General features: G+C 43.1%; 1 protein-coding gene across 1 annotated transcript; it reads right to left on the bottom strand.

The window, feature by feature from the left end:
* Positions 1–19,484: 19,484 nt before the first annotated feature.
* On the bottom strand, positions 19,485–67,987 carry LOC140212401 (rab effector MyRIP-like). Its single transcript, XM_072283147.1, has 7 exons — positions 67,979–67,987; positions 64,482–64,742; positions 49,871–50,053; positions 38,736–38,897; positions 22,141–22,242; positions 21,985–22,045; positions 19,485–19,603 (listed from the first exon to the last, which is right to left on the bottom strand). Exons 1-7 carry the CDS (start codon positions 67,985–67,987, stop codon positions 19,485–19,487), a joined length of 897 nt encoding a protein of 298 aa, XP_072139248.1.
* Between the last annotated feature and the right edge of the window lie 4,102 nt (positions 67,988–72,089).

The following is a 72,089-nucleotide window of genomic DNA, read 5'->3' as shown; positions in this document are numbered from 1 at the left end:
GGGGGATGGGAAGCAGGGTGCCAAACAGTTAGTGGAGAGGTTGTGGAGGCAGATGTTGGTAAGACATTAGACAAAGTTAGGAATCAAAAGTTTGAGCATGGGGGAAACTAGTGTCCTGAGCTGCGTATATTTCAATGCAAGAAGCATCGTAGGAGAGGCGGATGATAGTGCTGAAGATGAAGCAGCTGGTTTACAAACAGAGGCAATGCGTAGTGAGGAGAGGCAGTTGATAGGGCAAAATTGTAGTCAACAGGATGAGATGCAATATAAAAGGTGGACAAAATCTAAAAGGGTGAACACAGGATTGAAGGTGTTATATTTGAATGTGCACAGTTTACAGAATAAGGTAGATGAACTTGCAGCATAGTTGAAGATCGGCAGGTATGATGGTGTAGGTATCACTGAATCATGGCTGAAAGAAGATTATAGCTGGGAGCTTTATGTCCAAGAATACATGTTGTATCGAAAGAACGTAAGATTCAAACAAAAGGACATGAGTTGAGAGTTAAAGGGCAAAAGTTTAGGGGTAACATGAGGGGGAACTTCTTTACTCAGAGAGTGGTATCTGTGTGGAACGAGCTTCCAGCAGAAGTGGTTGAGGTAGGTTCGATGTTGTCCTTTAAAGTTAAATTGGATAGCTATATATGGACAGAAAAGGAATGGAGGGTTATGGGCTGAGTGCAGGTCAGTGGAACTAGGTGAGAGTAAAACTTTGGCATGGACTAGAAGGCCAGAGATGGCCTGTTTCCATGCTGTATCCATGCTGTAATTGTTGTATGGTTATATAGTTAATACGCAGGAAGGCAGAGGGGGTGGCGTTGATCTGTTGGTAAAAATGAAATCGAATAATTAGAAAGAGGTGACATGGGTTGGAAGGTGTTGAACCATTGTTGATAGAGCTAAGGAACTGCAAGGGTAAAAAGACCCTGATGGGAATTGTATACAGACCCCCTCCAACCTATAGTAAGGACGTGGCCTACAAATTACAGCTGGAGATAGAAAATGCATGCCAAGAGGGCAATGTTACAATAGTCATGGGGGACCTCAATATGCAGGTAGTTTGGGAAAATCAGGTTGGTGCTGGATTCCATGAAGGTAAAGGTGAAACAATCAGTCAATCAGAGCTTCCATCGTGAAACAGGATGGGCACGTAAGACAAAATAATTTACAAGACTGTGAGGAATGATGTTGATGGGATTCCTTTACCAAGAATCGTTTTATGATTGGCTTAGTGGCCTCTTTTTTTTTACCATATCTCTGCTCATATGCATGACCTTGCTCTGGAGGCAATTAGAATTCATTTTTCCACAACTTTTGGGGATTTTAAGATTCCGGGAAGGGTAGAGAGGAGGGCCAGAAGATGTGATAGCAATTTTAAAACATTTCACTTGAAGTTTTTAAGAGTGTGTACCAGTTCAGGAATTGCTTGATTCAAGGTTAATTTTAAACAAGGACTAGACCCTGCTTAATTAATTTATTGTTTCAGTCTGAATCTTAGGCAGGAGTAAGAGTAAGTGCACCATTTAAATAAGTACAGAAAATCACCCTGGTCCTTCTTTGAGAAAACTGTTCTGTTTCTGGTTAGGTCAGAGCCCACCTCGAATAGGAGGCAGATATCTTTCAGCAGAGTAGGTGTCAATGCCATTCAGTTACCAAATGAGATCAGAAAGGAAATTCCCATCATCCAATATCCAATTGACCTGGGTTTGTTGCTGACATGTTAAGTGGGGCTTAGTATGAGTGTGGCTGATGACTGTCTATCAGTTGTAGACATAAGTGACTTTAGCTGCTGTAATCTGAAGCAACGCACAAGTTGCTAGAGGTCAGGCAGTATCTATGGAGGGAAACGGACAGCTGAGATGAAGGGTCTCAATCCAGAACATCAACTGTCCATCTCCCACCGCAGATGCTTCCTGACCTGCTTCCAGATGGCTTACATTTTAATGATTTATCGTCATGGGTACCAAGATAGAGAAAATTCATGTGTTACACAAGTACACTAAACTAGGAAAAAGAAGAAAGGTCTGCAGAATATTGTGTCGCACTTATAGAGAAAGTGTAGTACAGGTGGACATATAAAGTGGAAAGATTGTGATGAGGTAGATTGGGAGATCTAAAATTTACCTTTTAGCGTATGAGAAGCCCGTTCAAGAGTCACATAACAGTGCATTACATGAAGTGCCACAACCTTATGGCACAGGGATAACTAAGGCTTTGTAAAGTCCACATTTCCCAGTCTGATATTTCTGAATGTCTGCATTAAAGCAGAGTCATAAACTAATATAAAAGGTACTGGAGGAGTTGAGCAGAGGAAATGCTAAACAGAGTATCAGCAACATGAAATCGGGGCTGCACATGTACCTGAACCTGCGTGGTGTGAATCTCCTACCCCTGTTAGCTAATTCTCCAATTTCCCAATAATGTATTGGTCTTGTTGAGATTCTTGGTTGCTTTTGCAGGCATCAGGTGACATGGCCAGAAAGCCTGATAAGAATTGATATCAACAGGCATAGAGAAAAAATGAAATGGAGTTGAGAGGCAGCAAGAAAGCAGGGAACACGTAACCCCTCAGCCTTTTGTTCCAGTCTGTCATCTCCAGACAAAACAAGATCAGTAAAGACACGGGCTTATGCTTGGAATTAATAAAGTTAGATCTAGCTGTTCTAGCTGAGCTCCGAGCCATCCGAGTGGCAAATGCACCATCAATGAATCATTACATGGGGAGGGAGCTTGACAAAAGCTGAAATGACAGATCTTCTTCAGACATCATTAATTTTGATGAAATAGCTTGTTATAAAAGGTGGCCTATTTTAAGCGGTGATTCAAAATCCACACTCAACACTAGCAAAAAGCATCTTAATTAATTGTTAACAGTAAGGACGCTCTTCAGATTCTGAGGAATGTCTAATTAATCATTGTAAGTTTGTAAGTTCCATTTACCAAAAAAAAATCATTTAGAATCATCAATAATCAAATGTCAAAGGAGTAGTGAGGTGGATATCAGTCTCGTTAACTGAAAGTTGCAGGATGCATTTTTAAATATCTACTGACTTTCAAAGTCTGGAGCTTGCTGTGACGATCAAAGACTGGTTTCCGGAAGGAGACTTCATCTTTATTACATAGAAATTGTACATTTCCTAGTCTGTCGGAAGATAATGGGTTTAAGTTTCACTCCTGTTAAGTTGAACACAACTGTCAAAGCTGATACTCTAGTGTAGTCCTGAGGTAGCAGTGCACCCATTCTCGTTTAGCTACCCGGAGAACCCCATTAACCTTCAATATAAAAATATATGATCTGTAATACAATACAGGGAGTGCAAAAAAACAGTTGACAGAATTCCTAATAATATCACCAAGTTTCAAGTTGCCTTGGTAAAATTAATTAATAATAAAAATGGGATTCACAGAAACTTCAGAAATATTTAATTTCTGCATAGGCTTTAATCTAATTTTAAAAAATGCAGGGACCAACTCTCAAGTTGTTGCGTGAACCTCCCACCTATACACCGAATGATGGCTCTGTTTGCATACCCAAGCACAAGAGCCAGGAGCATCCCCATCATGCTCTGTAATGATAATCCTCCTGCTCTTGATGACAGCAAAAATGAACCTTATTTATGAGTACCATATAAAAATCTGCAAGTCTTCCACTAATCAGCAAACCCATTTTAAATTTTCAAAGCAATATTCCAGGCATGCTCCTGTGAGAATCACAAAGGCCAAAATGTGCAACTTGGATTACCAATAGCTCAATCACTTTAACCAGCAAACAGAAGGCTAAGTATGATAAGAGAAAGCTGGTGATGCTGCTACCACAGCACAGCAAAGGAATGCAGGTGTTGTTCTCTGGATGAAGCCTTGTACTAGAACCCTATTTGTTCTCGTGAAGATACAAAAGATGCAAAGACAAGGAGGAGAAGAGGAATTCTTCTCAGTAGCCTGTGCTCATATGGCTTTAGGAACTAGGTGCATCTAGGCCTGCTGTGTTCTATGTGTGTTGCATCATGTGGTGTGTCTTTGGTATCAGCCACCTTTGTTGGTTGGGCATTGTTCACCATCAATAGAAGATGTTTGGCTGCAATCTCCATCCTTGCTGTTACCTTAACAAACAGCAGCACAGCAGAATCTATAACAATAACATTCATCTCTCACTCTGGATCAATAAAGCGGTCAAGTACATCAGTGTCTGTGGAGGCTGCTGCATACAAATCACTGCAATATTTACTGCTGATGTGAGTGCATTGCAGTAGCTCGCTGTCAGTAATATGTCTGATGAGGATACAAGAAAAGCTGCAGAAAAGGAACGTAATCTCTTACACTTGACATCGCACAGGTGCTAACAAATACCCTTCTGTTTGTTCAGTTTGCAAAGTTCTGCAACACACAACTTAATCCTTATTATGGCATACATGTCAGACATCATTACAGTAGACACTGTAGAAGTACATTTCTTTAATTACAATTCACAATTAAAGGGCTGCATAAGTATTATTAATCATAAAAAAATAATGAAAATATTAGAAGTAGAAGCCGAACCAGACCATTTGATCTCACAATCTTTATTCAATAAGACCATCCCAGAGCTAATCCCTATACTTGCATTTCCCTTGGTGCAAATATTTCCATGTGTTCACTTCTGAGGTGCCATCGAAAGGCGATTCATTTGAGCAGTACTGATGGATACCATCAAATACTTCTGTTTTAGTCTGCTACAGCTGAGAACCACAACTACGTCTGAGTCTGTACAGTTAGTAAAGTCATTTTAATGCAATTAAACAACCTATTACTACTTAAAATGGACGCAACTGGAAGAGACTCCTCTGGTCACTGGCACGATTTCCCTTTAAGATGGTGTAAGAGAGGATACTGAGCTGGGCTAAAAGTTCATTTAAGAATTAGTGGCTTTCGAATCCCAATACAGACCATCTTGCTGGGAAACGTAGAGTCTCTGGTAAATAAAAATGAAGATCTCAGTGCTAGGGTGCTGTGTCAGTGGGACATCAGGACTACCTGTGCCTTTTGTTTCACAGAATCTTGGTTAACTCCTTCCATTCTGGATGCAGTGATTCAGATCGATGAGTTTACTACACACCACCAAGGTAGGACTGCTGAGACTTTCCAGGGCAGAGTAGGAGGAGTGTATTTCATGATCAACTCCTTGTGATATAGCTGCTGTGGGAGACCCAGCAATTATTTTGGTTGTGGTGTACATCCCACCACAAGTCAATGTCAAACAGGCTCCAGACAAACCGAGTGATGTGATGAACAGGCATGAAACAGCATACCCTGACACCTTCCCCAACATTCTGAGGGATTTTAATCAGGTCAGCTTGAACAACTGTCTAAATAATTATTACCAACAAATCACCAGAGGAACCAACACAATGAACCACTATTACACCACCATCAAGACTGCTACCATGCTATACCACACCTACACTTTGTTAAGTCTGATTGCCTGGCTCTTCTTCTACTCTCTGAGTATAGGCTGAAGAGAGGACCATAAAGATATGGACAAGAGCAGTGCAGGAGTGTTTACTGGACTGCTTCGAACCGCTGGACTGGACTATACTCAAGGAATCATCTTTGAGTCTGAGTGAGCACGCCACAGTTGTCACCGACTTCATTAAAACCTGTGTGGATGAGTATGTGCCAATAAAAACTTATTGTACATACCCAAACCAAAAGCCCTGGGTGAACCAGGAGGTTTGAGTTTGCTGAGGGCTAGATCTGTGGCATTGAAGTTTGGTGAGCCAGTCTGCACAAGAAAGTGAGGTATGACTTTTGGAGGGTATTTAAGAGCTGAGGAACAATTCCAAGGTAGGTTGGGGGCAACATTGGACACACATCAACTCTGGGAGGGTTTTCGGGTCATTACTTTCTACAAAGTGAAACCTAACGTCATGAACAGCAGTGATGCTTCGCTCCCTAATGAGATCAGTGCCTTTTAAGCTCGCTTTGAAAGACAGAATAAAACGACACCTCTGAGGATCCCTGCAGCACCCAGTGATCCCGTGATCTCTGTCTCAGAGGCTGACATCAGGCCGCCTTTCTGGACAGTGAACCCGCAAGGTGACAGGTCCCAACAGATACCTGGTAAGGCTCTGAAATCCTGTGTCAACCAGCTGGTGGGGGGTGTTCAAAGATATTTTCAATCTCTCTTTGCTATAGTCAGAAGTTTTCACTTGCTTCAAAAGGGCAATAATTATGCCAGTGGCCAAGAGCTGCCTTAACTACTATATCCAGTAGCACTCACACCTATGGTGACGACGTGCTTTGACAGGCTGGTTGTGGCTAGAATAAAGTCCTGTCTCAGCAAGGACCTGGACCCACTGCAATATGCCACCACAATATCACTGGTCCTCCACGCGGCCTTGAATCACCTGAACAATACAAAAACCTATGTCTGGATGCTGCTTATTGACCACAGCTCAGTGTTTCACAGGCCTGATCAAAAACCTACCAAACCTGGATCTCTCTACCTCCCTCTGCAGCTGAATCCTCGAATTCCTAACTGGAAGACAGCATTCTGTGTGGATCAAAAATAGCATCTCCACCTCACTGACAATCAACACTGGTGAACCTCAGGGGTGTGTGCTTAGCCCACTGCTCTACTCTCTCTACACCCATGACAGTGTGGCTAGGTGTAGATCAAATGCCTTCTATAAATTTGCTGACGACACAACCATTGTTGGTAGAATCTCAGGTGGAGATGAGAAGGTGTACAGGAGTGAAATGTTACAGCTCATTGAGAGGTGTCACAGCTACAACCTTGTATTCAACATCAGTATGACCAAAGAACTGATTGTGGACTTCAGAAAGGGTAAGACGAGGGGACACACACCAGTCCTCAGAGAGGGGTAAGGGGTGGAGAGAGTGAGCAACTTCAAGTTCCTGGGTGTCAGTATCTCTGAGGACCTAACCTGGACCCAACGTGTCAATGCAGCTATAAAGAAGGCAAGGCAATGGATATCTTTCATTAGGAATTTGAGGAGATTTGGTATGTCACCAAACACTCACAAATTTTTACAGACATACCATCGAGAGCATTCTAACTAGCTGCATGACTGTCTGTTATGAGGTGGGTGGGGGGAAGGGCTACTGTACAGGACTGAAGTAAGCCGCAGAGAGTTGTAAAATTAGTCAGCTCCATCATGGGCACTAGCCTCCCTACTATCCGGGACACCTCCAAGGAGTGGTGCCTCAGAAAGGTGGCGTCCATTATTAAGGTCCCCACCACGCAGGACATGCCACTTTCTCACTGTTACCATCAGGAAGGAGGTACAGAAGCCTGAAGACACACACTCAGAGATTCAGGAACAGCTCCTTCCCCTCTGCCACCTGATCAAACTTCACGACACATGGTCTGTATAGTTGGAAGCTAGTGGGCATGGATGTTCAGACCAATTTGGGAAGTGTTCTGGTTGAAGATATTTTAAGTTGGGTTTGGAACTGAAGTAGGAAGAGTTGAATGTAGTAGGCATTGGGTAGGGAATTGGAAAGCAGATCAGTGAAAAAGATGGAAGCTTTGAAAGAGAAGTGGGGTTCAGGTCAAAGTCAGATGGGAACTGAGTCTTTAGCCTATGTGACAGCAGGAGGCTGATACAAGTGAGAGGTAGAGCCTTGATTGAGAGCTGACAGAAGCCTCCTAACTTTAATCTAATAGCTCACTTAATGCAGAGATTCACACAGATTCTCAACAAGTGTTGTAATTACATATCCAGTTAACAGGAAGAGATAACAGCCACAATGACACATTGGAAGATAACAATATTTACCAAAGTTTGATAATGTTTACTAATAGTCATAGTGAGAAATACTGCTACTAATTAAATGCAGGAAGTGCATCAATTTCATTTTTATATCAAAGACTTTCATCATTATACAACTATATCAACCAATTCAAACATCCATTGCAGGACCATAACTGGTGCTGGGATACAGAGGCACCAGGTATCTATGACTCTGTATGGCTCACCTTCATTACCTGAATGATTTCCTGTAATTCAGAAAACAAACATTTCGTAGATTCCCTGTAGAATTTCAATATGACCAAAATGAGAGTTTATGTTATTAGATGTATAACTTTGTCTACTTTGTCACCTGCATTAATGACTGATATCCCATTAATAATTACATCAGGAGATGGATAAAGATGCTCAATTATTAGTACAGGAGTTGATATGCATCTGTCACCAGAAATGTGAGAGAAAATCTCACAATTTAGGAGATCACTGCCCTGCTTTGTTTCAGTGAAGTTACAATACAGTAAAGTTCCTGTTTTAAACCAGCAGAATCTTCATAGGAAGAAACAGAGGTTTCTATAAAACTTCCCTCATAATTTATTGAATAAATGTCTGATGATGTTGAAAGTCCTGTGGAATTAGATTGAAGCTAGATTATATAAGTTTGATAAACTGAAATATTCAAACAGGTTTAAATTATAGCACAAACAGCATTAGGAAAGTTGTTTGTAATTTCATGTGAGTCTGTTAAAGATCTATAATACATTAACCAAGCCAGCGATACCCACAGACTGACAATAGGTTACCTCTCCTACCTCTCCCCTGGACTAAACCCTAGCCTCAGGGTGGGCATAGATTACACCTTTACCAATGATGCTGCAGGAAATATGTCAAATGTTGAAACCATCAGTAGTTTAAAATTTACGGTCTGGATATCAGGCCTAAACAGTTTATTCAATGGATGCTCTTCGGGCTAATGTGTACATCCTAACTCCCCTTGGTGCAAGCATTTCCAATCAGCGTACCTGAAAAGAATTATTGCTAACATCATTCCATACGGATTGATTCTGCTTTATACTGGGGGGAAACGATGAACCATGCAGTCATAGATATGAAATGGATTGGGAATTGTGCTAGGGTGGAAAGGGACAACATGTGGTGGCAACATTAAACAAAAATCATGGATTTGGATTGGTTGGAAGCTAGTGGGCATGAATGTAGACAGTGATGTTCAGAAAAATGGGGGAAATGCTCCAGATGAAGGTATTTAACTTTGGGGCCAGATCTAAAGTAGGAACATTTGAATGCAGCGGGTATTGGATAGAGAGAGCATTCTGATTAGTTGCATCACTGTCCAGTATGGAAAGGCCACTGCTCAGGATTGGAAAAGGCTGCAGAGGCTTGTAAGCTCAGATAATTCCATCATCCGCACGAGCCTCCCCATCATTGGAGACACCTTCAAAAGGGTTCACGTCAAAAAGGTGGCATCCATCATTAAGGATCCCTACAACCCAAAGCATAGCTTCTTCTCGTTACTACCATCAAGGAAGAGGTACAGGGGCCTGAGAACACACAGGGAGAGCTCCTTTCCCTCCACCAATAGATTTCTGAAAGGTCGATAACCTATGAACACTACCTCACTATTTTTGCACTCTTTTTACATGATTTATTTAATTTTAAATATGTATTTCTTTATAGCACAATGTATTCCAGTTAATTGGGACACATTGGTACCAGTATATTTTGGTCCAATTAAATGGCTGCCCCAATTAGCCGAAGATTCATGGAAAATCATAGATAAAAAGGTATTAAAAAGACCTGTTTAACCTGTTTATCTGTTTAATTGTTTAACTGAGTAACAGACTATGTATTTAAATGAAATACAGAACAAGAACACTACCAAAACCACCACAGTACCGTAAAGAATAAGGGGTAGAGAATCTAGAATGGAGTTGAGGAAAAACTTTTTCACACAGAGGGTTGTGGTTCTGTGGAATGCTCTGCCTCAGAAGGCAGTAGAGGCCAATTCTCTGGATTCTTTCAAGAAAGAGTTAGATAGAGGAGTGAAGGGATATGGGGAGAAGGCAGGAACTGGATACTGATTGTAGATGATTAGCCATGATCACAGTGAATGGTGGTGCTGGCTCAAAGGGCTGAATGGCCTACTCCTGCACCTATTGTCTATTGTAAAACTTTGTATCAGCTCCTAATATTTATCAATAGCAGAATTTATGCAGTGTATGCTGACATGTTCTTTTGATTGACTGTACTAGATACATGGGTTATGACCAAAGGAAAAAATGGCTGGAATTGCATAGCACTTTAGTGCTGGGTTATTTATTCAACACTCACAACATGCTGGAGGAACTCAGCAGGTCGGGCAGCATCCATGGAAACGATCAATCAACGTTTCGGGCTGGAACCCTTCGTCAGGACAGTAGAGGGAAGGGGCAGAGGCCCTATATAGAAGGTGGGGGGAGGAGAAGGCTGTAGGTTCCAGGTGAAAAACTAGTAAGGGGAAAGATAAAGGGGTGGGGGAGAGAATCAGGGAGGGGATAGGCAGGAAAGGTGAAGAAGGAATAGGAGAGAACACAATGGGTAGTAGAAGGAGGCGGAACCATGAGGGAGGTGATAGGCAGCTGGGGGACGGGGCAGAGTGAAACTGGGATGGGGAAGGGAGGGGGAGGGAATTACTGGAAGTTGGAGAATTCTATGTTCATACCAAGAGGCTGGAGACTACCCGGACGGTATATGAGGTGTTGCTCCTCCAACCTGAGTTTAGCCTCATCCTGGCAGTAGAGGAGGCCATGTATGGACATATCTGAATGGGAATGGGAAGCAGAGTTGAAGTGGGTGGCAACCGGAAGATCCCGTCTGTTGTGGCGGACGGAGCGGAGGTGCTCGATGAAGTGGTCCCCCAATCTGCGTCGGGTTTCACCGATGTAGAGAAGGCCGCACCGGGAGCACAGGATGCAATAGATGACCCCAACAGACTCACAAGTGAAGTGTTGCCTCGACAAGAAGGATTGTTTCGGGCCCTGAATGGTGGTGACAGAGGAGGTGTAGGGACAGGTGTAGCACTTGCGCTTACAGGGATAAGTGCCGGGTGGGAGATCCGTGGGGAGGGACGTGTGGACCAGGGAGTCACGGAGGGAATGATCCCTGCGGAAAGCGGAGAGGGGTGGAGAGGGAAAGATGTGGTTAGTGCTGAGGTCCTGTTGAAGGTGGCGGAAGTTGCAGAAGATAATGCGTTGGTGGGTTGGTAGATGAGGACAAGGGGAACTCTGTCCCTGTTGTGGTGGTGGGAGGATGGGGTGAGGGCTGAAGTGCGGGAAATGGAGGAGATGCGGGTGAGGGCATCAGTGATGACGGCAGAAGGGAAACTACAATCCCTAAAGAAAGAGGACATTTGAGATGTCCTGGAACGGAAAGCCTCAACCTGGGAGCAGATGTGGCGGAGACAGAGGAACTGGGAATAGGGAATGGCATTTTTGCATGTGGCGGGGTGGGAAGAGGTATAGTTGAGGTAGTTATGAGAGTCAGTGGGCTTGTAGAAGATGTCAGTGGACAGTCTGTCTCCAGAGATGGAGACCGAGACATCAAGAAAGGGGAGAGAAGTGTCCAAGATGGACCAAGTGAATTTGAGGGCTGGGTGGAAGTTTGAAGTAAAGTCGATGAAATTGACGAGCTCAGCATGGATGCAGGAAGCAGCACCAATGTAGTCATCAATGTAGCGAAGGTATTTATTCAGTGTGTGTAAAATCTAGCTTACAAAAATTAGCGGAAATAATGAAAAGAAAATTGCCAATATTTACAAAAAGATAACTACCAGAAGACAGTAAAAGTTCTGTACAAATACTTGCCCAACGTGAATTTCTGCCAGCCCCGATCTCTCCCTCTCACTGAGAATGAAAATCTCCTTTTTACACTGGGACATACCATCTTTAATTACCAACAAAGTTAACTTAAGGCTACACATGAATGAGAATATGATGCACCTCACAGTGTACTTACAATCATATTATAAAGAAAACAGAAATACCTACATTAAATACAGTATACAAACAAAAGTTATATATTTGCCCATCCCCATTACTGATGGAAGAAATGGAATATTGCACTGTGTGTGGTGGTAAAGGCACTATAAAGCCAATCCAAGCACATCAGCTCAGTTTAAGACCCACTATGAGAATATACCGGGGAGGACATTGAAGTGTGCACACTCAGCGCAACGGCGCAAATGACAAGGCATTGCTTGTGTGTACGCGCGTGTAAATGCGCATGTGTAGGAAGTGTGTTTACTGAGTGCTCTCCGTCACAGACTGCAAAGTGAGCAAAATCAGTGCAGACACCTACTACAAATAATGGACTGTCTTCAAACAATCTTTTCAATGATTACATACTCCATATCTTCATTATCATTGTAACATTCAAGATGATACTCAATAATTTTAAGTTCTTCATAGTTCCTAATTGATAAAGCAGTGAAATAATTTCATTTTCACTCCTGGATGTTTCTGGCATCTCCAAGCCTGAATGCTTGAAACCTCAGGGAGCAAAATAGTTCCAAATTGTCTTACTGCTTATTAACCACCAACTATCAATGATAAAACTCATTGCTGTTTGAACACAAACACATGCAAGTGACACTATTTAAAACTGTTCGCTTTAAGCACAGTGTGGGGCCACACTACGTGTATGCACCTGATGCAAGTTAGAAAAAAGTTCAGCAAGTCTCCTGTTGCAATTAAGTACCATAGTGTCCCGAATAAACAAGGGAGCTCCAGCTATTTTCTCAATTGATTTTGCTCTTTAAGCGTTGCCCCAAATAAACAGCTGCCCCGATTAACGGATGGCTCAATTAACTGGAATCCACTGAATATTTTATGTATTGCACTGTACTGCTGCCACAAAACAACAAATTTCATGACAAAAGGTATGTCAGTGATATTAAATCTTATTCTGATTCTAATTCTGAAGTACAGCAATGAAAGAGACGTGGGACTTTAGATGAGAAATGGGGCTTTGGATGAGAGGTGGTGCTTTGGATGACAGGTGGGGCTTTGGATGACAGGTGGGGCTTTTGGATAAGAAGTGGGGCTCTTACTAAGGTCAGATAGGATCCATGTCTAGTCTGTGTGACAGCTGGAAGCTGATATAAGTGTGGAGCAGAGCCATCACAGGAAGCTGTTGAAAGCCTCTTAATTTTAACCTAATGTCTTACTTAATGCAGTGAATCACATGGAGTCTCAATAAGCATTGTAATTACACATCCAATTAACAGGAAGTGATAGCCACCACAGTGAATACGTTGGAAGATAACAATATTTACAGAAGTTTGATAATGTTTACTAAAATTCATAGTGAGAAACACTGCTACTAACTAAATCCAGGAAGTGCATCAATTTAATTTTTATATCAAAAAGTCTTATTGCTCTGTGACAATATCAGATAATTCAATCTTTCATAACAGCACTGTAAGTGGTGCTGCTCATCCATACAGACAATGATATGGAAGCACGTAGGGTCAAAGAATTTTACCCCAGTGCTAACAGGACAAGTCATCCTACCCCATCCATGCCAAGTGCCAAGTATCTAACTATGATAGTCCTATTTAGCAGCACTTGTCTGTAGTCTTTGAAACTTGGGTGATTCAAGTGCTCATACAGATTGTTTTAACTGAAAGAATAGATCAGCTTTATTTGTCATATGTACATCAAAACATACAGTTTGATTACGATGAAGGCATGGCAGCACCTCTAAGTTTGCAAAGAATTGGCATGTTATTTAAAACTGACAAATTACTAAGATGTGTGGTGGAGAATATGTTGACTGGATTCGACATGACCTGGTATGGAAACATCAATGCCCTTGAATGGAAGAGCCTACCAAAGGTAGTGGATATGGCCTAGTCTATCAGCAGTAATGCCCTCCGCTCTCTCCACCATTGAGCACATCTACATGGAGTGCTGTCTCAGGCAAGTAGCATCCATAATCAAGCACCTCCACCACCCAGGCCGCACTCTCTTCTCATTGCTGCCATCTGGAAGAAGATATAGGAGCCTCAGGACCCAGACCAACAGTTTTAGGAATAGTTATTACCCCTCAACCATCAGGTTCTTGAACAAGAGGGGGTAACTGTTCTCAATTTCACTTGTCCCATCACTAAGCTGTTCCCCCAACCTATGGACTCACTTTCAAGGACTCTTCATTTCATGTTCTTGATATTTATATTTTATTATTATGATTTTCTTTTTGCATTTGCACAGTTTGCTTTCTTTTGCATGATGATTATTGGGAAGTGTTCTTTCATTTATTCTGTTGTGTTTCTTGTATTTACTGTGAATGTCTGAGAAAATAAATCTCAGGGTTATATATATATATATATATATATATATATATATGTAATACATTTCCTTTGAAGTTTGAACTAACTGGATGACTACTGGAATGGCCAAAGCATTTAAGGCTATGAACCAATTGCTAGTTAATGGGACTGGTATAGATGGGTCCTTAATGGTTGGCATGGATGGGGCAGGTGGAATTAATTATCCTGCTATTGTACAGTTTGATGAGTCCAGGACTGTACTTCTGCTTGGCTAGTCTTCATTATTTGATAAAATTTACTGTAATTCAGAAAGGGTGGCAGAGTGGTGCATCTAATGAAGTTGTTGCCTCATAGCGGCAGTGCACAAGGTAGAATACAGACTCCAGAATCCAGAGCTGCATGTTCTCCCTGTGACCATGTCAATTTCCTACAGGTGCTCTGCTTTTCTCCCACATCCCAACGATGTGAGGGTTGTTCCATAAATTATCCCTAGCATGTGGTCGAACCTGGAGTAGTTCATGAGAATTAAAAAATGGGATTAATGGAGAAGTGTAAATGGATAGTAGATGGCCGGTGGACTGATGGTCTTGTTTTCCTGATGTATTTCTTTATGCTTCAATGACTCCAAGCAAACAATCTTAGATTAATGTTAGAATTTCAGCTTGGATGAAATGAGGTTTTATGTTAATGGGTGTACAGCTTTTCCTACTTAGTCTTCTACATCACTGAACAATATCCCATTAATCATCACATCATGTAGGTTGGCTAAAGAAGTTCATTGATTAGTAGTCAAGCTGATGTGCATCTATCATCAACAGAGAAACTCATACGTTAGGAGATCCCTGCTTTGCTCTGTTTCAACACCAAGAAGCATTGCAGTAAAGTTCCTCTGTTTGAAACCAGCATAGTCTCAATGGGAAGAAATATAGGCTCCTATAACTCCTCTCTCATGATTTATTAAATGAATGAATGATAATATTGAAAGCTCAGAAGCACTATATTGAAGCTAGTTTACAGATGTGAAACATGCAAATAGGATTTAAATCTTAGCACGTACAGCACTGGGAAAGTGGTTTGTAACCTCATCTGAAAGTGTTATAGATCTGTAATCTTAGCCAGTACTTTCTCCCTATGATCCGATGGCAGGTCAGGCCTAGCTCTTCCCTGGATTCAACCCTACCCTCCGGGCCTCTGTCAGCACGGGTTCTGATCCCACCATTGCAAATGGCGCCACTGGAAATCTGTCAAATGAGGAACGTCACCTGTGCCTAGAATTTTATTGTCCAAATATTGAGCAGTATACAGCTGTTCTTCCAGTTCCTTCCCAATACCAGCTGTGGCTCACCCAGGGACCAAAGTTAATGGCTTCACCTCCCACTCTGGCCAGGAGCACAGAAGCTGGGTTGACCCTTTAAAGAGACTGCTGTACTGTTAGAAGGTGATGTCTTTTCAATGAGATGCAGAAGTCAGAGCCCGTTGCTGCTCTGAAGTACAACCGTCCTGTCTCAACCACTTCCTCTGGCAGCTCATTCCATATGTTCACCAGTCTCTGAGAGGGAACGTTGCTCTGCAGATCCTACGCCATTCTTTTCTTTCACCCTGAACCTGTGCTCCCCAGTTCTCTTGCTCTGGGGAAAACACCTTATCTATGCTTCTCATAATTTTAAACAATTCTATATAGTTGCCCCTCATTCTGCTGCATTCCAAGGGTTAAAACCTAGCTTGGCTAACCCCTTCCCAAAACTCAGACCCTCTAGCCCCAAGTCTTTTTAAATATTTAACACTACTTCCAGTTTAACTAAGCCTTTCCTATAACAGTGTGACCAAATCTGTACACCGTACTCCAAGTGCAGCCTCACCAATGGCTTATACAAACAACTGCAACTTAATGTCCCAATTCCTGTACTCAATTCCATCACTGATTGAAGGGTGACATGATCACTGCCTTTTCACCACCCTGTCTACCTGTGGTGCTGCTTTCAATGAACTCTGCTCTTGTTCTGCTCTGTCACACTCTTCCATTACACTCACGAGTACCCTACCTTTCAAAGTGCACAGTAGTCTGCAATACTCCAAGGTATGTATGTATATATTTAGTGTGATTAAGACTTTTGAGCAGTACTATGTTTGTCATTGTGGAGTGGAGAGTGCATTTGTAAATCTGGCAGGACAAAGGATGTGGGAATGGTGAGGGTGGATGGCCGCAGTCGGGGTGTGGGATAGGTGGCAGAGAAGGAGTGTCAGGGGTGGTGGGTGGTGCAGGTGCAAGCACACCCAGCCCTCAGACCATAAGATATAGAAGCAGAATTAGGCCACTTGGCCCATCAAGTCTGCTCCACCATTTCATCATCAATGATCCAGTTCTTCTCTCAACCCCAATCTCCGGCCTTCTCCCTGTATCTCTTCATGCCTTATTAATCAAGAATCTATCAACCTCAGCCTTAAATATACATAAAGATTTGGCCTCCACAGCTGCTGTGGCAAAGAATTCTACAGATTCACCACTCTTTGGCTAAAGAAATGTCTTCTCATCTCTGTTCTCAAATGATGCACGTCTATTCTGAGGCTGTGTCCTCTGGTCTTACACTCCCCCACCACAGGAGACATCCTGTCCATATCCACTCTATCCATTTGATAGGTTTTAATGAGGTCACCCCTCATTCTTCTGAATTCTACTGAATACAGGCCCACAGCCATCAAACACTCTTCCAATGACATGCCTTTGAACTCTCTCCAGTTTCAGCACATCCTTTCTACCATAAGAGAACCAAAACTGCTCACAATACTCCAAGTGAGGCCTCACCGTTGCTTTATAAAGTCTCAACATTACATCCTTGCTTTTATATTGTAACCCTCTGAAATAAGTGCTAACATTGCATTTGACTTCCTCACCACAGACTCAACCTGTAAATTAGCCTTTACAGAATCCTGCACGAGGACTCCCAAGTCCCTTTGTGCCCCAATTTTTTGTATTTTCCCTCCATTTAGAAAACAGTCAACCCTTTCATTTGTTCTACCAAGGTGCATGACCATACACTTCCCAACACTGTATTCCATCTGCCATTTTTTGACCAGTTCCCTAATTTGCCTGTCCTTCTGTAGCCTCCCTTCTTCCTCAGAACTACCTGCCCCTCCAGCTATCTTCATATCATCTGTAAACCTTGCAAAAAAGCCATCAATTCCATCATCAAAATCACTAACATATAATGTAAAAAGAATCGATCCCAACACAGACAACTGTGGAAAACCACTAGTCACTGGTAGCCTACCAAAATGCTTACTTTATTCCTACTCTTTGCCTCCTGCCAATCAGTCACTGCTTTATCCATTTTAGAAGCATTCCTGTAGTACCGTGGGCTTGTAGCTTGTTAAGCAACCTCATGTGTGGCACCTTGTCAAAGGCCTTCTGAAAATCCAAGTACACAACATCAACTGATTCTCCTTTGTCTATACTGCTATTATTTCTTCAAGGAATTCCAACAGATTTGTCAAATGAGATTTTCCCTTGAGGAAACCCTGCTGACTACGGCCTATTTTATCATGTGCTTCTAAATAACCTGACACCTCGTCATTAATAATTGACTCCAACATCTTGCTAGCTACTGAGGTCAGACTAAATGGCCTATCATTTCCTTTCTTCTGCCTCTCTCCCTTCTTGAAGAGTGATGTGACATTTGCAATTTTTCAGTCTTCCGGAACCATTCCAGAATCCAGTGATTCTTGAAAGATCATTACAATTGCCTCCACAATCTCTTCAGCTACCACTTTCAGAACCTTAGGGTGTACACCATCTGGTCCAAGTGACTTATCTATCTTCAGACCTTTCAGTTTCCCTAGAATCTTCTCTCTGGTTATGGTAATTTCGCACACCTCATGACCCTAACACCTAGAAGAAACTTTTGGTATCGTCTTTAATATTATTGGCTAGCTTATTTTCCATCTTTTCCTTCTTAATTACTTTTTTCCTTCTTAATTACCTTCTGTTGGTTTTTAGAAGTTTCCCAATCCTCTACCTTCCTACTAATTTTTGCTCTATTATATGCCCTCTCTTTGGCTTTTATGCTGGCTTTGACTTCTCTTGTTAGCTACTGTTGCGTTATCTTTCCTTTAGAAAACTTCTTCCTCTTTGGGATGTATATATCCTGCAAGGCAAAGTCATTTGATTCCAAACAACTGGTTTATTGACCACTGCTGATTGTCTGTCTACTGCTTCCCGCTCCCTCCCCTTTCCCTTTTCCCAACAACGATTCTCCTTCCTCTGTCCCCTTCCCTCTCTCAGTCCACAACAGAGACTCATATCAGAATCAGGTTCATGAAATGTGTTTTCTTGTGGCAGCAGTACAGTCCAATACCTCAAATTACTACAGTACTATGCAAAAGTCTTTGGCACTCTAGCTGTATACAATATATGTGCTTAGGACTTTTGCACACTACTGTAAGTCCTACACTGGTTTGACTTTCCAAAATTTTCCAAAATCTCACACTTATCCATATTGAAGTCCATTTGCCAGCCCCCAGAACACCTCCCCAGCTGATCAAGACCCCCTTCCCCCCACTCCGTAATCCAAAATAACATTCTTTACCAGCAAAATACCTCCTAATTTCATGTCATTCACAGTCTTGTGGATTTGTATAAAAAACAAACAATAACAGACCCAACACTAAACCCAATGGCACACCACGAGTCAACAGCCTCCATTTCAAGAAGCAACTTTCAACCACCACCCTTTGCTTCCAACCTCTGACTCTGTCTAATCAGATTTTGCTATCTATATTCTGGATAGATTCTGCTGTCAGAATTCCCTCCAGTAACTCCTCCATTACTGATATTAGGCTGACCTGTCTATCTTTCTTAAACACTGGCTTAGCCATCTTCCAGTCTTCAGGACCTTTACCAGTGGCTAACTATGAAGCAAATACATTCACAGATGCTCTCTTTCTACCGTTCCACAAAATACAAATTCCTGCCTGCCATAGTGGTACCCAGGAAGAGCAGGCAGGACTGCCTCAACAACTACTGCCCAATAGAATTCACATCTACCGCAATAAATTGTTTCAAGAAGCTAGTTGTGGCCAGAATTAATTCCTGTCTCAGCAAGGACCTGGACCCTGGACCTGCTGCGATTTGCCTGCGCCTCAGTATGTCTTTACCAGTATGTTATCATTTCTCTACTCTGGAGCATATAAACAACAGCAGAACACACTCCATGCTCTTATTTATCGATTGTAGCTCAGTATTCAACACCATCATCCCCTCAGTATTAATCACCAAGTTTCAAAACTTGGGCCCCTGTACCTCCATCTGCAAATGTATCCTTGACTTCATCAGGAGACCACATAGAGTGTAGGTCAGTAATAGTATCTCTTTGCTGAACATCAACACATGTAGCACTCCAAGATGTGTGCTTAGCTCACTGCTCTTCACTCTCTACACCAGTGAACGTCTGGTTCAGCATAGCCCAAATGTCATCTATACATTCACACACGACAACACTATCGTTGGTGAAGTCTCTGACGACAATGAGGAAGCCTACAGGAGTTAGAAATCAGCTGTTTGAGTGGCGTCGCAACAACAACTTTGCACTCAATGTCAGCAAGTCCAGGGGGTAACTGTGGACTTTAGGAAGGAGAAGATGAGAGATCACACACCAGCTCTTGTTGAAGGGTCAGCGTTGATAAGGGTAAGCAGTTTTGAGTTCCTGGGCATTGATATCTTGGAGCATCTACCCTAGATCCAAAATATTGATGCAATCTTAGAAAGCACACCAACAGCTCCACTGTGCTCGGAGTTTGAGGAGAACTGCTATGCAACAAACACACTTACAAATTTCTATAGATGTACAGAGGAGAGCATTCTGAAGGCTTAAAAGACAGCCTGATATGGAGGCTTCAATGCACAGAATCACAAGACATTGCAGAGGCTTGTAGACTCAGCCAGCTAAAAAATAAAAACAAGGATGTAATGCTGGGGCTTTACAAAGCACAGGTGAGGCCTCACCTGGAGTATAGAGAGCAGATTTGGGCCCCACACCTAAGAAAGGATGTGCAGAGTATGTTCAAAGGAAGTTCACGAAGATGATTCCAGGAATGAAAGGCTGAGAGCCCGTACTCACTAGAATTTAGAAGAATGAGGGTGGATCTCAGTTGAAACCTATTGAATGTTGCCAGGCTTAGATAGAGTGGATGTGGAGAGGATGTTTCCTATAGTGGGGGAGTCTAGCTGACACAGCCTCAGAATAAAGGAACATCCATTTAGAATGGAGATGAGGAGGAGTTTCTTTTGCCAAAAGTTGGTGAATCTGTGGAATTCAATACCAGTGGCTGAGGAGGCCAGGTCATTGGGTGTATTTAGGTCAGAGGCTGATAGGCTCTTGATTAGTCATGACATGAAAGGTTATGAGGAAAAGGCAGGAGAATGGAGTTTAGCGGGAAATGGATCAGTCATGATGAAATGGGGGAGCAGATGTGATAGGCCGAGTGGCCTAACTCTGCTCCAATATCTTATGGTCTAACTTCTCGGGCAAAACCCTTCCCAGCACTGAGGACATCTTCAGTAATTTATTGTAATTTACTGTCGCCACAAGTACCAAAGATCATGACGAGCTTGGTTTTACCATAAAACCAGGGCGAACCAAAAGGGTCAGACCAGTTACACTCACAGATCCCGATTTTGCAGATGACATAGTCCTGCTCTCTGACCAGATGGAGGAAGCACAGCAGCTACTGACAAAAGTAGAAATTGAGTTCAATAAAGTTGGACTTCACCTAAATGCTAAAAAGACAGAGTACATGGCGTTTATCTGCGACAAAGGTACTCTCAAGACCATAAAGAAAGATACCATTAAGAAAGTCTTTGACTTCAAGTACCTCAGGTCAAGAATGATAAGTTTGGAGAAGGACATAAAGGTACGGAAGGTGCTGGCGTGGCTATGAACGACATGAAGGAAATCTGGAAGTCGAACCTGACCAGAGGGCTTAAAAAGAGGATCTTCATAGCAGTCATAGGGTCCATTGTCACGTACGGATGCGAGATGTGGACACTCACCAAGACTATGTGAAAGTCTCTAGATGGTTGCTATACACGAATGCTCCGGATGACTCTTGACGTGAGTTGGCAACTGCACATGACGAACGTTGAGCTCTATAACAACCTACCGATGCTCACCATTAAAATCGAGGCGAGAAGACTGCAACTAACGGGGCACTGTCTACGCCACCCCGAGCTACCTGCCAGCCTAGTCATTATATGGGAGCCCAAGCACGGGAGGATGAACCCTGGGCGCCCTCCCAAGACTATGGTCAACATGCTCCTAGAAGACAGCAGCGCGGCTAATGTAGATGAACTGAACACACTGATGAGGGAGAGGGAGGAGTGGAGAGTCCATCATTGTGCCCGACACCGGCCCCCTAGGCCTGAGTTGACGTATTAGTAGTAGTCACCAGAAAACAACAAAGTTCACGTCATGTACAGTAAGCCAGTGATAATAAATCTGATTCTGAGTCTGTCCTATCCCTTTGCATCACCACCGTAAAACAATTAGAATTATGGTCACTAGAATCAAGGTGCTCCCTGACTGCCAGATTACTCTGTCTCCTTCCCAAAGAGCAGGTCCAGTATTGCACCCTCCCAAGTAAGACCCTCAAGAAACATTTTTGCTGGTCCAGTCAATACTGGTAAAATTGTAATTTCTCACTATTACTACCTTTTTATTCTTACATCTATTAGCAACTTCTCCATACACTTGCTTAAGTTCTACTGTCAAAGCTGCATTTTCCACAGAATGTCATCTCTAATTGATGAAGTCCGTGTGCTGGTTTAGACTGAACAATGGTAATTAGATGAACCTGACTCATAATGGCACCGCAATTCTCATAACTCAGGTTACTGAGTAAGGTACTTATTCTTGATACCTTGTTTTGGTGGTGCAGGAAGCTTTCTCCTCTGTTGCCTTGAAGAATCAATCGTCTCAGCCTGGAATAAAACACAAGAGGTACACTCCACCATCAAGCCAGCACTTTAACAGGAAATGTTATCTGACAACAGTTTCAACACAAACTCTTTCTCACCGTCGCCTCGGGCAGGTTACGTTTCTTCAGCAGTCGTTCACAGGGGACCACATTCAGACCTGCTACATTCAGGGCTGAAATTCTGCGCTCTATGTCCGAAACCTGTTCAATGGATGATTAAACATAACATGAAGCTCACTGTTGAAAAAAAATCAAACAGAGTCACTGCTGACAGCTGACAAAGACCTGCTGTATTCTATTGTCACTCCCTTGCATTCTGTCTCTCCTATGAAGTCCTGTGAGAAGCTTTACTGGAAAAACAGAACTTGCATTAGATGTACAACACTAACTTACAGGCCACACTGTAAAATAAGGTTTTCTATTCATTTGTGGCTGCAATAAGAATTAAAATGTGTAGGAAAACCCAGGCTGATTAAAAACGATACTAAAAATTGTGGTTAAAGATAGAATCTACTTCAACACATTCAACAGCAGCTTAAAAGGACATGGATACATACCTGAAAGTGACAAAGTTTCAGATATTTGGCGCAAATTAGTGGAACTAACCAAATTGTTCATTGAAGAAGAGCATGAAGACTTCCCTCTGTGGTGTGCTGTTTTATAATTCATGAAAGAACACAAGCAGTATGTCCCTGTTACATCTCCTTCAGATGGAAGGGATTGGGTTCAGTGGGATTCAATTAATTAATTGATTAATTCAATTCAATTCAGTCCAATTCAGTTAATTGGGACACATTGGGACCTGTACATTTTGGTCCAATTAAGTGGCTGCCCAATTATTCAAAGTTTCATGGAAGTACTTCGTACATACTTAAAACTGTATAAAAAAGACAAACCACCGTTTAATTGAGTAACAAATTATTTATATAAATGAAATACAGGTTAAATTAGAACACTAACAATACTACTGTAGTACTATAAAATTCTGTATTAGTTCTAATATCAATGGAGGAATTCATCCAGGTCGCATTCCTTTGACGGTAAATGGACAATAACAGTGCAGACAACTAGTGTAGGTAGTGGACTACATTCATACAATGCTGTTGATGACTGTATCGTCCAAGTCTTCATTTTCATTGTAACATTCAAGATGATTGTCGATACCTTCAAATTCTTCATAGTTCCTTATTGAACTGAATCCCATCACTGAACTGTTCCCACAACTTATGGACTCACTTTCAACACTCTTCATCTCATATTCTCAATATTTATTGCTTGCTTCCTTGTTTGTTTGGTCATTTGTTTCCTGTTTATTTATTCATTATTCCTTTTCCCCTTTCTTTTTGTATTTGCACAGTTTGTTTTATTTTGTACCCTGGTTGTCTGCCCGGTTGGTGCGGTCTTTCATTAATTCTATTATGGTTATTGGATTTATTGCGCATGCTCACAAGAAAGTGAATTTCAGGGCAATATATGTTGACATATGTGAACTTTGATAATAAATTTACATTGAACTTTGAACTTGTGGAATAATGAAATTATTTCCAGCCATTTTTGGCATCTTCCAGCCTGAATGCCTGAAGCTGCAGTGAGCAAAGCAGTTCTGACTTGTCTTACTACTTATTACTCGCCAACTAACAGTGAGAAAAATAATTACTTCTTGAATACAAACACATGAAAGTGACACTATTTAAAAACTGTTCACTCGAAATACAGTGTAGTGTCTAACAACCATGCACGTGCACGCGACTGGTGCTAGCCAGAAACTGTTCAGCAATTGTCTCCTGTCCCAATTACATGGCGTAGTGTCCCAAATAAATGAAAGGAATCCCAGCTATTTTCTCAATTAGATTTTGTCCCAAATAAGTGGCTGACCTAATTAACCGATGGCCCTATTAATCAGAATCCACTGTACTTTATTTTGGGTTTCCTGTCAGAACTATGCAGCAGATGGGACTTCTCTGAATTCCTCCTGCAATGAATCTTTTTGCCACATAGCCTTTTATTAAGGGCTTCTTTTGGTCAATTTAATAGTGCGTAGCCTTAACACTTTGTTTAACCCTGAGGGGAGCTAAGTGCCTGGACAACACATCAATTATTCATTACAAGAGAAAGAATTTCCTGGTGAAGTTTTCTTAATTAAAAAAAGTACAAACTGCTGAAAACACAGATCATACCAGGCGGGAACAGTATTAATGTTCCAGTTTCAAGAGTCTTGGACCTGAAGTCTTAATTCTGCTTCTCTTTGATCTTCTGAGTATTTTAGCATTCCTTGTTTTTATTTCAGAGTTCCAGCACCTACAAGCTTTTCAATCATTTTCATCTACATTTTCTTTTTGTTGGATTGATCAGAACCCCAGCATTCTCCTATAATATACATAATTTTCCAAGTTCTGTTTCCACTTCCCAATCCATCTTATATAACTTACTATACATGCTTCTTTCCAATCTGTGTCCCTCAAGAGATTAATTTCAACTTTCCCATCAAAGCACAAATTAGAACAGCAAACGGGCTCCCAGTGATTTTTCACCCAAATGACTCCCATTAGTTCTTGACTTAAAAAAGATGCAAAGCCACAACTGTGTGCATTGGTGCTAGTGCACGGAGGCTGACCACAAGTACCCTGTTAAGTACCGAGGCCATAGTGTGCTGTTGGAGTCACTGGGAAGTGTAAGAGCTGTCCCTGAACGACCCATGGCTATGCTTGACGCACAGCAGGGCAGCACTTCTCAATGTCCCATGGCCAGTGTTTATCCCCAAACTCACATCAAAGTCAAAGTCAAAGTATAGTTATAATCAAAGTACATATACATTATGTCACTATATACTACCCTGAGATTCATTTTCTTGCAGGGATTTACAGGAAAATAAACGGATGCAATAATATTTGTGAAAATCTATACAAAAGTACTGACTGACAAACAGCCGCTGTGCCAAGGAAGACAAATGGTGCAAATAAAATATAAATAATACTGAAAACATGAGTTGTAAAGTCCTTGAAAGTGAGTTGGTAGGATAGAATAAAGAATCAGAGAACACTATGACTATGACACCAGAACACTATGGCTATATTCGTCAACGTTTTAGGTTGTAGAATCAGTTCAGAGTTGAGGTGAGTGAAGTTATCAATGCCAGTTCAGCAGCCTGATGACTGTAGGGTAATAACAGCTCCTGAAGCTGGTGGTGTGGGACCCAAGGCTTCTGTACCTCCTGCCCAATGGTAGTAGTGAGAAGAAATGGTGGGGTCTTTCATGATGGTTGCTACTTCCTTGTTGCAGCACTCTTCATAGATGTGATCAACTCTGTCTGGGCCTTTCAACATTCGAAGGGTTTCGATGAGATTCCCCCCCTCATCCTCCTAAATTCCAGCAGATACAGGCCCAGCGCCATCACTCGTTCCTTGTATGATAACCCTTTCATCTCCAGAATCATCCTTATGAACCTCCTCTGGACCCTCTCCAATGCTAGCACATTTTATCTTAGATAAGGAGCCTAAAACTCTTCACAATATTCAAGGTGTGGTCTCACTAGTGCCTTATAAAGCCTCAGCATCATATCCCTGCTCTTAATATTTTAGAACTCTTGGAATGAATGTTAACATTGCATTTGCCTTCCTCACCACTGACTTAACCTGCAAATTAATCTTTAGGGTGTTCTGCACAAGGACTCCCAAGTCCCTTTGCATCTCAGATTTTTTGATTTTCTCCCTGGTTAGAAAATAGTCTGCACATTTTTGTTACCACTAAAGTGCATGATCATGCATTTTCCAACATTGTATTTCATTTGCCACTTTCTTGCCCGTTCTCCTAATCTGTCCTTCAGAAAATCCATATACACAATACCACTGCATCCCCTTTTTCTATCCTATAATCTCCTCAAAGAATCCCAACAGGTTCGTCAGGCAAGATTTTCCCTTAAGGAATCCATGCTGAATTTGTCCTATCTTGTCCTGTGTTGCAAAGTACTCCACAGCCTCATCCTCAACAATTAACTCCTAAACACTGAGGTCAGGCTAGCAGGTCTATAATTTCCTTTCTGCTACCTTCCTCCTTTCTTAAAGAGTGGAGTGACATTTGTAATTTTCCAGTCCTCTGGAACCATGCCAAAGTTCAATGATTCTTGAAAGATCACTGCTAATACCTCCACAATCTCTACTGCTACCTCTCTCAGAACCCTAAAGTGCAGTTCATCTGGTCCAGATGACTTATGTACCCTTAGGTCTTTCAGCTTTCTGAGCATCTTCTCCCTTGTAATAGTAACTGCACTCATTTCTCTTCCCTCAACAGCTGGCACATTGCTAGTGCCTTCCACAGTGAAGACTGATGCAAAATATTCATTTAGTTAATCTGCCCTCTCCTTGTCCCCCATTATTATTTCTCCAGCCTCATTTTCTAGCGGTCCTATATCCACTCACATCTCTCATTTATTTTTTATATACTTGAAAAAGTTTATTCTATCCACCTTGTTTGCTAGCTCATTTTCATATTTTATCTTTTCCATCCTAATGATATTTTTAGTTGCTTTCTGTAGGTATTTAAAAGCTTCCCAATCCTCTGTCTTCCTGCTAATTTTTGCTTTGTTGTATGCCCTCTCTTTTGTTTTAACATCAGCTTTGACTTCCCTTGTCAGCCATGGTTGTACTATTTTGCCATTTAAGTATTTATTTGTTTTTAGAATACACCTATCCTGCATCTTCTTCATTTTTCCCAGAAACTGAAGCCCTGCCAGCATCTTCATCCATCTTACTTAGGCCAACTGCTCTCTCATACCATTGTAATATCCTTTACTCCACTGAAATACTGCTACATTGGATTTTACTTTCGCCCTATCAAATTTCAAGTTGAACTCGGACTTCCGGTAGAGTTCATGGAGTGAAGTCGTGTTCTTGACTTGCTCCATTACCTCTGGGCTTTACCCTATGATCAGCTACACTTAAGCTAACTTTTAAGGCAACGATTTTTACAATACCTTGCAGCGGATTGCTATTATATATTTGGATGCTTTTAAGGTACACTATGTCTAAGAACGGGAAAGACGGCAAACCTCCGGTTAGACCAAAAGTTACCGACCCTCCTCCGATTGAACCAGCAGTAACTATGCAAGCTATATTGGATCTGATTCGTACGGAAATCTCAACTACTATATCGGATCTGATTCGTGCGGAGATTTCAACTAAACTGCAGAAAATTATCGATGAAATTGATAAAATGAAAACATCTATCACCGAACATCAGACTGCTATATCTAATCTCCAAATACCCACGCAACAAAATGAATTCAAGATGGGGAAAATTGAAGAAACAATTACTGTAATGAAGAAAACACTTGACTTTCTGACCTTTAAAAATTCTGACTTAGAATGCAGAATGCGACGACAGAACATTTGAATTATTGGTATTCGTGAAGCTGCTGTATCTGATGACCCTATAAAGTTTTTCTCTCAACTATTAAAAGATTCATTTCCCACCTTATTTCCTGATCAACCACCACTATTGGATCGGGCTCACAGAGTCCCATTATATTTGCCTAAGTCAGATAAACTTCGGCATGTTATTTTACGATTTCATTATTTTCAAGACAAGGAGAAGTTGCTTCGCTTTGCTCGACCTAAAGGTTACAATGATTTCTCGGATCTTCGCTTTCGATTGCTGGAAGGTTTTAGTAAACAGGTGTCCGTTACAGATCTGTGATATCGGAATTCTACAAGATAGATTTAAAACCAGTGTTGCTTTATCCCGCACGTTTGAGGATGCGATTGTCTGATGGGTCTTCCCATTTTTTCGACTTTCCATCAGGAGCCCAGAGTTACCTGGATCAACTCTTGCCTTCAACATCTTAATCGCACTATTAAATCATCTCTGTTTGATCGGAGGCAGTTAATCTGTTGGGTTTAATTTTTCTTGCTTTATATGAGGGCAGAAAAGATTTTTTTCGGTTTAATTAATATGGTTGCCAAACTTTTTTTTTAACTGCGTCATTCCTTTTTTCTTCCCTGGGGATTCTGGGTGGCTATTCCCTCAGCATCATTTTATGTATATCCCTGGAGGCCTTAAACTTTGTAGTTTTCAAACGTACTTTTTGTAGTTTTCTTGGCTAGTCTATGCTAATATTTCATTTTCTTGTTTAGTTATACGGTCTGTTGTAGATTAACGGTTTTCTTTATATGTACTTGTTTTTTCTTTGTATTATATCGTTTTCGTTTTAATTGGTGTACTTTTTTTATTCCTTTACTGTTTTATAACTTTAGCTGATCTTTTTATATATACACTTTTTTTTAGTGAGCGTCTATTGGAAGTCATGGGGGTAGTTCTAGTGCTCGCTTCTTTCCGGCTGGTCTATCTCAGATTTAGCTTTGAGGTTACGGGGTGGGGGAGGCTTCACTTTTTAGTTTTTCTTTCTTCTTGGGCTACTTATATTACCAAAGTATTGGTCGCGTTCTCTTTCCTGTTATCTCTTGTTTATTCTGTTCCCTTTCCGGGTTCATGGGTCGAACCTATTGTCAATCCTCCTTTATTTGAGGGTTGACTTTAGGGATTATGGAGTCTACTATTAATTTTGTCTCTTGGAATACTAACGGTCTTAATCATCCAATAAAAAGGAAAAAAGTCTTTAAAGTATTCCGGAGACTTAAAGCACATATTCTATTTTTTACAAGAGACCCATGTGCGGAGGGGGGACAGACTACGTTTTTTTAAGTTCTGGAAAGATCAACACTTCCATTCGAATTCTAACGCTAAAATTCAAGGAGTTTCTCTTTTTATAGATCCCTCAATCACTTTCGTACAACACGATATTATTTCTGATCCGAATGGTAGATTTCTATTGGTTAGTGGTTTATTCTTTAATAAAAAGGTAGTTTTGGTTAACGTCTATGCTCCCAACATGGACTGTCCGGAATTTTATAAATCATTATTTAATTTGTTCCCAAATTTGAATGAGTTTTCACTAATCTGGGGCGGGGATCTTAATACTTGTTTATCCCCATTATTGGACCGTTCGGCTCCTTTATGGACTCTACCCAATAAATCTGCAACCTTGATTAATTCATTTCTCTCAGATTCTGGGTCAACGGACATTTGGCGTTTTTTGCATCCTCAGGAAAAAGATTTTGCTTTTTTTTCACATGTTCATCATTCCTATTCAAGAATTGATTATTTTTTTATTGACTCTCATCTTATTTCTTCAGTGGTTAAATGTGAATATGACTCTATAACCATTTCGGATCATGCGCCACTTAAGCTTTCTATTAAAATATTGGCCAATACACAAAATAATAGACAATAGCATTTTAATTCGCTGTTGCTTCAGGCCTCGGATTTTGTTAACTTTATGGATGAACAGATTGATCTCTTTTTTACAATCAACTGTACAGAGGATATATCCATGAACACCCTTTGGGATACTTTTAAAGCTTATATTCGTGGTCAGATCATCTCGTACTCTGCTGCTTTGAGGAAGAGGTTGAAGGAGGAGGAGCTGGTTATTGTGGACAAGATTAAGGAAATTGATAAGAAATATGCTACAGCTCCCTCTGAGAAGTTGTATAAACAAAGAACTGAACTTCAAATGGAACACAGTTTATTACTTTCGTCCTCTATTGCAATCAATTAATGAAAACAAGAAGCGAATTTTATATACATAGTGACAAAGTTGGTAAACTGTTTGCTAATCAGTTGAAGACTAACTATACTAAATTTCAAATTAATCAGATTTATAATCAAAAAGATCAACTGATATTTGATCACGCTGAGATTAATCAATCCTTTTTTGACTTTTATTCCTCCTTATATCAATCAGAGTCTCCAGGAGACTCTAAATATATGTATGACTTTTTAGATAACCTAGATTTCCCTAAGATTTCACATGATATATCTTCTATGTTAGACACTTCCTTTACCACTGATGAGATTAAGAATATTATTTTTCTATGAACCCGGGGAAAGCTCCTGGTCCTGATGAGTTTACTGCAGAATTTTATAAATTTTTTGCATCCTCATTAATCCCTTGGTTATTCAGGGTTCTGGATGCCTTATTAAAACTTGGTAAACTTCCTGAATCCTTTTATAGAGCATCGACCTCTTTAATATTAAAGAAGGATAAAGATCCTGCTCGATGTGCATCTCATAGACCAATATCTTTATTAAATGCTGACTCTAAAATTTTTTCTAAATTATTAGCAAACAGATTAGAAAAAGCACTTCCTTATATTATTTCGGAAGACCAAACGGGTTTTATTAAAGGTCGTTACTCTTCTTATAATATTCGTACACTGTTAAACATTGTCTATACCCCGTCACAAAATGATCCTGAATGCGTCATTTCCTTAGACGCTGAAAAAGCCTTCGACAGAATCGAATGGCCTTACTTATTTAAGGTGTTTGAAATGTTTAATTTCAGCCGGAAATTTATATCCTGGATCAAATTGTTATATCATTCTCCTATGGCCTCAGTTCGTACTAACTCTTTAAACTCACCTTTTTTTCCTCTTTTTCGAGGTACCAGACAAGGTTGTCCTCTTAGTCTTTTATTATTTGATATTGCATTAGAACCTCTTGCAATTGCTATTCGAGAATCTCCAAATATTATTGGTATAACTCCTGGTTTAAAGTCTCATAAAGTATCAATTTATGCTGATGACTTACTTTTATATATTTCTAATCCTCAAAAATCTATTCCTACTGCTTTAGATTTATTAGCACAATTTAGTCTTTTTTCAGGTTATAAGTTAAATCTCAGTAAGAGTGAACTTTTCCCGATTAATAAGCAAGTTCCCTTATATCAGAACCTCCCATTAAAATTGGCTAATAACCATTTTTCATATCTTGGGATTAAAATTACCTGTAAACATAAGGATTTATTTAAGACTAATTTCCTACCCTTAATTGACCACATTACTCAACTTTCATTTAAATGGTCTCCACTTTATTTAAATTTGATTGGTCGTATTGATGCTGTTAAGATGTTTATTCTGCCAAAATTTTTATATGTATTTCAGGCACTACCGATTTTTGTTCCAAAATCCTTTTTTGACAAAGTTGACTCTAAAATGTCTTCATTTATTTGGAAAAATAAAAACCCGAGATTGGGTAGAATACATCTACAGAAAGCTAAGAGAGATGGAGGTTTGGCATTACCTAACTTTAGATTCTATTATTGGGCAATTAATATTCAACACATGAAATTTTGGTTACTTGACCAAGATACATTATCCATTCCTAAATGGATCTGCTTAAGGTTATGCACTTGGCTCCATTTTAGGTTCTTCTGATCCTTTTGATTTGAAACGCCACAAACAGGTTTGTAACACGATAGTTAAATATACCTTACGTATTTGGTTTCAATTCCGAAAATGTTTCGATTTTAATCAATTTGGGCTTGTGATTCCTATTTTAGGCAACATATTCTTTCCCCCCTCCTCCACGGACCGTGCCTTTCAAATTTGGAAAACTAATGGTATATCATGGTTTTTGGATTTATTTTTAGATGTGTCCCTTATGTCTTTTGAACAATTATCTAACAAATATAACTTACCAAGAATACATTTTTTTTAGATATCTCCAAGTTAGAAATTTCCTAAGTACTATACTCTCTTCCTTTCCTACATTACCTCCTACATATATTTTAGATATATAATTAACCTTAACCCATGTTAGAACGGTGTAATGGCTATTATTTATAATACTATCATGAAACTTAGGAAAGCTCTATTCGATAAGATTAGGTCAGATTGGGAAAAGGAATTGGGTTTTATTGTCTCGGCAGATGACTGGGCGCTTATTTTACAACTAATCAATACTTCCTCTATCTGTTCCAAACATTCCTTAATTCAATTTAAAGTTGTTCATAGAGCACATATGTCTAAAGATAAATTAGCTCATTTTCATTCTCATATTAACCCTCTTTGTGACAGATGTCATGGGGAGATAGCTTCCTTAACTCATATGTTTTGGTCCTGTCCTACTTTGGAAACTTTTTGGAAAGACATTTTTAATATTATTTCAAAGGTATTGAATATAGATATTTCTCCCCATCCTGTTACTGCTATCTTTGGATTACCTAAAATTTCCAGTAATCTTTCCCCTTCAGCCCATAGAATGATTGCATTTCTTACTTTAATGGTGAAAAGATGTATTTTACAACATTGGAAGGAGATTAATGCCCCAACTACGTTCTTTTGGTTTTCTCAGATGATACTATGTTTAAATTTGGAGAAAATCAGAAGTAATCTTTATGATACTTCAGTTAAATTTGAACAGACCTGGAGGCCTTTTATTCAACATTTTCATTTAATGTAATTTTTTTTTCTTTGCCCATATTTACAATCCCTTCTTGCTTTTTAACTGTTTTTAATGGAGGTCGGGTTTGAGGACGTGGTTGTTTTAAGTTGTTTAAGTCTACTTGATACCTAGTTAGCCCATTGCTTTGCTCTGCTTTTTAGATTAGTTGCACGGTGGGTTTTTTGGGTTTTTTTTTCTCCTTAGTGATATGTATGGAAAATTAGTATACTATTATATTACCTTGTTATTGTATATCTAAACTGCACTGTTTTACTAACTTTTTTTGTGTATTAATATCTCTTGTAAATTTATATTGCAACAGTGTATTAGCGTCTACATGGTTTACCTTTTGTGTACTAATTCAATAAAAAGATTTAAAAAGAAAAACAAAAGAAGTTTCAAGTTGAACTCAATCATTGTGTGATCACTGTCTCCTAATGTTTCCTTTACCTTAAGCTCCATAATCGCTTCTGGCTCATTACATAATACCCATTCTGGTGTAGCAGATCCCCTAGTAGGCTCAACAACAAGCTGCTCTTCTTGCAATGAATGAGGCAAATCCAAACGCAGGACACAGGCACGGAGATTGAGTTAGGATGCAGACGTGGGCGTGAGCGTTGAACGGCAAACAGGAGGGAGTGCAGGAAAGCAGAAGGCAGGCAGGACTTATCTTGACATGGAGCGTAGAAAGGAAAGTGGCAGACAAATCTTTTCTTAGCACAGACAGATGAAGTTACAGAGGTAAATCTCGGTGCTGAAGTAAAACTTCGAATACTTATCTTGACATGGAGAGACTGAGTTTCACAGATAAACCTTGGAACTGGAGCAGAACTTAGAAAACTTATCTTGACACGGAGAGACTGGGTTTCATGGGTAAATCTCGGTACTGAAGCAAAACTTAGAACACACAATCCTAAGCGGCCGGGAAACGTTAATTACCACACTGGCAAAACCAATGATCTGGCAACCAGTGGGTGCAAAGCCAAGGTTCTTATGCTGCAGGTCTTGATGAAAACCAGGTATGCCGCCATCAGAGGAAATTTGGAAAAAATGGGGAATTAACGGTCCAGACCGTGACAGCTCTAAAAAGCCATCTCATAGACATTCAACAAATTCACTCTCTTGAGATCCATTATCAACCTGATTTTCCCAATTTACCTACATGGTGAAATCTCCTATGACTATCATAACATTGCCCTTTTGATAAGCCTTTTCTATTTCCAGTGTATTCAGTGTATTCTGTAGTCCACATCCCAGTTACTGTTTGGAGGTTTGTATATACTTGGCATTAGGGTCCTTTTTACCCTTGCAGTTTCTTAACTGAATCCACAAGGATTCAACATCTTCTGATCCTATGTCACATCTTTCTAACCATTCTTTACCAGCAGAACCATGTCACTTTCCCTGCCTCCCTACCTATCCCTCCAATACAAAACTCCTAACTACAACCATCCTTCAGCCATGATTCAGTGATAGCCACAACAGCAAATCTGTGGTGGCCAGTGCTATCATGTTTGCTGTTGTGTGCTGGGGCAGCAGGCTGAGGGTAGCAGACACCAACAGAATCAACAAACTCATTCGTAAGGCCAGAGATGTTGTGGGGATGGAACTGGACTCTCTCACGGTGGTGTCTGAAAAGAGGATGCTGTCTAAGTTGCATGCCATCTTGGTCAATGTCTCCCATCCACTACATAATGTACTGGGTGGCACAGGAGTACATTCAGCCAGAGACTCATTCCTCCAAGATATCACACAGAGCGTCATAGGAAGTCATTCCTGCCTGTGGCCATCAAACCTTACAACTCCTCCCTTGGAGGGTCAGATACCCTGAGCCAATAGGCTGGTCCTGGACTTATTTCATAATTTACTGGCATAATTTACATATTACTATTTAACTATTTATGGTTCTATTACTATTTATTATTTATGGTGCAACTTTAACTAAAACCAATTTCCCCTGGGATCAGTAAAGTATGACTATGACTATGACTATGATTATGACTATATCTAACAATCTGTAGAAGTGCAACAAGATCAGCCACCTTATTTCTTATACCCTGTGCATTGAGATAGAACATAGAAAACCTACAACACAATACAGGCCCTTCAGCCCACAAAGCTGTGCCGAACATGTCCTGACATTAGAACTACCTAGGCTTATCCATAGTCCTCTATTTTTCTAGGCTCCATGTATCCATCCAGGAGTCTCTTAAAAGACTCTATCGCTTCCGCCTCCACCACCGCTGCCGGCAGCCCATTCCAAGCACTCACCACTCTCTGAGTAAAAAACTTACCCCTGATATCTCCTCTGTACCTACTTCCAAGTACCTTAAGACTAGGCCCTCTCGTGCTAGCAATTTCAGACCTGGGAAAAAGCCTCTGACTACCCACACGATCAATGCCTCTCATTATCTTGTACACCTCTATCAGGTCACCTCTCATCCTCAATCACTCCAAAGAGAAAAGGCTGAGGTCACTCAACCTATTCTCATAAGGCATGCTCCCCAATCCAGGCAACATCCTTGTAAATCTCCTCTGCACCCTTTCTATGGTTTCCACATCCTTCCTGTAGTGAGGCGACCAGAACTGAGCACAGTACTCCCAGTGGGGTCTGACCAGGGTCCTAAATAGCTGCAACATTACCTCTTGGCTCCTAAATTCAATTCCACGATTGATGAAGGCCAATACACCATACACCTTCTTAACCACAGAGTCAACCTGCGCAGCAACTTCGAGTGTCCTATGGACTCGGACCCCGAGATCCCTCTGATCCTCCACACTGCCAAGAGTCTTACCATTAATACTATATTCTGCTATCATATTTGACCTACCAAAATGAACCACCCCACACTTATCTGGGTTGAACTCCATCTGCCACTTCTCAGTCCAGTTTTGCATCCTATCGATGTCCTGCTGTAACCTCTGACAGCCCTCCACACTATTCACAACACCCCAACCTTTGTGTCATCAGCAAATTTTCTAACCTATCCCTCCACTTCCTCATCCAGGTCATTTATAAAAATCACAAAGAGTAGGGGTCCCAGAACAGATCCCTGAGGCACACCACTGGTCACTGACCTTCATGCAGAATATGACCCATCTACAACCACTCTTTGCCTTCTGTGGGCAAGCAAGTTCTGGATCTAAAAACAATGTCCCCTTGGATCCCATACCTCCTTACTTTCTCAATAAGCCTTGCATGGGGTACCTTATGAAATGCCTTGCTAAAATCCATATACACTACATCTACTGCTCCACCTTCATCAATGTGTTTAGTCACATCCTGAAAAAATTCAATCAGGCTTGTTCGGCAACACCTGCCTCTGACAAAGCCATGCTGACTATTCCTAATCATATTATACGTATCCAAATGTTCATAAATCCTGCCTCTCAGGATCTTCTCCATCAACTTACCAGCCACTGAAGTAAGACTCACTGGTCTATAATTTCCCGGGCTATCCCTACTCCCTTTCTTGAATAAGGGAACAAGATCCGCAACCCTCCAATTCCTCCGGAACCTCTACGGTCCCCACTGATGATGCAAAGATCATTGTCAGAGGCTCAGCAATCTCCTCCCCTGCTTCCCACAGTAGCCTGGGGTACATCCTGTCCGGTCCCGGTGACTTATCCAACTTGATGCTTTCCAAAAGCTCCAGCACATCCTCTTCCTTAATATCTACATGCTCAAGCATTTCAGTCTGCTGTAAGTCATCCCTACATTGGCCAAAATCCTTTTCTGTAGTGAATACTGAGGTAAAGTATTCATTAAGTACCTCTTCCATCTCCTCCGGTTCCATACACATTTTTCCACTGTCACACTTGATTGGTCCTATTCTCTAACGTCTTATCCTCTTGCTCTTCACATACTTGTAGAATGCCTTTGGGTTTTCCTTAATCCTGTCTGCCAAGGCCTTCTCATGGCCCCTTCTGGCTCTCCTAATTTCCTTGTTGAGCTCCTTCCTGCTAGCTTTATAATCTTCTAGATCTCTATCATTACCTAGTTTTTTGAACCTTTTGTAAGCTCTTCTTTTCTTCTTGACTAGATTTACAACAGCCTTTGTACACCACGGTTCCTGTACCCCACCATTCTTTCCCTGTCTATGCAGAACCCCACGCAATATCCCCTGAACATTTGCCATAATTCTTCCGTACTTTTCCTTGAGAACATCTGTTTCCAGTTTATGCTTCCAAGTTCCTACCTGATAGCATCATATTTCCCCTTACTCCAACTAAACATTTCCCTAACTTGTCTGTTCCTATTCCTCTCCAATTCTATGGTAAAGGAGATAGAATTGTGATCACTATCTCCAAAATGATCTCCTATTGAGAGATCTGACACCTGACCAGGTTCATCTCCCAATACCAGATCAAGTACAGACTCTCCCCTGGCAGGCTTATCTACATATTGTGTCAAGAAACCTTCCTGAGCACACCTAACAAACTCCCCCTATCTAAACCTCTCACCCTAGGGAGATGCCAATCAATATTTGATATTGACTTTGAGATTGAGATATGACATATTTGATATTGAGATATAACACTTTGAGTACTGTATTTGCTACCCTTTTTGATTCTGCACTGATACTCACCCTGCTGACTGAATTATGTCCTATCACCTGCCTGTCCTTCCTGACAGTCTGACTGTAAGCGATCTTTGCTTGTTTACCGTTCACCCTGTCCTGAGTCCCTTCACTCTGGTTTCCATCTCCTTGACAAATTAGTTTAAACCCTCCCCAACAGCTCTAACAAACCTGCCCCCGCTCGGGTTCATGCCAGGCTCTGATGCAACCAGATGGTACACTCTCCACTGTGAATCTATAGAAGTTTGTCAAAGTTTCAGGTGAGATGCTGAATCTGTGCAAACTTCTACGGAAGACACACTAGACCACTGTATCTGCCCTTTACACTCTGCAGTTTGGGATCTTGCTGTGTGTGTGACTGCTTGAACTGGCTCACTCTTATGAAGCTATGAAGGTACTCCTGAATTTAACCATTTTTTTGGACCACCTGGATTTTCCTAACACATTCTAACTCTGATTGTGATCATAGATTAATAGAAAACCTCACATTTTAAGTTGTTTCCCAACAAGTCTTGGCCTTGATGTTAATGCTGTAAACGTAATGCAAACATTGTCCTTCTGTAAGGGAGGGATGTCAATGGGGGGGGACAAACATTGTCCTTCTGTAAGGGAGGGATGTCAATGGGGGGGGACAAAAACTATTATTGTAGTACCCTTCGTAAAGCCTACCAGAACAGTTTATAGGAGTGTGGTCAAATGCATACTTGGACATGAGGAGGTATTGAGACAGATGACAAGCAGCTATCAAGGGGGTGGCAGAGACAAAACGAGAGGTGAATGAGATGATGAGGCTTGGGAGGAAGTTCCCATGTTTAGAGCTTAGCACTATGACTGTCAGTGATTACATTCAGAGATCACCAAGAGGCCAGAACTGAAGGAGAGTGGAGGAGGACATGGGGGCTGGAGGTAGAAACTGAGATACAGAGATAAGAGCAACTCCATCAGCATCCTACAGAAACAAAATACTGCAGGTAAAACAAAACAAAAGCTGGAAATCTCAGCAGAACTCAGGTCCCCATGGAGAAACACAGTTAACATTTCCAGTCAAAGAGCATTCATGGGTTCTGATGACACTTCACCATCTCCAAACAATAAAAGTAAGCAACTATCATTCAGAACTGAAGTTGACGATAGTGAGTCCACAGCCATGAAGCCAGCCACAGTCAGTCTAGGAGGCTGCTAGTTGCAGGCCACAGCCTTAGTTCAACGCAAGGATGAGTAACTATCACAAAGCAGTAAGCTGATCCCCGGCCCATCTCTGGCCTTGGACCCCGACACCCTGACCGTTTCAAACCAACCCAGTGCTTAAATCAGTCAAACTGTGGGTTGTTCCTTGTTCTCGTACCAGGGCTCCGTCACTTCGATATGTTCTCAAGCTCAGAACCTGCCACCTCAATTCAGTTCATGCCGATCTTTCCAATTCAGCCTGGTGCTTAAATCAGGTAAACCACAGCTTGTTCCTCACTCCTCGGCCTGGGCCCTGCTGGGTCGACTCTGCCGCATTGAATCACCTCCAAGTCTGCTCCAGCAGCCAAGCATTGGCTTGTTCCCTGCTCTCAGGCCTGGGCCCACTGCCTCGATTCAGCCCATACATACCACACCGCAATCGTCCTGCACCTTCGAGGCCCAAAGATGCAGGTTCGTACAGGCGGTTCCAAAGCTCGACTCCAAGAGGGAAGTTACAGGCTTCCGTGTGATCATTTTCAAGAAAAGGTGGGATAAAGGAAGAAGATAATAGTTGATTTTTGCTGCAAGTAAGTCATCGCTCTGCTTAACCAGTGCCATGTTAAACCGATTGGGTGGCCTCTGTGGCCTGATCTTGCATTTGCCACTTACCTGGAGTTCGGCTTGGTGAACCTGAGCAGCTGCTGTTGCCACCTGATCTTCCAGATCTGCCAGCTTGGTTTCAGTGGTTACACTGTGAATACTACGAGCACAGTCCTCGAGATCATTCAGCTGGCCCTCAAGACTGTACACAGTGCCGGCTGTTATGTAAACCTGTTAACAGAGACGGTCACCAAGTTAAGTCTTTTATAATGATGAAGACAATTTCAGAAAATACTTGTAAATATTTTGGGTATAACCATTATTAGATGCACGAGAAGAAATCAGTTCTTGCAACAGCATAGAGCCATAGAGCTCAGAAACAGCTGCTTCAGGCCAGCAAGTCTACATGACCTATCAAACATCCATGGGCACTAATCCACTCCAATCCCATGCATGTCCACTGATGTGAATGGAGGCCAGTGAGCTCCAGTGAACGTAAATTTGTTTCTCCACTATGACTACAATTAAACACACAGTAATAGGCAGGAGGTTGCAATGACAAATACACGCATCCCATGCAAGTTGGAGGCAAAGTTTGAGAGTATGCAAGAATGTGAGAGGGGAAATGATGATATACTTTTTTACATTGGCTCTTTTCGTTATTCTGTGTGGTATACCCCTCTGTCTGTTCTGGCCCCTCAACACAGCTCATGTATCTTGGTTTATAAAACACAGAACATACAACAGTACACACAGGAACAGGCCCTTCGGCCCACAGTGTTGTGCTGAACCAGTTAAATTAGTTATCAAATCGTTAACTGAACTAATTTCTTCTGCCCACACAATGACCATATCCTTCCATTCATGTGCCCATATAAACATCTCTTAAAGCTGTCTAACATCTAATGAAAAGACTCTAATAGAAGTCTCTGAGGGGGCGTGGTTTTAAGGTGCTTGGAAGCAGGTACCTGTCAGAGGCAAGTGTTTCACACACAGAGTGGTGAGTGTGTGGAATGAGCTGCCAGCATCGGTGGTGGAGGCGGATATAATAGGGTCTTTTAAGAGACTCTTAGATAGGTACATGGAGCTTAGAAGAATATAGGGCTATGCAGCAGGGTAGTTCTAGGCAGTTTCTAGACTAGATAATATGGTCAGCACAACATTGTGGGCCATGGGGCCTGTAATGTGCTGTAGATTTCAATGTTCTATGTCCTATTTCTGCCACTACAAGCACACCATACAGCACATTCCAGCCACCCACCACTCTCTCTATAAAAAATTTGCCCCACACATATCCTTTGAAATTACCTCCTCTCACCTTAAATGCATGACCTCTGGTATTCGACTTTTCAACTCTTTGGGAAAAGATACTATCTTTCTACTCCATCTGTGCCTTTTATAGGCCTGTATCAGATCTCCCTCAGCCTCTGCCGCTCCTGAGAAAAGAACCCAAGTTTGCCTAACCTATTGTTAAGGTCATGTTGTGGTGACCCACTTTCCAGCACACTCGAACCGGCTCATAAAAACGGTGTGCACCGGCAGAGAGGCCGGCCCCAAAATGGGGTGCCAGGCCATCTGCACCAGCAAGGTGAAAATCCCGCGTGCGGAAAGGGTCTGCGAATATGCATTCCCCACAGCAGTCCTGCCCGGGGAGGGCTTTAAAGCAGGCCGTGAAGTTTGAATAAATCTCTTTTCTCGCAACTACAACTCACCGACTACGTGTTGTTATTCTAGCGCTGTGTATAGCACAATGCTACAATGTCTTCAAATCCAGGCAACATCTCTTCTGCACCCTCTCAGAAGCCTCGACATCTTTAATGGGGTGACCAGAACTGCATGCAATACTCCTGATGCAGCTTAACTGATTTTTTGTAAAGCAGACATCCCACCTCTCCCGGAAGTTCTGGGAGTCTCCCGCATATTGATAGTGGCTCTCTGATGCCTGCAAATTATATACAATATCCCAGAAATCGATTTTTTGAGAGCGAGCGAGGGAGAGAGAGAGAGAGAGCATGAGAGCGAGAGAGAGAGAGAGAGAGATAGAGAGAGAGCACCATGGCAGAGTGTTCCAAAAAAAGAAAATATAGAACATATGTCATCCCAGTGTACCCCTGCCTAATAGGGGTCAAAAATAATGACAGTGTTTCTCGCTGCACTGTTTGCAACAGTGACTTTTCTATTGCCCATGGTGGGTTAAGACTGTGGAAGACATGTTGAGGTGAGTTTAACAGGTGTCATTCATTCATTAGCATAGCTAACATTATTTAAACTAGCTGACTAGCTGCTAAGGAGATATTCTATTGCAGACATCCCACCTCTCCCGGAAGTTCCCGGAGTCTCCTGCAAATTGATGGTGCTACCTCCCTGAAATGAGTTTTTGCAGGGTGGGATGTCTGTACAAAACTGCAACATAACTTCCTGACTTTTGAACTCAGTGCTCTGACTAATAAACACAAGCGGGCCATATAGCTTCTTAACCACCCTATCAACCTGTGTAGCCACTTTCAATGAGCTATGTACTTGGTTCCTAAGATCCCTTTGCTCATCAACACTGTTAAGGATCTTGCCCTAAATAGTGTACTGCCTCTTTACATTTGACCTACCAAGGTGCAATGGGTTAAATTCCATTTGCCATTTCTCTACCAATATCTGCAAATGATCCCACTGTATTCTCTACCAGTCTGCTATGGCATCCACAAGACTACCAATCTTCATATCATCTGCAAACTTACTAACTCACCCACCTCCATTTTCATCCCGGTCACTTATATACATCACAAGCCGCAGAGGTCCCAGTATAGGTCTCTGTGGAACACCACGAATGACTGACCTCCATCTCAAATAAGTCCCTTTGACCACTACCTCAGTCTTCCATGGACAAGGCAGTTCCAAATCCAAACCGGCAATTCACCACGCATCTTAATCTTCTGGATGAGACCCCCATGAGGAATCCTGTCGAGCACCTTACTAAAATCCACGTAAACAACATCCACAGCTCTGCCTTTATCAGTCACCCTTGTCACCTCATTAAAAAACTCAATCAAGTTAGTAAGACACGACTTGGCCAGCACAAAGCTATGCTGGCTTTCCCTAATAAGGCCATGGTTTTCCAAATACTCGTAAATCCTATTCCTAAGAATTCTCTCCAGTAACTTCCCTACCAGTGACCAGTCTATAATTTCCAGGATTATACCTGGTTCCCTTTTAAATAATGGAACAACATTGACAGTCCTTTGGGACCTCACCTGTGGCTAGAGAGGACACAAAGATATTGGTCAAGGCCCCAACAACTTCTTCTCTTGTATCTCTCAATAACCTGGTTATGGGACTTATCCACCTTAAAGCTGTTTAGGAGACCCAACAGTACTTCCTCCTTTACCTCAAAATGCCAATGCACATTAATGCTCTCAGCACTGACCACCCTATCCTCCACATTCTTTTTCTTGAAATACTGATTTTAAAGTACTCATTAAGGACCTCACCCATATCCAAGCAATTGTTCCCTTTTATCCTTGAATTGTCCCACTCTCTCCCTAGATATCTCCTTGCTCTCAATGCATGTGCAGAATGCCTTAGGATTCTCTCCAATCCTACTTGCCAAAGAATTTTCATGGCCTCTCCAGGCTTTCCTAATTCCCTTCTGGAGTTCTTTTCCAGCTGCTTTATATTCCTCAAGGGCTTTGCTTGATTTTCTTATTGCTGTAAAATATCACGGCTGTACTTAAATAATAGTCAGAAATAAGAGTGATGGAAATCAAATCCTCCACAGGGCAGGCAGCACCCATGGAGGGAGGTGCAGATTTATGATCTGATGGAGTCACAAAAGACCACAGATGCCATGATGACAAACAATTTGCCACAGATGACAAACAATCCACTGGAGGAACTCAGCAGGATTAGCAACGTATGTAGTGGGAAAATAATTGTTCAAGTTTTCAATATGAAATACTGACCGAGAGGACATGCAGTTAAGGTGGGGGGTGGGGGGGGGGCGACTGGAAAGAGATGTGTGGGGCAAGTTTTTTTACACAGGAGGTGGAGGTGGATGCCTGAAATGCACTGCCAGGGGAGGTCGCAGAGGCAAGTGCAATGGTGCTGTTTAAGGTGCTCTTAGATAGGTCCATGAGTTTGCAGAGAATGAAAGGGTGTGGGCATTGCGTAGGCAGTAGGAATTAGTTTAGCCAGGAGTTCAATTACTACTTTAATTAGTTTGGCACAACTTCATGGGCCAAAAAGCCTTTTCCTGTGCTGTACTGTTCTATAATCTCTGGGTGGGGGAATAAAAGACACTGTGCTCTTCGAAATCAACATCCCAGGACTGAGGTCTGCTTGCCTGACACCACCCTGCTGAAATAGATCTACTCTGTCATGGGAGGAGATTACAGGACAGATAGAGGAAAAGATGAGATAATGCAACATCTCCAGTGCCTCCAACTTCTGATCCACTCAAGAAGGAGCAGGGGCACTTGAGATGATATTGAAAAATCAAGATCATGTATCATGAACATACTGTGCGAGCGGAGGATGGATGAAACATCCACTCACCCTGCTAAACACCTCTTGCCCATCAGTGTTCCTATCGAGTCTCCTGCCATCTCAGAGCTCACAAAATCAGAGATTTTTCAATACCCATGATAACAGTTGCCAGCGTACACATCACAGACCCACTCAGTCCACATCAGGGAAAACAACCTCCTTTCCCCAGACTCTGTCTGTACTTCTCACTGCCCCAGCAAAGCAGCCAAGCATAATCGAAAATGGCACCCACCCTGGTCATTGTTCCCTCTCTCTTCAGGTAGGAGATAAAAAAGCCTGGAAGCGTGTACAAGCAGGCCTAAGGACAGCTTCTATCCCACTGTAAACAGACGATTGAACAGCTCCCTCATACAATAAGCTGGAGTTTCGACCTCATAGCCCACCTTGTTATTCATTTAGTGAGATACAGTGAGGAAGCTACAGCACCCAGAAATCCCCCGATTTAATCTGAGCCTAATCACAGGACAATTTACAATGACCAATTCATCTATCAACCTGTGTGACTTCAGACTGTGGGAGGAAACAGGAGCACCCGGACAAAATCCACACGGGCACTGGGAAAATGGACAAACTCCTTATAGGCAGTGATGGGAAATGAACCAACGAGGCTTGTATTGTAAAGCATTGTGCTAACCAATACAGTGCCGTGACCTTGCACCTTACTCTCCACCTGCCTTGCACTTTCTCTGCAGCTGTTGCACTGTAGTCTGTAATTGCTTTACCTTGTTCTACCTCAAAGCATTGTGTAATGAATTGTAATGATCTGCATGAACAAAATACAAGACAAGCTTTTCACTGTACCTCAGTACGTGTGACAATAAACCAATTCCTATTGCAATTCAAGTTCATTGCTCAGCTCGTCAATGATGCACCATACACAGTTCACTGTTCACAATAGCTGTGTAGCACATCTGCTGGTGTATATAGTTTCTGAGTATTATGCCTCCTACTGCTGCACTGCCCATGTATAAGTCTTTGACAGCTTTGTAATATTGCTGCGAACATTAACCTTAGCTTCAAGGCTGTTACTCCTACAGCATTTTGCCAGTTCCCTGAGCTGCAACAAGATCTATACCTTGTTGTCTGAGTGATGCTGTCCATTCAAAATGATTGCCTCATTACAGCAATGCACACGACTGTGAAATCATTAGACATGCCATGGCTGTCATGATGTTCTGACAATGATTGTGTACACCGTCCATTGTGAACGTGATTACCAGTTTTGAGATTGCTCTCACTACCTGCTCCTCTTATCAAAGGAGACTCCCAGGAGAGTTTATGAAATTTGAGGGAAGTTGCATTCTCTAAGCTGTCTGTTTTCCAGCCCTCCCCACCCCTTTTCGTAAGGAATTCAAAAAGGCTCAAAGTTCCAAATAAATTTATTATACGTCACCATTTACAACCCTGAGATTCATCTCCTTGTGGGCATACACAGTAAGTCCAGTAACCATAACCGATCCAGTGGAAGACTGCACCCCAGCAGGTTGGGCAACCAGTGTGGAAAAGACAACAAATTGTTCAAATATTAAAGAAGAAAAATAATAATAAGTAAATAAGAAATAAATGTTTCTCTTTCTTGTGCAGTGCCTGTATCAGTCTGAGCTGCTATAAGGAACCACAAGAGCAGAGGGGAAGCCTTGTTCTTCAGGATCCACCCTTCTCAAAATACTTACCCACGTAGATTCCCTTGAGATGAAGGCGTGGTGTCTGCTGTCTGGAAACTTGACCCTGACCATCACAACAAAACACACAAAATGCTGGAGGAACTCAGCAAGTCGGGCAGCATCTATGGAGGGGGATAAACAGTTGATGATTTGGGCCGAGACTCTTCATCAGGACTGGAAAGTTTAGGAGGATGATGGCACCTAACGGCGACTCCCCTGTTTGCGCCTTCGAAAACAGCTCTCTTTCTGTCTTTGATATCTCTTTTTCCCCTTTTCAAAGTACTTTTGAAGACCCTGACCTGGAGTTACACGGCGACTTTGGTTCTTTGCAGAAATAGGACCCACTCTCAGGGCCTCACGACCAGACGCTTTTCGATATGCCAAGGACGCGGCCAGGAAGACTAGCACGCCTTCAGGATGGTGGATTTTCGTGGCTCTGGAGGTGGGCAGATTCAGGGCTGGTGCCGCCATCGCCTGATGCGTTGTGCCAGACGGAAGATGATAGGCAGCGAGCTGGCTGCTGGTCGTGTGCCCAGAGACCCAAGTTCTTTGGGCGCAGAGCTCAGAAGAAGTGACGCACGACTTTTAACACCATAAATCAGCGGGTTGTTTTGTTATGTCTCCCCTCTCGCTGTGAAATGGGGACACCCCTTTTCCATTATCAGGGAGACAGAAAGCCTGTGGTATGTCGAATTACCGGGTGAATGAGTAGTCTTTGGAGTACTGCAAGTCTGTGTCTTTATTGAAGCTTTGCTGCACGTTCGAGTGCTCAGTGGGGGGGGGCAGATGGGTTTTTTGCTGGTGGGGTTGGGGGTCGTTGTTTTGCCACTGCTTATGCATGGGAGGGGGAGTTGGCGGGGTTTGGGGTTCTAACATTTAACTGTCATTCATTCTTTGTGGCACTCCTCTGTTTTTGTGGATGTTTGCGAAGAAGAAGAGTTTCAGGATGTATTTGTATACATTTCTCTGACATTAAATGCACCTATTGACCTATTGAAACCCTATTGAAATGAAGTCTGCAGAAGCCAGAATTAGAAGGTGGGGGGGGCAGAAGGAGGTGATAGGTTAGACTAGCTGAGGGGAGGAAGTGTATGAATGGGGGTGAGGAGATGAAGTAAGAAGCTGGGAGATGATGTGGAAGAGGTAAAGAGCTGAAGGAGAAGGGATCTAATGGAAAAGGTCAGTGGATGGTAGAAAAACGGGAAGGAGGAGGAGATGAAGGTGTGGGAGAGAAGGGGACAGAGGCTAATTAGAAAGGTGAATGAAAAAGGAGAAGGAGGAAGGGGGGAGAAATTACCAGAAGCTAAAGAAATTGATGCTCATGCCATGCAGAGGCCACCCAGACAGAATATGAGATCTTGGTTCTCCAGCCTGAGGTTGGTCTCATTGAGGCCAGGGACAGATATGTTACAATGGGAATGGGAAGTCAAATTGAAATGGGTAGCCACTGGGAAATCTTGCTTTTTGTAGTGGACAGAGCGAAGGTGTTTGATGAATCGGTGCCTCAATCTGTGCTGGGTCTCATTGATGTAGAAAACGCTGTACTGAGAGTACCAGATACAATAAATGACTTTGCCAGACTTGCAGGACCCGTGAAGGGTGGTGAGAAAGTAGGTATAGGAGCAGGTGTGGCACTTGTCATTTTTGGAGGGATAAGTGCCCTTGTTGGACAATCCACAGCAGGAACTGTGCTAGAGAGCTACTTTTTAAACAGCAAAGATTCTAGCATGGGTAAAGCAGTGGTTGATTGGAAGAAGGCAAAGAGTAGGAATAAATGGAATCTTTTCTGGTTGGTTGTCAGTGACTAATGGTGTTCTACTTGTTGCAATGCATGGTGACTGGAAGTGGAGGAAGCGGACGCAAGTGCAGAACACAGGCACGGAGACTTGACACAGAGACGGACTTGGACTTGACTGGAACACAGAGCCTGGACTTCGACACAGAGAGACAGAATTCCCAACTCAGACTAGCAGCAAATGGCTGGACCTACTCAGCTGGCAACGAGATGACTAAACCAAACAATAACAGACGATATGTATCTTTACATGGAGAAGCTCATGAAGTGGCAAACAGCCGGCAATCACTTGACTGGAGACAAAGACTGGACTGGGACTTGGAGCCTTGACTCGTTCTGGGGCTCAGAGACTTGACTTGGACTGGAATTCGGAGTCTTCAAAACAAAACAATGACAGACCACTCGCTCCCCAGCTCGGAGCAGCGGCAAAACAGCCGGCAACACTCAGCTGGACACGAGACAGCTCGGAAGACGGTCCCTTATTATTGGCAGCTCAGAATATTCATTGCTGCCCTGGCTACGGTGACAGACCAGCCCCGATTAGCTGTAAGCCAGGGTTTTTATCCTGCCAGTTCGGATGAAGATCAGATGCCCTAATCAAGGAGCCTGGTGGAACACGGGGAAAAGGAAATCAACTGAAATGAGTAGTTAATGGACCGGACCATGACACCACTAGGGTCTGTGTTGGGACCGATTCTTTTTATGTTATATGTCGATGATTTGGATGATGGAGTTAGTGGCTTTGTTGCAAAGTTGCAGCAGGTATGAAGATAGGTGGAGGGGCAGGAAGTTTTGAGCAAGTAAAGAGGCTACAGAAGGACTTAGACAGATTAGGAGAATGGGCAAAGAAATGACAGATGGAATACAGTGTTGGGAAGTGTATAGTCATGAAATTTGGTAGAAGAAATTAAAGGGTTGACTGTGTCCTAAATGGAGAGAAAATACAAAACAACTGAGATGCAAAGGACTTGGTAGTCCAGCTGCAGGATTCTCTGAAGGTTAATTTGCAGGTTGAGTCTGTGGTGAGGAAGGCAAATGCAATGTTAGCATTCTTTTCAAGAGGACTAGAATATAAAAGCAAAGATGTAATGTTGAGACTTTATGAAGCACTGGTGAGGCCTTACTTGGAGTACTGTGAGCAGGTTTGGGCCTCTTATTTTAGAAAGGATGTGTTGAAGCTGGAGAGAGTTTAAAGGAGGCTCATGAACATGATTCGAAGATTGAATGGCTTGTCCTATGAAGAGCGTTTGATGGCTCTGGGCCTGTATTCACTAGAGTTCAGAAGAATGAGGGGTGATCTCATTGAATCCTATTGAATGTTGAAAGGCCTTGATAGAGTGGATGTGGAGAGGATGTTTCCAATGGTGAGAGAGTCTTAGACTAGAGGACACAACCTCAGAATAATAGAAACATAGAAAACCTACTGCACAATACAGGCCCTTTGGCTTATAAAGCTATGCTGAACATGTCCTTACCTGAGAAATTACCTAGGGTTATCCATAGCCCTCTATTTTCTAAGCTCCATGTACCTGTCCAGGAGTTTCTTAAAAGACCCTATCGTATCCACCTCCACCACAGTCACCGGCAGCCTATTCCACGCATTCACCACTCTCTGCATAGAAAACTTACTCCTGACATCTCCTCCGTACTTACCTCCAAGCAGCTTAAAACTGTGCCCTCTCGTGCTAGCCATTTCAGCCCTGGGAAAAAGCCTCTGACAATCCACACGATCAATGCCTCTCATCATCTTATACACCTCTGTCAGGTCACCTCTCAACCTCCATCGCTCCAAGGAGAGAAGGCCAAGTTCACTCAACCCATAAGGCATGCTTTCCAATCTAGGCAACTCCTCTGCACCCTTCCTATGGTGCATCCTTTTAGAACAGAGATGAGGAGGAATTTCTTCAGCCAGAGAGTGGTGAATCTATGGTATTCTTTGCCACAGGCAGCTGTGGAGGCCAAGGCTTTATGTACATTTAAGGCAGAGGTTGATAGATTCTTGATTGGTCAGGGCATGAAGGGATACAGGAGAAGGCAGGAGATGGGGGCTGAGAGGAAATTTGGATCAGCCATGATGAAATGGAGGAGCAGACTCGATGGGCCAAATGGCTTAATTCTGCTCTTATATCTAATGGGGTTATGGTCTAAGTGCCAGAAGGGAGATCCGTGAGAGTGGACAATGAAGTCATATGGAGAGTAATCCCTATCGAAACTATAGAGGTACGTTAGGAGCAAAAGATGTGCCTGGTGGTAGGATCCCGGTTAAGCTGGGGCAAGTACAGGGGTAAAGTTCATGGATATTCTCAAGCAGGTTAGTTTTAGGAAGGGGAAGGTATTAGATGTCAAGGGATACATAAGTCCTTATAGTTCTCTTGGGCTGGATGAGATCTATCCCCGGCTTCTATGTGAAAGAAGGGAGGAGATAACTGTGGCACCTTAGTTACTACAGATGAGGTGCCAGAAAACTGAAGGATAGTTAATGCTGTTCGTCTATTTAAGAAGAGCAGTAGGAATAAGCTGGGTAAATCAGGCCAGTGAGTCTTACTTCATTGGAAGTATGATGCTTTGAATGCACAGGATTGCAAGAGGCTGCACTGGGCTGTAAATTCAGCCAGCTCCCTCGTGGGTGCGATCCTCCCTGCCATCGAGGGCATTTTCAAGGGGCAGTGCCTCAGGAAGATGCCCATTATGAAGGACCCTCAACCTATCTGTCCTCTTCACATTCGCACTGTTAGGGAGGAGGTACAGGAGCCTGAATACACACACTCAACATTTCAGAAACACCTTCAACCCCTCCATCACCAGATTTCTGAACAGTCCATGAATCCATGAACACAACCTTGTTGGAGTATTTATTTAATTTTGTGATGAACTGTATGGCAATTTTATGTCTTTATACTGCACTGGTGCTGCAAAACAACAAACTTCATGTCATATAAATCAGTGACAATAAATCTGATTGCAATTCTAATATGGGCATTAGGATTAGAACAGATGAGCATTGTGTAAACAGGGAATAAAACATGAATGCTAAAGACAGAACGGTCTGTTGTGAGCTGTATGACTCCATGTCTCTATAACATACCACTTGCCCTCCTAAATGCATTGAAGTATTTCCTCATTTTAAAGTTAAGATCAAATCTTTAAGATTAAACCAGCAGAAAAGTGTACCAAACTATATCTACACCAATGTTATTGATGGTTCTTACATTTTCCTCAAGTTTGGAGAGATGTGCCTGAAGTTTGGCTGCTTCTTTCTCTGAGGGTATCCTCCCCTCACAAGAATCAGGCAGTGAACGATCTTCCTGTGTGGCCTCAATTAGGTCCTCCGTGGCACCAAGGACTTTCAGTGCCTCTGTCGTAATGCTGCAGAGCGAGATGGCCGAGTACTTCTGCAAGGTAAGAATAGAGACGGTACAAAGATTGGTCGTAGCAGTAAATCAATGTGCCTGCAAATTATAAATGAATGCATCTGCTGTCATCCACTCGGATAAATAGGAATGCTCTGAGGCAGTATCATGAACTGGCTAGATCTAATTAGTATCTGAAAGCAGGCATGCTTATTACTGAATCAATATTTCTCCCATGGCATGGTGTGTGGGTTATTGTAATACATCCATTCTGTTGTCCTTCCTCAATAACGTCTGCTGTATCAAATTCAGCAAACGACAAGTAACCAAATTCAGATGCTACAATTGGACAAAGATATTCAATTCTTTCCAACACTGAAGACTAACCCTCAAGAAATCTGTGGGTGTGAAAATGGCTGAGGAGGATTCTACTGCAATTGTGCTGTGGATAACATGGGCCTCAGCTGTTAATCTGTTCCACAATACACTGTTAGAACATAGAACAGGACAGCATAGAAATAGGCCATTCAGCCTATCATGTATGTGACAACCACAATACCAATCTAACTAATTCCCTCTCCCTGAACATCTCTCCATTACACACACCTGCCTATGGCGCGATAGCATCTGCTTCCAGCACCTCCCCTGGCAACGCACTCCAGGCAGCCACCACTCTCTCTGTAAGTAATAGACATGTCCCATAAACTTTTTAAAATGTTCTCTTACCTTAAACCGATATCCACCCTGGGGAACAGACTGACTACCTACTCTACCCATGTCCCACAAGTTCAAATTCAAGTTCAGTTGCAATTCCACTACGCACGTGTATACCACCAAATGAAACAAGGTTCTGCACAACGCAGTACCTACAACTCTCACACACAGCACATGGAGTAATGTTACCACAAATAAATGAACAAATTATAAGGTGCACTTACAACAAGTTAAAAAGTAAAGAGAATGACATTACAGGTGCTTCATATGTGGGAGGTGGTAGGGAGCTCAGTCCCTTTGGCCTGAGAGAAGAAGCTGTTTCCCATCCTAACAGTCCTCGTCCTAATGCTGTGGTGCCTCCCACCTGAAGGTGGTGGGGGCGGAGGTGTCCAAGAGATTGTTAACAACTTCTATTAGGTCGCCCCTCAGCCTCCAACACTCCAAAGAAAACAACCCAAGTTTGTCCAATTTCTCATAAAGCCAAAGCTCTCTAGTCTAGGCAGCAACCAGGTGAATCTTACACACCTCTCCAAAAACTTCTACATTCCCAGAGACTTAGAATTTTCACACTGTAGCTGATCCTCAGTCCTTCCAGAATAGTCCTGGACAAAATTATGGAGTTGAAATAATGCAGCTATCAGTGAAACACTCTTCTATCCCTTAGGTTTGGTGAGCTCAGGTAATAAAAGATGGAATAGGCTCTTTATCTCCTCGTGCCTGCTGTGCCTTTCTTTGAGATCATGGCTGAACAACACACAGAGAAAGCTGGAAGAACTCAGCAGGTCAGTCAGCATCTATGGAGAGGACAAGGTATCAGGTGATATGTGAGCCAGGTGGTGGGGGAGGGAGGTTGAAGTAAGAAGCTGGGAGGTCATAGGTAGAAAATGTATAGGGCTGGAGAATAAGGAATATGACGTGTTGCTCTCCAATACTTCTGAGCTGAAGGGTCCCAGCCTGAAACATTGACTGCTGATCCCTCTCTACAGATGCTGCCTCGGCTGCTGAGTTCCTCCACTATTTTGTGTGTTACTCTGGATTTCCAGCATCTGTAGAATCAGTTGCATTTAGATCATGTTTGATCTACCTTCATGCCACTACCTCTGTATTCTTTAATTCCTTTAATATCCAAAAACCTACTAGTTTTTGCTTTAAATTTCCCCAGTGACCTAGCCTCCACGGCCCTCTTCAGTAGAGAATTTCAATTATTACCCAGACTCTGGCTGAAAAAGATATCCTCCTTCTCTGCACTGACCGCTAATTCTGTGTCTGATACCCCAGTCAGGTGAAAGACTATCCCTGCATCCATCCTGTCAGGCTCAAAAGAACTTTGTAACTTTCACTTTGAACCCCTTTCATGCTTCTAAACTTAGAAGAGTACCTGCCCTCTCTTCTTGGTCTCTCCTCAAACAAGAACTCTGCCACCTCAGAGATCAGCTGGTCAACCTTGCACTCCAATTGCGACAAGAACCTCCTTCCTAAGTTGAGAAGATGGATCTGTATACAATATTCCAGGTATCTTTTCATCTGGGCCTGCAGTACATATTTGGAGCAGGACAATTCTGTACTTTAACACTGCTCAGTTCAGTTATTCTCTATTGCCATTGAAGATGGCCTTTATAAGTTGCTTGAGAATGGTACTGTAGATTGTTTCTTCTAACTTTATCAGCGACTTGTAAGCATCCTGCATTCATATCTTTGGAATGGACACCAACACTCTGTGAAATGTCTGAAATGGCAGCCATTCCTATCTCAACAGAAAAATTATTAGTAAATTAGAACAGCTTCTGACCCTCTGGTCACAGGAGTGAAACAGCATTGCTCACACCTGAAAGCTATCACATTGCTTCAAACTTTCATATATTAAATACTGACCTCTGTATTGTTCCCGTGTACTATTTCAGAGGTGAAAGTACCTGAGTACTGTCAGCTGTAATGCTAAATTATGTGCCCAAGTCTTCACTTCCAACAGCAGAAAAAATTTCTTTTGGAAATCATGGCTTGAGGTTGCCTGTTTCTTTCTGTCATGAGTTGAGATATTTCCAGATTGCTAGATTTCACCAGGAGGCCTTCACAACAAATGTGCATGAGGCGTTATGAATCGTAGCCTGAACGGGATGGTAGCAGCAAGGAGGCGCTTGGCCATCTCGGCTGATGCTTTATTGCTCTTCCTGCCCCTTTGCCTGGGTTCTGGAGAAACTGTAGAAAAGAAGCTATCTGGAACATGTGAATGAAGTCCTTGGTTGTACAGAGCACAGTTGTAAAGTACACATCATACAGTGGTGGCGAAGAGTAACTGAGAAAGGTTCATTACAACTGACTGCCAGAGATTCTGTAAACACACAGTAAAGGCCATTGTAGTTCCCTCACAATATTTGTGGAATGTGGGAAGGCAGGGAGACCTTCAGTGTCCCTGACAACTACAACTGTGAGAAGTGCTTCCAGCTGCAGATTCTAACAATCTGCATTAAGGAGTTGGAGCTGGAACTGGATGAACTCCGAATCATTTGAGAGGCTGAGGTTTGATAGGACATAGGAGGTGTAGTTACACCCAAGTGCAGGACACAGGAAACTGGGTGACAGTTGGGAAGCGGAGAGGGATTAAGGATCCAGTGCAGAGTACCCCTGTGGCCATCCTACTCAACAACAGGTATATCACTTGGATACTGTTCAGGGGTTGACCTAACAGAGGAAAGTCACAGTTGTCAGGTCTCCGGCACTGAGTCTGGCTCTGTGACTCAGAAGTGAGGGGAGTAGAAGAGGCACGCTGTGGTGACAGGGGATTCATTTGTCAGTAGAATGGGCAGAGGTACTGGGGGCGTGAACGAGATCCGAGATGGTATGTTGCCTTCTGGGTGCTGGGCTCCAGGATATCTTGGACTGAGTCCTCATCGTTCTTAAGTGGGAGGGTGAACAGCCAGAAGTCATGGTCCATGTAGGTACCAATGGCATGGGTAGGATGAGTGACAAAGTTCTGCATAAAGAGTTCAGGGAGTTAGGTGCTAACTTGAAGGGAAGGACCTCTAGAGTTGTGATCTTAGGATTGCTACCTTTACCACGTGCTAGTGAGACCAGAACTAGGAAGACTTTTCCATTTAATATGTGGCTAAGGAGTTGGTATAGGAGGGAGGGCGTAAGATTGTTGGATCACTGGGCTCTTCCAGGGAAGGTGGGACCTGTACAGAAGAGACAGTTTGTAGCTGAACCAGAGGGGGACTACAATCCTAGTAGGAAGGTTTGTTAATGCTGCATGTTGCGGTTTAAACAAGAGTTGCAGGAGGGTAGGAACCAGAGTGCCAGAACATTTAGTGAAGAGGTTGTACAGGCAGATGTTGGTAAGACCTCAGACAAATTTAGGAATCAATAGGTTGAGCTTGGTGCAACTAGATGTCCTGAGCTGCATATATTTCAATACAAGAAATATTGTAGGAAAGGTGGATGGTAATGCTGAAGGTGAGGTAGCAGGTTGACAAACAGAGGCAATGTGTATGGCAAAATTACAGTCAACAAAATCAAAAAGTGTGAATACAGGACAAGGTGTTGCACTTGAACATGTGCAGTATACGGAATAAGGTAGATGAAGTAGCACAGCTGTACATTACAGGTACGACATTGTAGGCATCACTGAGTCATGGCTGAAAGAAGATTATTGCTGGGAACTTATTGCCCAAGGATACACATTGTATCAAAAGGACAGGCAGACAGGTAGAGGGGGTGGATTTACTCCGTTGGCAAAAAAATGAAACCAAATCATTAGAAAGAAGTGACCTAGAGTTGGATGGTGTTGAATCATTGTGGGTAGAGCTAAGGAATTGCAAGGGTGAAAAGACCTTGATGGGAGTTGTAGACAGACCCCCAAACAGTAGTAAGGATGTGCCCAACAAATTACAGTGGGAGATAGAAAATGCATATTACAATAGTCACGGAGGATTTCAATATGCAGGTAGATTGGGAAAATCAGGTTGGTTCTGGATTCCAGGAGAGGGAATTTCGAGAGTGTCTACAAGATGCTTTCTAGAGCAGCTCATGGTTGAGCCCTTTAGAGTATCAGGATCATCTATTCTGGATTAGCTGTTGTGCAATGAACCAGAATTGATTAATGATCTTAAGGTAAAATAAATCTTAGGGGCAAGTGCTCATAACATGATTGAGTTCACCCTGAAATTTGAAAAGGAGAAGCTAAAGTCAGATATATTAGTATTAAAGGGAATTACAGAGGCATGAGAAAGGAGCTGGCCAAAATCGATTGGAAAAGAACACTGGCAGGGATGACTGTACAGCAGCAATGGCTGGAATTTCTTGATGCAATTCAGAAGGCAAAGGATATATACATCCCAAAGAGGAAGCATCCTAAAGGCAAGATGATACAACTGTGACTGACGAGAAGTCAAAACCAACATCAAAGCCAAATTAGTGGGAAGTTAGAGGATTCAGAAGCTTATAAAAAAACAACAGAAGGCAACTGAAAAAGTCATTAAGAAGTTAAAGGTGGAATAGGACAGTAAGCTTAGCCAATAATATTAAAGAGGATACCAAAAGTTTCTTCAGATACATACAGTGTAAAAGAGAGGCAAGAGTGGGTAATCGCACCACTGAAAAACAATACTGGAGAGGTAGAAATGGGGGACAAGGAAATGGTGGATGAACTGAATAAATATTTTGCATCTGTCTTCACTGTGGAAGACAGTAGCAATATGCTGGAAGTGCCGGATGTCAGGGGTCACGAAAAGTGTGAAGTTACCATTACTAGAGAGAAGGTTCGTGGGAAACTGAAAATTCTGAAGTTAAGACACCTGGACCAGATGGCGTACATCCCAGAGCTCTCAAACAGCTGACTGGAGAGATTAGTAATGGAAGCATTAGTAATGATATTTCAAGAATCACTAGTTTCTGGAATGGCTCTGGGAGACTGGAAAATTGAAAATGTCACTCCACTCTTCAAGAAGGAAGAGAGGCAGAAGAAAGGAAACTATAGGCAAATTAGTCTGACCTCAGTGGTTGGGAGGATGTTGGGGTCGATTATCAAGGTTGAGGTGTCAGGGTACTTGGAAGCACTTGGTAAAATACGCCAAATCCACATAGTTTCCTCAAGCGAAAACCTTGCCTAACAAATCTGTTGGAATTCTTTGAAGAAATAACAAGTAGGATAGACAAAGGAAAATCAGTTGATGTCATATGCTTGGATTTTCAGAAGGCCTTTGACAAGATGCCATGGGGGAGGCTGCTTAATATGCTATGAGCCCATGAGAGAACATAAAACATAGAACATAGAAATCTATAGCGTATTACAGGCCCTTCGGCCCACAATGTTGTGCCAACCATGTAACCTACTCTAGAAACGGCCTAGAATTTCCCGCCCTATGGTATTACAGAAAAGGTTCTAGCATGGATAAAGCAGCTGCTGATTGGCAGGAGTCAAAGAGTGGGGAAAAAAGGAGCCTTTTCTGGTTGGCTGTCGATGACTAGTGGTGTTCTACAGGGGTCAATGTTGAGACCAATTCTTTTTACATTACATGTGAATGATTTGGATGATGGAATTAATGATTCTGTTGCAAAGTTTACAGACAATATGAAGGTAGGTGGAGGGCAGGTGGTTTTCAAGAAATAGAAAGGCTAGAGAAGGACTTAGACAAATCAAAAATGGGCAAATGGAATACAGTGTCAGGGAGTGTCTGGTCATGCACTTTGATGGAAAAATGAAAGGTTCGATTCTTTTCTAAATGGAGAGAAAATACAAGAAACTGAGATGCAAAGGGACTTGGGAGTCCTTGTGTAGGATTCCCTAAAGATTAATTTGCAGGTTGAGTCTGTGGTGAGGAAGGCAAATTCAATGTTAGCTTTCAATTCAAGAGGACTAGAATATAAAAGCAAGAATGTAATGTTGAGAATTTATAAAGCACTGGTGAGGCCTCACTTGGAGAAATGTGAGCAGTTTTAGGCCCCTTATCTTAGAAAGGATGTGGTGAATCTGGAGAGGTTTTAAAGGAGGTTCACAAAAATGATTCCAGGATTGAATGGCTTCTCATATGAAGAGTATTTGATGGCTCTGGGCCTGTATTCATTGGAATTCAGAAGAATGAGGGGTGACCTCATTGAAACCTATTGAATGGTGAAAGGACTTGATAGAGTGGATGTGGAGAGGATGTTTCCTGTGGAGGGAGAGTCTAAGACCGGAGGACACAGCCTCAAAGTAGAGGTGCATCCTTTGAGAACAGAGATGAGGAGGAATTTCTTTAGCCAGAGAGTAGTGAATCTGTGGAATTCTTTGCCACAGCAGCTGTGCAGGCCAAGTCTTCATATATATTTAAGGCTGAGGTTGATAGAGTCTTGATTGGTCAGGGCATGAAGGGATACGGGGAGAAGGCGGAAGATTGGGGCTGAGAGGAAAATTAGATCTGCCATGTTGAAATGCCAAAGCAGACTTGATGGGCCAGATAGCCTAATTCTCCTCCTATATCTTAGAATCTTATGGTCTTATATCTGAGTGCCACAATAGCGTGACATTATTACAGCTCGGTGTGTTGGAGTTCAGAGAGTTATTCTACCAATGTCTGTTGTGTGTCTCTGTATGTCCTCCCCATTGAAAGTGTAGGTTTTCTCCACATGCTCTGGTTTCCTCCCACAGTCCAAAGACATAACAGGTAGATTAACTACTCATTGTAAATTGTCCTCTGATTTGACTAGGGTTAATCAGTGTTGTCGGGTGTTGCTGGGGCAGTATGGCTTGAAGGGCAAGAAGGGCCTACACCATGCTGTATCACGAAACAAATAAATAAATATTGAGTTAGGACAAAATATACTGGGCAATTTGGAAAACATGCATAATTAATCGTATGCTGTATATTGCATCTATCATTATAAAAGACAAAAATATAAACTTCTGGGTCTGCCTGCGAAACAATGGTATAGAATGAATGGCATTATTAAAAACAAAGCTATTGAGGAAAATAATGGGACTGAAAGCCGATAAATTTCCAGAAAGTGATAGCTTCACCCAAGGGTTTGAAGAAGATGAGGTGACTATGGAGGCAGTGAAGGCTGTCATTTTCCAACATTTCATGAATGCTAGAATTGTCTATACAGTCTAGAAGACAGCAAATATAATTCCACTACATAAGAAAGGAAGGGGAGAGAAACCAAGATATAAATGTATATGGGGGTTCATGCAGGAATGTGGTCCTGAGATTGTAATCTTAATAACTGACAGAGCAGATATATATAGCCTGAGTATTCACAACAATCTGAGGTCAAAAGTGCTGAATGGATAATCCATCTTGGCTTTGTCCTGAGATTCCCCATCATCACCGAAGCCAATCTTGAGCCAATTCGATTCATCCCATGTGATACTGAGAAGCAGGTGGGAGTTTGGATACGGTGATGGCTTTGGGATGAGACAACATCCCAGCTGTTGTAGTGGAGATCTGAGCTCCTGAGCCGGCTGTGCAAGAACGGCTGCCACACTGCTTCTGTTTGATGGTGTAGTAGAAAATTTCCCAGGTGTATCCTGTGGATAAAAAGATGGACAGATCCTACACAGTAATTACTGCCCGAACTATGAAAATGAAATGCGAAGAAATTTTTTTAGTCAGAGGGTGGTGAATCTATGGAATTTGTTGCCACGGGCAGAAATGGAGGCCAAGTCATTGGGTGTATTTAAGGCAGAGATTGATAGGTATCTGAGTAGCCAGGGCATCAAAGGTTATGGTGAGAAGGCGGGGGAGTGGGACTAAATAGGAGAATGGATCAGCTCATGATAAAATGGCGGAGCAGACTCAATGGGCCAAATGGCCGACTTCTGCTCCTTTGTCTTATGGTCTTATGGTCTTATTGGTAAAGGGATGGAAGGTATTGTCAAGAGGGCTACTGTAAAACTAATGATACGTCCTCACCAACACCTTTTCTTTGTATTGCTTGAATCACTTCTCATCTCTGCCTCGGACCAAAGGGCCAAATTCCAGAGACAAAGTTAAAGAGAAAGGTACCAAAATAGCATTTGACTGAGTGTGGCATCAAAGAGGCAATGGCCAGAATGCATAAGGAGGTGGGGTCAAACATCAAAAGCTGATGGCCATGGTTGTCAGAAGTGAATCACTCCACTTCCAAGACATTGCTGCAGGAGTCGCTCAGGGCATCATCAATGGGCTCAGGAATGACCTTCCTTATAACATAAAGTTGGAAGTGGGGTAATCCAATGACTGCACAATATTCAATTCCATTCACAATGCCTCAGCAGGTAAAACAGTCCAGGCCTGTATGGAGCAACGTCTGGACAACATTCAATCAGGGGCTGATATATGACTATTAACATTATGCCACAAAGCTGCCAGGCAATTTTCCATCTCCAATAACAGAGTCCAACAATCTGCTTCTGACATTCAATGGCATCACCATTGCAGAGTTCCCAGCATTAGTATCCAGAAGGTGAGCATTGACCAGAATCTCAATGGGACCAGCCACACAAATTATGTGGCAACAACAGTAGCTGGTATCCTTTGGTGAGGGACTTCCCTCCTGACACCACAGCACCTTTGAGGCTCAGGTCAGGGACATAGTGGAAAATAATCCAATTGCCTGGATGAGTGCAACCCCAACAAAACTAATGAAACTTGTTATAAAATATAGGTTTGGCTTCAGATTGAATATTTATAGTTCTGGTTGCCAGACCAGGAAGGATGAAATTGCACCCAAGATGGTGCAGAGGAGATTCAACAAGTGTTGTCTGGGATGGAACGTTTCAGTTATGAAGCAAAGTGGATAGGTTGTCCTTGCAGCACAGGAGGTTGAGGGGGCCCTGATGGAGACATAAAACTTTAGGAATACAGGAAAGTCAGATAGTAGGAAACTTTTCCCCAATGAAGAGGCATCTAAAATCAAATGGCACAGGCTGATGGTCAGTGGCGAGAAGTTTACTGGGGATCTGTTTCACTCAGGGTGTGGTTAGACTGTGGAACCAATGCCTAGGGTGGGACGGAGGCTAGCACACACAATATTATGACCAACTTATGACCAACACTACATGGGATGGTCTGCATTGACAGGGTATGCCGAAAGATCTGTTCATGAGCTATTAATTCCATTTCAATTCCATTTCCATTGGCAAGAACGGTAGCCAGCAAGAAAGAACGACTCTGTCAAACATCAGATGAGAGGCACCCTCTACATGGTCACACACCTACACCCAGCCGCCTAAAGTCAAGGAAGAGGTTCATGAACGGTGTTGCTCCATTACAATCAACCCCATCTGAAGCCCATATCGCCTTGTGGAAAGACCGGCTCGCCAGTCTCAAACAACGCCAAGCAATAGAAATTCCACTGGATGAAAGCCTTCCCCCAGGAGCTAATTGCCACTGGGCAACCTGGAAGTGCCTTAACAGACTTAGGACTGGAGTAGGTCGTTCAAAGGTGTCACTAAGCAAATTGGGATATCCAACCAGCCCGACAACTTGTGAATGTGGAACTGAGCCACAAACTATACAACATCTCCTGCAATGCCCATCGCCAGAAGAACCCTGCACTGTTGCAGATCTTGCCGAATTCAACAACAAGGGGCAAAAATGTGTCACTTCTGGCTGGGCCATGTATAGACTGTCCGTGGACAGGATAAGAAAGAAGAACTACCCAAAACATTCATTCCCTCCACTGTGACTATAGTGCAAACTATCTACAAACTGCACTGCAGTTACTCACCAGGCACCACCCAAACCCTCCACCGTTACCTCCACAACAACAAGGTGCAGGGCAACACCAGCATCTACAGATACCCCTCCAGCCTGCCCACCATTCTGACTTGGAAATGGACTGCTATAACTTCATAAAAGACAGCAAATGCCGGAATCTGGAACAACACACAATATGCTAGAGGAACTCAGTGGGTCAGGTAGCATTGATGGAGAAGGTAACCCTTCATTTGGACTGACTCACCACCACAGCCATACGTCTTCCCTGAATGCTCAGACCAGATCTGACCATTCTGCCAGATGGGAGATAGAAGAGAGAATGACTAGGGTGGAAGCGATAGGGTGAACTAGGCCTATATTCACCTGGGAGCACAGTTTTAGGGTACACTGCAAGATAGTTAGGACTGAAATGAACAGATGACACTGGTAAAAATATGGAATTCTCCTGCATGGAAAGCTGAGGAGGTCAAGTTTCTGTACATATTTAAGAAGCACTTAGATTTCCAGATAAAAAGTCATCAAGCTGCACTGGGAAAGAACAGAAATGCTGCATGGGGTTGAGAAATTAGATCAGCTATGATGGTATTGAATGGGGCAGCAGGCCTGAAGCAATGAATGGTCAACTCCTACTTTCCATCCAACAATGTGATAGTGACCAGACCAGCTAAACATGAAGGACACATCACTTCCCCTGACGTAACACCACTAGTTCATCTACACACCGAGAGAGGAGACAAGCTCTCAGTTTAACGGCTGACCTCTAATGACACAGCAGTCAACCAGTGGTGTCGCCATGGCCAGATGTTGTGCTCAGATCCCTAGGGTGGGATAAACTAAGACACTTCTGACTGAGAGGTGTGCAGCTGGAGTTCCATTGGGTAAATAGAATGGGGACTTGTTTCCCCTTTGTGTCCAAATCTCTTAAGAGATTCCTGGATAGGTACATGGAGTTTAGAACAATACAAGGCTATGGGTAACCCTAAGTAATCTCTAAGGTAAGTACATGTTTGGCACAGCATTGTGGGCCAAAGGGCCTGTATTGTGCTGTAGGCTTTCTATGTTTATGTTTCTAAGTCTAGATAGGAAAGGGAATCCATCAAAGACCACATTTTGCTCTCCTGCTGCCTCCATGTCTCCCTTCATTGCTATCTTGTCAACACCCTGTGAAAAATAATGACCTCTCCGTGTACAAATAGGAAATTATTCCAACTAAAGAGACACAAGACAGTACAGGTGCTGGAAACTGGAGCAACATGCAAAAAGCACTGAAGGAACTCAACGGATCAGACAAGTCAAAGGGTCAATGTGAAGTATTCCAGACAAAGGGGCTTGACCAGAAACTTTGACTGTCCACTTCCTTCCACAGATGCTGCCTGGGTTTCTCCGGTGCTCTGTGCGATTCTAAGATCTAAGATCTAAAATCGAACCTGTAGCTAATTATAGACTTATGTTTTGTATAATTTTTATCTTGTGTGCTGTCTGTACCCTCATGCCTGTGATGCTGAATGTGTTTATGACAATAAACTTGGCTTGACTTCACTAATTAACTTATCAGTGCAACATTTGCAATCTCAGTGGAGAGCATTTCTGACTTTGGGTTACAGATAGTTCTCGAGCCCTTATGTGACCTGGGCAGTGTCTATACTTAAAAAGAACAGTTTGCCTGCCCAGAGGAAGATAATTGGGGCAATTCCCATTGTCTGGATTTTCTGTTGTTTGGCACCAGTCAAGTTTAACACATGGTGGATCAGAGAACTTCAAACAGCAGTGACTTGCATTTTTACTGGGCAGGCTACCAAGATTATTTAATGTCATTTCCAGTACACTAGTGTAAAGGAGAGTAAAATAGTTGTTACTGCAGATCTGACACAGCACAAAAATACACAATAAGATAAAGAACACAATAAATATAAATACATAAGATAGCTTGCAGTATACACATATGCAGATTGAGTATATGTACATAAAGTGACGGTAGGTACAGGAATGTCTATACCTAAGGTGACTCTGACAGGATGCTAGTCTAAGAGTCTGCCTGCTTGGACAACCAGCTAGAGGCCACTGATGGGAACAATCCTTCTTTAATCTCAGTCGAGGGCCAGGTTTCAGATAAGAATTAAATCGAAGCCCCTTTCTATTTCGGAATTGCCTGGAATCTATTTGGGTTTTATCCAGAATAATTGGTGAAGGTTTATAAGATCTTACAAGAACCTATCCACAGATGAGCATTCTGCTCCACTACACAGAATACATGTGCTGCTTCATTAAGATTACTGGTACAAGGCGTGAGCAATGTTCTCTCGAACAATCAATTGCTTTCAAAGAAAAACAGCAGAGAATTGTCCCTGAGATGGAAATGACATTCAAGTCACAGGTTACAGGAAAATGGACTCTTGAGTCTGAAAAGAAGACACTTCACAGACAAAGAGTTATGGACAAGTTTCTTTCAATAGCCACTAGAAAAATCCATGTCGACCTGAAGTTCAGAGTAGGAGCTGGGAACATCAACGAAATCAATGTTAATCAACAATACCTTTCTGAACACGTAATTAATTTCTGCCCATAATGGACTGAAGAGAGATACTTGAAAATAGTTTATGTTTTGTTCATTTTCACATGTAGCTTTAAAAATAATGTGAGAACAAGTGTTACGGACATTATGATTCATCTCCTGCATTACTTACTGCGCTATATCTGATTTTCCATTCTTACTCACGCTGTGTGATTAATTCCCTGTTAAATTAATAACATGCTTGTCAAAAATATCTTTAACTTTCAGTGGCATCCAACGAGTTATGTGTTTTGTGTTAGCTTAATAGATTGATGGATAAAGCACAAACTAAAATTCACTGGTAGGATCTCGATCACTATCTGCACTGATGCTTAATGAGTCTATGGTATTTTACACGAACATTAACCTATTAAGTGTTCGCACAGCTGATTAGAATTTTCACTCTGCCAGTTGCGAGAAAAGAGTTAGAGCATGCAATTCTGGACAGAACACTGGATAAGAGAGTGCATTATCGGCAGTTCTCAGTACAGGTAAAGACTACTTTTTTTTTTACCACCTGCAACAATTTGATTCATTGATCAGCTATGCATGGAAATAAAGAAACCATCAGGTTCAATCTCCTGCAGTAGGTTACTTTGACCAAGTTTGTACCAAAGACTGTAAAGAATATTCATCCTAGGGTTCCTCTGCCCTTTCTAATACCACATTACCCTGGGCGGCTCTGGGTCCTTTCCTCCCACAATTCTGCTTGACCTGCTAAATTTCTCCAGATTCACCATCTGCAGTTTCTTGGGTCTCCACTAAACCATTGGTAACTGTAATGCGGACAGAAAGTCAGAGAGTAGGGTCTTGAAAGGTTTTGAAAACAAGAACAAGGATGAGGTAATGGATAACCCCTGGGCCAACAAAGGGTGTGTTCACAGAAAAATGAAATTACTCCCACAGATGCTAATGGGATAACTACAGGTAAGTGTAAGGTTCAGTAACCTGCCTGAGTTGTCCTTTCCTACTGTGTGACATCAGGTGGATACACAGTAAATTGTCAATGTGGAAAGAAATTCATCTTTGGTAACTAATGTTAAATATGGGCAAGAGTACTAGCCATCTGCTGTAACCTCTCCTCTATGTTTGATTTCACTAAGGTCAATAGAGCCCTGGTAAGGGAAGTACAGATGCTAATTCTATTTAAAGTCAGAATACACTTATCATCTGCACTATCTGTACCATAATTTCAGAACTGTCTGTATCTGTAAATTATTGCAATCAAATTTGAATTTTGATCCCACTGCCTTATAATCATTGCTGGGTTCTGATAATTCCCTGTGTTTTTGGGCAGAGATTCTGATTGTTGCTCATTTTCAGGAGAGTGCAGAAGCAGAACCCTAACCGGACGACTGTCGTCGTATCATAGGACGTAATGGCCCAAGACTCAACCGTTAGAGGAATTGCTAATACATGGTGCCTTAGAGTTGCATGGAGTAAACTTAGTCAATCCATACACACACACAAACAGTTGCAATTACTTTATACTACTGCAGTCTATTGTACTAAATACAAACTATAGACTTACCCTCACAAGTTCATCCTGAATGTGCTTATGGTCTTCTTCACAAGAGGAGGTCTCCTGAGCTCCCTCGATTGACTCTAGATCTAGCTCATCCCCAGACGATGACTCCTTGTCACTTAGCTTCATAATTAGCCGAAACATCTTTGACTTCAGTTCCTTTTCCACCATATCTGCCTGGTTTCTCGAGAGCGAGGCACCACTGTATGCATCCACATCGCTTTTACCCTCAGGGGCTTGGATCTTGTCCACGGGAACTGGTGATTTCTTTAAAACAGCTCCAAAATTAAACTATGCTTAAAAATGCACTACCTTTATTTAGTTTGCACATGATCAATCTCCTTCACCTGCCTCTCTGTACCCGATGCTTGGGATAACTGACTACTGAAAATGATACAACAAAAATACTAACGAGACGAGGACTACAGGTGCAATAATATGAAAATGTGGCCACATTACTAAATTGAGATTGATATAGGTAGTTTCTGGAGGGAAACTGAGCAATGAGAGACTGGTCAGTTTTTGGGTGATGAATGTCTATGTCTGAGGATGAAAGGATCTAGCATCGGTTATAAATGACAAGACAAGGAAGAATAAGGTGGATTTGGACCATAAAAGGGTCTGGATGAAAATACATAGTGTATTCCAGAAAGATGACCAATTACATTTAAAGGCAGAATATATTTTGTTTAGGAACCGCATGCGTGCATACAAACACAAAGATTACCTCTCTGCTCCAGGTTTCCAGGCTGATTCTCCTCTCTAGCCGGGCAAGATTCTGCTCCATGGCCAACATGCATCTGCTCAGCTCCTTAAGGTGAACAAAAAGAGGTAAGATAAGCAACAGTGAGAGGCAGACAGCTCCAAACACCTGCCCATTACTCGGTAAACACACCTCCCAAACCAGCGAGGAGCCACAGATTGAACAGGTTAGGCTTTGCGGTGCCACAACTATTTGCTGGAGGAACCCAGTGCAATCAAGCAGCATCCATTGCAGGGTGGGGGGGGGGGGTAGAGAAATCGTTAACATTTTGGATGTAAACCCTGCAACGGGACTCAGAATAGTGAGGGAACATAGCCAATATGAAGTGGACAAGGGGAGTGTGAGACAGGAGCCTGAGGTGATTGGATCGGCTGGTCGGGGAGGTGAGCGGTGGTGAAGTTGGGAGACTGTGGTAGGTGGATGATAGGTAGAGGAATACAAAGACAGAGAATGAGAAAAGGAGAGGCAGATGTCCCGAGGTTGCATGAGGGTGTCATAGTCCGGTCCGTGAAGTCTATATTCTGGTTCATGGTCGGTCCATCGACCCTTGCTCCAAGTTTTCCTGTCTACCCTGTTTCTGTCCTTGTTGAGCTAATTGAGGTTGCTGATGCTCATTGGGGCTGGCTGCATGAATACCTCCAGAGACCAGGGCGTGGCTGCTGGATTGCTCTTGTCCTTACTCCTTGTATCCCTTCCCCTGCCTTCTGTTTCCACACCTGAAGCCCCGCCTTGTCTTGCCGTTAACTCTCGCCTCGCCTGAAGTTCTGTCTCACCTTGCTTTGCCAGAAGCCCTGCCTTATCTTGCTGTCTGGTCCTGGAGCCAACCTGTACCTAGCTCCCTTCCTGTCCCTTGCCTCCGCCCAGGTAAGCTAGGCCGTCTTGCCGTTACCTGGGCTTGGTTCTGTCCCTTCCTGTCCCTTGCTTCTGTCGGGTGGTGATCCGCGCCCTGCCCAGGAGTACCGCACCCTACCTAGGTGATCCGCACCCTGCCCAGGTGATCCATGCCCTGCTCAGGAGGAGCCAAGCCTCGCCTCAAGTCTCCAGCCTCCAGCCTCGCCTTGTCTCCAGCCTCCAGCCTCGTCTCGCCTCCAGCCTCAAGCCTCCAGCCTCCAGCCTCCAGCCTTGCTTCAAGTCTCCAGCTTCCAGCCTCACCTCACCTCAGGTTTCCAGCCTCCAGCCTCGTCTCGCTTCATGTCTCCAGCCTCGTCTCGCCTCAAGTCTCCAGCCTCCAGTTTCACCTCGCCTCCAGTCTCCAGCCTCGCGCCTCGCCTCGCCTCAGGTCCCCAGCCTCGCGCCTCGCCTCGCCCCAGGTCCCCAGCCTCGCGCCTCGCCTCGCCTCCAGTCTCCAGCCTCGCGCCTGGCCTCGCCGCCAGTCTCCAGCCTTGCGCCTCGCCTCGCCTCCAGTCTCCAGCCTCGTGCCTCGCCTCGCCTCCAGTCTCCAGCCCCGCGCCTCGCCTCCAGTCTCCAGCCTCGCGCCTCGCCTCGCCTCCAGTCTCCAGCCTCGCGCCTCGCCTCGCCTCCAGTCTCCAGCCTCGCGCCTCGCCTCGCCTCCAGTCTCCAGCCTCGCGCCTCGCCCCGTGTCGAGTCTCCAGCCTCGCGCCTCCCCTCGCCTCCAGTCTCCAGCCTCGCACCTCGCCTCACCTCAAGTCTCCAGCCTCCAGCCCCCTGCCAAGCCTCGTTCTTGCCTAGTTCTGAGGTCCGAGCCAGAGGCAAGACCCAGGTACTGGGTCCTTGTCCAGTCTCTGGCTTGGAGTCCAAGCCCGGGATCCTAGCTCTCTTGTTCAGTGCTGTTCCAGGTTCCTGGTTTTCCTGTCCATGTCTTTGCCATCGCCCTGTATCCTAGTCCTGTCCCTAGTACTTCAGTGTTTGTGTCTTACACTTGGGTCCGTTCCCAGCCGTGCTCTTATGACAGAGGGGAGGGTGAAGCTCGAGGAAGATGAGCAGGAACACCAGTGCAGGACTCTGAGAGTGGGAAACATCAGAGAAGACATGAATGGCATATGGAACCAGGGCCCGATGGGGGGTGGGCACAGGCAGGAACCAGTGGGTGAACTATATGTGCACTGGGTAGATGGAATCAGGAGGGGAAGGGGAAATGAGAGTCAGAGGGGGGCATGTGTGGGAAAGGGGCCAAAAATGGGAGGACAGTACAGGAGGTGGTTTTGGGGGGTGGTAGGTAAACAATTCATGGGTGGGAGGGTGATTTGAACTTGGAAAGCTCAGAGTTTGTGCCACTGGGTTGTGGACTACGCAGGTGGAACATGTAATAATGTTCCTCCAGCAGATTATGTGTTGAAGCATCAGCATTCCCTTGTATCTCCTGGTTTTGGGGCTGCGAGTTCCGTTGTTATCGTTTTTTTCTCTGCGAGGTGTGGGGATTTGGCGGTTGATGATTGTGCTGCCTTTCTTTTCTTCCTTGGTTTCATGGCTACTCCGAGAAGAATTTCAGAGTCGTATACATTGATACAAGGTAATAAATAAACCTTTGAACCTTTTAGATACACGACCTCCAGTTCACCATGCGCCAACTGTCGCAAGGAGGAAGCCAGGGTCGCTCGGGTGAGGCTATCGATTACACTGCGGAGTCAGTCATCTTCCAACCCCAAAGAGATCCAGTGGTGACCCAGGTTCTTGCCACGGCTTCTTCACTCAGTGTCCGCTAGTGTTTGAACTCCAGCTGTCCGATTGAGCGTAGAAAGGTGACCTTCATGATCTCCCTCCTGACCAGGAGAGCTCTGACCTGTGCCATCGCGCATTGGGTCAGAGGTGGGAGATCTGCTCAGATGCAGAAGGATTCATGAACACCACGAAGAGGGTGTTCCATCATCCTGCCGGAGATAACAGAGCCTCGGACCACCTGATGAAGCTGCATCAAGGTAGTCAGTCAGCAGCTATTGAGTTTCAGACTTTGGCTGAGGAGCATGGATGGAATTGGGATGTCTTGACCACTCTGTGCTACCATGGACTCTAAGGCAAATTAAAGGACACCCATGCCTTGAGAGAGCTGGTGGAGACCTTAGAAGCTCTGATCGATCAGACCATCTGGCTCAATAATTGCCTGGCCGAGTGTAAATTAGACTATCTCAACAGGTCAAAGAGGGCTAGCCCAAGCTTGGCCTCAACGCATCATAGTTGTACTTTCTGACCTTGGATACTGACCAACCCATCTCCTGCACAAGATCCTGTTGAGCCAATGCAAATCAGCTGCACAAGACTCTCTGCCAATGAGAGGTCCTGGTACCGCGTCTGCTGCTAACGCAGGGAAGCTGCAGCAATCAGAAACTGCTAAGACCATCCAGTATCAGGAGGGCTGTAATGGTACCAGAATCAGAATCAGGTTTATTCTCACCGACACATGTCGTTAACGTTGCAGCAGCAGTTCAATGCAATACATGATAATATAGAAAGGAAAAATCAATCAATCAATCAATTACAGTAAGTATATATGTATAAACAAGAGAACATCTGCAGATCCTGGAAATCCGAGCAACACACACAATGCTGGAGGAACTCAGCAGGCCAGGCAGCATCTATGGAAAAAAGTTCAGCTGATGTTTCAGGCCAAAATCCTTTGGCAGGACTGGAGAAAAAAAGCTGAGGAGTAGATTTGAAAGGTGGGGGGAGGGGGAGAGAGAAAGGTCAGGTGATAGCTGAAACTTGGAGGGGGAGGGATGAAGCAAAGAGCTAGGAAATTGATTGTTGAAAGAGACAAAAGGCCATGGAAGAAAGAAAGAAGAAAGGGGGGTGGGTGAGGAGCACCAGAGGGAGGTGATGGGTGGACAAGGAGATAACATGAGAGAGGGACAAGGGGATGGGAAATGGTGAAGGGGGGGTGGAGGGACTGCTGGAAGTTTGAGAAATCGATGTTCATGCCATCAGGTTGGAGGCCACCCAAACGGAATATAAGGTGTTGTTCCTCCAACCTAAGTATGGCCTTATCCCGACAGTGGAGGAGGCCGTGGATGGACATATCGGAATGGGAATGGGAAGTGGAATTAAAATAGATGGCCACTGGGACATCCCGCTTGTTCTGGTGGACAGACCACAGATGCTCGGCGAAGCGGTCTCCCAATCTATGTCGGGTCTCACCAATGTACAGGAGGCCACACTGGGAGCACCAAGTACAGTATATGACCCCAGCAGACTCACAGGTAAAGTGTCACCTCACTTGGAAGGATTGTTCGGGGTCCTGAGTGGTAGTGAGGGAGGAGGTGTAGGGACAGGTGAAGCACTTGTTCAGCTTGCAAGGATAAGTGCCAGGAGGGAGGTCAGTGGGGATGGACGAATGGACAAGGGAGTTGTGTACAGAGTGATCCCTGTGGAAAGCAGAAAGTGGGAGGGAGGGAAAGATGTGTTTGGTGGTGGGATCCAGTTGGAGGTGGTGGAAGTTTTGGAGAATTATGTGCTGGACGCAGAGGCTAGTGGGGTGGTAGGTGAGGGCCAGAGGAACCCTATCCCTGATATACTCTGACTACGTTGATGGTGGAGGAAGGGAAGCCCCTTTCTCTGAAAAAAGAGGACGTCTCCTTTGTTCTAGAATGAAAAACCTCATCCTTAGAGCAGATGCAGCAGAGACGGAGGAATTGAGAGAAGGGGATGGCATTTTTACAAATAGCAGGGTGGGACGACATATAGTCCAGGTAGCTGTGAGAGTCCGTTGGTTTATAACAAATATCAGTGGATAAGCTGTCTCTGGAGATAGAGACATGAGATCGAGAAAGGTAAGGGGAGTGTCGGAAATGGGCCAGGTGAAGTTGAGGGCAGGGTGGAAGTTGGAGGCAAAGTGAATGAAATCAATGAGTTCGGCACAGATGCAGGAAGCAGCACCAATGTAGTCGTCGATGTAGCGTAGGAAAAGTGTGGGATGGTCATCAGTGTAGGCTGGTAAAATAGACTGTTCCACGTAGCTGACAAACAGGCCGGCCCAGCTGGGATTCATGCAAGTGCCCATGGCTACTCCTTTTGATTGAAGGAAGTGGGAGGAGCCAAAGGAGAAATTATTTAGAGTGAGGACAAGTTCCGCTAGGCAGAGGAGAGTGATGGTGGTGAGGGGAACTGGTTGGGTCTGGTGTCCAGAAAGAAACGGAGAGCTTTGAGGCCTTCCTGGTGGGGGATGGAGGTGTATAGGAACTGGACATCCATAGTGAAAATAAGATGATGGGGGCCAGGGAACCTTAAATCATTGAAAAGATCAAGAGTGTGTGAAGTGCCACAGATGTAGTTCGGAAGGGACTGAATCGGGGGGACAAAACAGAGTTGAGGTATGCAGATATGAGTTCAGTAGGGCAGGAACAGGCTGAAACAATGGGTCTATCTGGACAAGCAGGCCTGTGGATTTTGGGTAGGAGGTAGAAACGGGTGGTGTGGGGTGCAAGAACTATGAGTTTGATGGCAGTGGATGGGAGATCCCCAGAGTCAATAAGGTTGGTGATGGTGTGGGAGACGATGGCCTGGTGCTCCTTAGTGAGGTCCTGTTCGAAGGGTAAGTAAGAGGAGGTGTCTGAGAGTTGGTGCTGGGCCTCAGCAAGGTAGAGGTCAGCACGACAGACTGCTACAGCACCCCCTTTATCTGTGGGTTTGATGGTGAGGTTAGGATTAGTGCGGAGGGAGTGGAGAGCCAAGCATTTGGAAGGAGTGAGGTTGGAATAGGTGAGAGGAGTGTTGAAGTATAGATGGTTAATGGCCCATTGGCAGTTGGCAATGAAAAGGTTCAGAGCAGACAGAAGTATATATGTATATTGAATAGATTAAACATTGTGCAAAAACAGAATAATATATATTTTAAAAAAGTGAGGTAATGTACATGGGTTCAATGTCCATTTAGAAATTGTATGGCATGATCATAATCTACTTGTAACAGTCATTACTCCCAACACTACTGATTCTGGTGTCATGCTGAAGGTGGAGATCTCCGGGGGAAGGAACCTGCGAGAGGATGCCTTTGTCGACTTGGGGGCAGCTGGTAATTTCCTGGACTTGGGGGCAGCCCATCGGCTCAACATACTTGCCCTCCACAGGGTCGATTATTAGATTAGATTATGGAGACATGCAGTCCTCTTTTATTGTCATTTAGAAATGCATGCATTAAGAAATGATACAATATTCCTCCGGTGTGATATCACAAAACACAGGACGGACCAAGACTGAAAAACTAACAAAACCACATAATTATAACATATAGTTACAACAGTGCAACAATACCATAACTAGATGAAGAACAGGCCATGACACAGTAAAAAGTTCAAAGTCTCTTCGTATGTCCCACATCTCTCACAGACGGGAGAAGGAAAAAAACTCTCCCTGCCAAGACCGACCACAGTCCGACTCTGAGTCGTCCGAAAACTTCGAGCCTCCGATCAGCCCTCCGACACCGAGTACGAAGCACCATCTCTATCCAAACAATTCGACCTCAATCTCAGTCGCCAGCAGCAGGCAAAGCCGGGGACTTTGGGGCCTTCCCTCCGGAAGATTGTCGATCGCCCAGTAACAGCGGCAGCGAACCGGCGTTTCAGAAATCTCTCCAGATGTTCCTCTGTGCTTTCACGTCTGTTTCCATCAAATCAGAATTGTCCACGTCCCCTATTTAACAGATACAATATCATTTTCACCGGGGAGCTGCGCGTGTGCAGCGCGCTGCTATTTTCTCCTCCCGCCAATATACGTGCTTTCAGGCTCGGAGAGAAACTCTACGGAGGAGGACATAAAAGAGGCTCCTGCAATAGGATTCATTCGGTCCTCCACCTCATCTGTGGGCGCAGGCTTCTTTTTGGTAGAGTAAAAGGATGGAAGCCTGCAGTCATGCATTGATTATAAAGAGCTGAATTGCATAATGGCCAAGAATCATTACCCCC

The sequence above is a fragment of the Mobula birostris genome, chromosome 19 (assembly GCF_030028105.1).
Source record: "Mobula birostris isolate sMobBir1 chromosome 19, sMobBir1.hap1, whole genome shotgun sequence".
NCBI lineage: Eukaryota > Metazoa > Chordata > Chondrichthyes > Myliobatiformes > Myliobatidae > Mobula > Mobula birostris.
Note: the sequence above shows the minus strand (reverse complement) of the source record. Positions and strands in the feature narration are given on the sequence as shown.

Excerpts from the sequence above, each read along its gene's own strand:
- LOC140212401 (XM_072283147.1), bottom strand. Across the intron at positions 22,243-38,735 it reads TTCACCAAGCCGAACTCCAG|GTTTCGGACATAGAGCGCAG; the intron begins GTAAGTGGCAAA and ends TCCATTGAACAG. Across the intron at positions 19,604-21,984 it reads TCCTGCACCACCAAAACAAG|GCTTCCTCATTGTCGTCAGA; the intron begins GTATCAAGAATA and ends TAACTCCTGTAG.